The sequence below is a fragment of the Schistocerca serialis genome, chromosome 2 (genome assembly GCF_023864345.2).
Source record: "Schistocerca serialis cubense isolate TAMUIC-IGC-003099 chromosome 2, iqSchSeri2.2, whole genome shotgun sequence".
In the NCBI taxonomy this organism is placed as follows: domain Eukaryota; kingdom Metazoa; phylum Arthropoda; class Insecta; order Orthoptera; family Acrididae; genus Schistocerca; species Schistocerca serialis.
Genome location: NC_064639.1, coordinates 995,342,708 through 995,414,796, shown reverse-complemented (window position 1 = coordinate 995,414,796; position 72,089 = coordinate 995,342,708).

The following is a 72,089-nucleotide window of genomic DNA, read 5'->3' as shown; positions in this document are numbered from 1 at the left end:
GTCCATTCGGCATGCCCATCTCTACCGCGCTGCATGGATACGTGGTTACAAAGATGGACCTGGCCATGAAGTTGCGTATCATGCAGCCAATTGCGCACAGTTTGAGTCGTAACATGACGTCCGGTTGCTGCACAAAAAGCATTGTTCAACATGGTGGCCTTCCTGTTACGGTTCGTCCTAGCCATAATCCATAGGCAGCGGTCATCCTCTGCAGTAGTAGCCCTTGCCCGGCCTGATCGAGGCATGTCATCGACAGTTCCTGTCTCTTTGTATCTCCTGTATGTCCGACCAACATCGCTTTGGTTCAGTCTGAGATGCCTGGACACTTCCCTTGTTGGCAGCCCTTCCTGGCACAAAGTAACAATGCGGACGCAATCGAACCGCGGTATCGACCGTCTAGGCATGGTTGAACTGATGACAACCCGAGCCGAGTACCTCCTTCCTGGTGGAATGACTGGAACTGATCGGCTGTCGGACCCCCTCCGTCTAATAGGCGCTGCTCTTCAGGAGTTCTGGGAACCGGGGTAATGCAAAACTTTTTTTGATGTGTGTATCTTTAGATTCTCATTTTAAGGAACGGATATGAAGAAGGACCCATCGACCAAAGTCGAGATATCTTACATCATGTTCCTATAGTATTCCATTTCAATAAAAACGAAGAGCTTGAAAATATTAATCGTTAAATAAAAATCCCAAAAGATACGATAAATGAACGAGACCATTTCCAAAACAATGCCATTTTGGAAGTCTTCTGATCTATTACGTGTATGTTATCTCTTTTTTCCTGCTACTTTGTATTTTCCGTTGCTGGGAGTCCTTTTTCTCCCTGATGGCACTTATTTGATAATAGTTTTACAGTATTTTGATTCCGGCTGTTTAGTGTATGTCTGCAACCTTAGGCTACAAATGTGGAAATAGAGGACCGCATCTGTAGGTGGGCGTCATCTATTTTTCTTCTTTATCTTTTTATTTTCATAAATAGTTAATCAGTTTTTGAAAGAAATTACTAATTATTTATTTCACACAATCATAATTTTGACTTTACAACAATTCTCTAGAGCAAGTAAAAATGAAAATTAATACAGCGTACCAGTCACAAAGTTCAAAGCATACTGTGAGGAATAGTAGTTCATTACCTCACTGAAAACATTACTTACATGTCACAGAGTATCCGACCTGCCCGAATTACGTGTTGTCGTCCTGACAACATTTATCTCGTCTTACAAATCACCACTCATATTACAGGATTTGAATACATATCAGAGATACATAATGTGACAGACATTGTGGACAGGGAATAAACGTTAACAAGCTGTACGATATATCACAGACAATACATTGCTGTCACTTGCATTCATCACATCCATACGTCAACTGACGTTAACAGTCGTCAAAGCTACGGCAAAGGTCGTTACAAAGCGGCAAAACTGGGTGAGCCACACATTTTCTGGCATAAACGCAGACAGCACCAGGTTGATAACGTAAAGGGTGGTCCTTCATACTGCCGCATGTGTGTGATCTCATTTATGTAAGTCACAACGAAATAGCGGAGTACAATTTCATAATGTTTCATCTAAGCGAGTATTTTTGGGATCATGTTTTGTTGTACATCTAAAGGGGATATATTTACACTTTGAGAACGGAGTATTGCATTATATCTCTGTAGGTGGCTGTTACGAGAATCTATTGGAAGGATGTGTTAAGCACTCATCCAAATACATACACTCCTGGAAATTGAAATAAGAACACCGTGAATTCATTGTCCCAGGAAGGGGAAACTTTATTGACACATTCCTGGGGTCAGATACATCACATGATCACACTGACAGAACCACAGGCACATAGACACAGGCAACAGAGCATGCACAATGTCGGCACTAGTACAGTGTATATCCACCTTTCGCAGCAATGCAGGCTGCTATTCTCCCATGGAGACGATCGTAGAGATGCTGGATGTAGTCCTGTGGAACGGCTTGCCATGCCATTTCCACCTGGCGCCTCAGTTGGACCAGCGTTCGTGCTGGACGTGCAGACCGCGTGAGACGACGCTTCATCCAGTCCCAAACATGCTCAATGGGGGACAGATCCGGAGATCTTGCTGGCCAGGGTAGTTGACTTACACCTTCTAGAGCACGTTGGGTGGCACGGGATACATGCGGACGTGCATTGTCCTGTTGGAACAGCAAGTTCCCTTGCCGGTCTAGGAATGGTAGAACGATGGGTTCGATGACGGTTTGGATGTACCGTGCACTATTCAGTGTCCCCTCGACGTTCACCAGTGGTGTACGGCCAGTGTAGGAGATCGCTCCCCACACCATGATGCCGGGTGTTGGCCCTGTGTGCCTCGGTCGTATGCAGTCCTGATTGTGGCGCTCACCTGCACGGCGCCAAACACGCATACGACCATCATTGGCACCAAGGCAGAAGCGACTGTCATCGCTGAAGACGACACGTCTCCATTCGTCCCTCCATTCACGCCTGTCGCGACACCACTGGAGGCGGGCTGCACAATGTTGGGGCGTGAGCGGAAGACGGCCTAACGGTGTGCGGGACCGTAGCCCAGCTTCATGGAGACGGTTGCGAATGGTCCTCGCCGATACCCCAGGAGCAACAGTGTCCCTAATTTGCTGGGAAGTGGCGGTGCGGTCCCCTACGGCACTGCGTAGGATCCTAGGGTCTTGGCGTGCATCCGTGCGTCGCTGCGGTCCGGTCCCAGGTCGACGGGCACGTGCACCTTCCGCCGACCACTGGCGACAACATCGATGTACTGTGGAGACCTCACGCCCCACGTGTTGAGCAATTCGGCGGTACGTCCACCCGGCCTCCCGCATGCCCACTATACGCCCTCGCTCAAAGTCCGTCAACTGCACATACGGTTCACGTCCACGCTGTCGCGGCATGCTACCAGTGTTAAAGACTGCGATGGAGCTCCGTATGCCACGGCAAACTGGCTGACACTGACGGTGGCGGTGCACAAATGCTGCGCAGCTAGCGCCATTCGACGGCCAACACCGCGGTTCCTGGTGTGTCCACTGTGCCGTGCGTGTGATCATTGCTTGTACAGCCCTCTCGGAGTGTCCGGAGCAAGTATGGTGGGTCTGACACACCGGTGTCAATGTGTTCTTTTTTCCATTTCCAGGAGTGTAATTACGTTTCCCTTTCCAAATGGTAACTGGACTTGATGAATGCAGGTCGCAGTAACGTGTTGGCCTCTAAATAGGCCATACAGCTTATTAATGTTTATTCGCTGTGCGCTATGTCAGCCATATTATGTGCCTTTGATATATACTCAAATGCTGTAATATGACAGCTCGTTTTTAAGACAAGAAATGTGTTGTTTCGGCCTTGACGTGTCATTTAGATAGTTCAGACGTTTTACGGTACGCAAGTAATGTTGTCAGATACGTAACGATTTTTGTTCCCGATAATAAGCCAGGCATTTCATAATCTGTGCGCTTCATTACACTTTAGCCATTGAGGATGGCTATAAATCCGAAATTATGACTGCATGAAATAAATGAACAGTAATTTACTTTCAAATAGAGGAAATTTAGGTCAGAGAGTTCTACATGACTGTGACCGACAACAGGGACAAAAGTATGTAACTGTAACCTTCAGTACCAAGCCAGATCACACACACACATATATATATATATATATATATATATATATGGGCTCTCCTGGTCTGTACAGCTGACGAGTTAATATGCAACGTATTCGAGAACGGATGGTTCCAATTCACATTAGTTTGATTTGTAATTTTTTTTACTGGTACTTAACTATCTTCTTTTTTCTGTCTTTTTAAGCAGATCACCAGATGATAACTTGATAGTAAGCCGAAACCGGCAATGATACCGTGTGAGTGACCTCAAGAAGAAATGCATGATAAAAATAATAATACAGTTACCGTGTTTACCTAAGACAGTATGGCTAGTCTCTATAATGGCCATTTACCTATCTTCAGTCACCTTATCCTAAGCTGGACTATTCATTTCAAAGTGTTTATTCAATTAATAACGCATAATCTGTGCTAAATATTCCAAACTTTCTATTCGTAGCTCATAGAAGCCCATCATCATTATCATCAGCATCATCGTCATCATTATCATCATCATTCAATAGAAGAAGCGGCTTCTTGACGTATCTATTCTTCGCTGGTTCTAACGATTCAACTATTGCGGTGTGTCACATTGGCCACGTCATAGAATATGAATTTTCTACGCCTCCCTTGGAGTGTTCTGATTACCCTCTGAGAACAGGATTTATCAAATTGTTATGCCTACTCTAATGTGCAATTAAGTTTGTTTCTCAGTACCCTGTTTTCGTTCACACCTTTCTAGCTGTTTCTTTGCCACTCTCATGTCTACATCATTATTTCTGTTCGTCAAAAAATAGATTTCTTAAACAGGTGGCCATCTATTATTTCCGGAACAACATCAATGTATAAAATGAACTACATGGGCAATCAGGAAGTCCATTTGAATGTGTACGGTTTCTTTACCACTTCTGGCTCCATCCTTGTCACGGACAAACGTCCGTCTGTGGTCCGAAAACTGATTCACGCAATGAAAGCTAATTACGCCGAACGAGGTGGTGCAGATTTCCCGTCCAGCCATCCAGATAAGGTAAACAGCGTATTCGATCCTTTAAAAAGGACACCGACTGTTTCCTATCGTATTTCTACCAATGCGTATTCTGTCTCTAATGAATTTTGTGAAGGCTGTTGAACGCACATGTTAACATATTTTCTTCCGTATGAGAAACCTAAATACGGCCGGCCGAGAATGGATTATAACCGCAAATATCTCGAATGCGATTTCACCGACTAATCCGCTGGGCCATATTCCGCAGCCTTTAAAAGTTTTACACGGGTCACATACCTGTTCTCGATACCAGTATGATTATGCACAAACTAGGTTATAGTAGTTGGTTCATCACTTAATCGTGACGTTTCTTGTGACATATTGTTCTTATTATACACAGTAATGCGCAGTGTAGAGGTATTTGGAGTATGGCTCGGTTCATTATACACTCCTGGAAATGGAAAAAAGAACACACTGACACCGGTGTGTCAGACGCACCATACTTGCTCCGGACACTGCGAGAGGGCTGTACAAGCAATGATCACACCCACGGCACAGCGGACACACCAGGAACCGCGGTGTTGGCCGTCGAATGGCGCTAGCTGCGCAGCATTTGTGCACCGCCGCCGTCAGTGTCAGCCAGTTTGCCGTGGCATACGGAGCTCCATCGCAGTCTTTAACACTGGTAGCATGCCGCGACAGCGTGGACGTGAACCGTATGTGCAGTTGACGGACTTTGAGCGAGGGCGTATAGTGGGCATGCGGGAGGCCGGGTGGACGTACCGCCGAATTGCTCAACACGTGGGGCGTGAGGTCTCCACAGTACATCGATGTTGTCGCCAGTGGTCGGCGGAAGGTGCACGTGCCCATCGACCTGGGACCGGACCGCAGCGACGCACGGATGCACGCCAAGACCGTAGGATCCTACGCAGTGCCGTAGGGGACCGCACCGCCACTTCCCAGCAAATTAGGGACACTGTTGCTCCTGGGGTATCGGCGAGGACCATTCGCAACCGTCTCCATGAAGTTGGGCTACGGTCCCGCACACCGTTAGGCCGTCTTCCGCTCACGCCCCAACATCGTGCAGCCCGCCTCCAGTGGTGTCGCGACAGGCGTGAATGGAGGGACGAATGGAGACGTGTCGTCTTCAGCGATGAGAGTCGCTTCTGCCTTGGTGCCAATGATGGTCGTATGCGTGTTTGGCGCCGTGCAGGTGAGCGCCACAATCAGGACTGCATACAACCGAGGCACACAGGGCCAACACCCGGCATCATGGTGTGGGGAGCGATCTCCTACACTGGCCGTACACCACTGGTGATCGTCGAGGGGACACTGAATAGTGCACGGTACATCCAAACCGTCATCGAACCCATCGTTCTACCATTCCTAGACCGGCAAGGGAACTTGCTGTTCCAACCGGACAATGCACGTCCGCATGTATCCCGTGCCACCCAACGTGCTCTAGAAGGTGTAAGTCAACTACCCTGGCCAGCAAGATCTCCGGATCTGTCCCCCATTGAGCATGTTTAGGACTGGATGAAGCGTCGTCTCACGCGGTCTGCACGTCCAGCACGAACGCTGGTCCAACTGAGGCGCCAGGTGGAAATGGCATGGCAAGCCGTTCCACAGGACTACATCCAGCATCTCTACGATCGTCTCCATGGGAGAATAGCAGCCTGCATTGCTGCGAAAGGTGGATATACACTGTACTAGTGCCGACATTGTGCATGCTCTGTTGCCTGTGTCTATGTGCCTGTGGTTCTGTCAGTGTGATCATGTGATGTATCTGACCCCAGGAATGTGTCAATAAAGTTTCCCCTTCCTGGGACAATGAATTCACGGTGTTCTTATTTCAATTTCCAGGAGTGTAGGTTTTAGTTCAGCTGTGTACCGGTAGGTGCACTTTCTAATTTTCATCACGTGGGGCATCAGTTTATTCGCTTACGTTTTATAGAGACAAGTTTTATGTAATTTACATGTGCGTGTGGTTCTGCTCCATCAAAGCCACCTTCAGGAAAAGCAGTCCAGTAAGTGACACAACACATTTCTTTTTCTGAAAGCAAGTTGGTTCAGGTTCAGAATTCCAATACACCATATTATTCCCCACTCCTTTGGTCACAATATCCTATTTTTCTACGTAATCTTAGTTCCGCGTGACAGCATTACGCCAGTTTACTAGAAAGTCTTGTACGCCCGCATGGTACCATTCTAATCATCGATGTACGAGTCAACGTATTGCTGCGTCAATAACTTCCCAATCAGCCACGTGTTGCTTCCCGCGGAGAGCATCCTTCATTGGGCCAATCAAATGGAATCGGAAGGTACTACATCCAGGTTGTAGGACGAATGAATGAAGTTTTGTGAGCTCCTCTCTAATGCGAAGACTCGTGTGAGGCCTTGCGTCTTGTGGAGAAGCAAATCTTCGTTTGCATTTTTGTGGCGACGAACACGCTGAAGCGGTTTCTTCATTTTCCTTAGCGAAGCGCTGTACAGTTCACAGTTGATGGTTTCAGCATGAAGGAGAAGACAATAACCTCTTCAGAGAACAAAAGACTGTCGTCAAGTCTGAGGGTTCGGCTTTGAACTTTTTCTTCGGAGTAGAGGCGGTGTGGCACCACTCAGTGGATTCCTGTTTTATTTACGTTTCGATGTGATGAATCCATGTTTCACCACCTGTCGACCAAAAATTGTCACGATCAGCCTCGCAATGCGAAAGCAACTCCGCGCTTATCGTCATTCGTTGATATTTATGGTATTCTGTGAGGTGGCGAGGAACCTACGGGGACACACCCATGAGTATCCCAACTGGCAGGATAGTGCGTCAGAACTAACAGCAGAGGTGTCTGGTTATACACCGGGGTTTGACTGTGGTTCATCAGTCACCTTGAATGAGAGTGTCTGCACATTCCAACATTGCAGGAGTCACAACTACGTGCTGCCGGTCGTCACGCCTTTGGTGGACAGGTTCGTGCTACCTTGTTGAGATGATGACAGACGCCTCACCAAACGGCTCACCGTGCTTTTGTTCACTGCAAAATCTTCGTAGACATTCCACAGGCGCATATGAATTTCTGCGATACTCTGGTTTTCCACCTAAAGAAAATAAATACCAGTTCTCTGCTTGGAACGTACTTCCGTGACATATGCCGTTTTGAAGGATACGTACAGCGCCGTCGCCCATGGAGAGTTCATGAAACTGTAGGGTCTGAAGCGAGAATATTCCACTTTGTCCCACAACAAATTTGGCGTTTCTTCAACTGAAATTCGCCGAGAAAAAAAAGTGTTGTGTTACTTATTGAACGCTCCACGTACTTTCTGGTCACATTGCAGACCTTCAATAATCAACCATGATGTGAAATTTGTAACACCTCGTATTTGTAGTAGTTATCAAAAATTCAAAACATAGTTTTGTAAATCAATTCTGCTGCAGCTAAAATTTAACAATATTCTTTTTATGGATTATATTTGAAATGGATTATCTTTATCTATCACTCCATCTTTGGTGAAGGCAAATCTCTGTAAGAGTAGTGAAGTAGATTTTGTTGGAGTCAGTCCCGAGTGGGACTCAGTTGCAGGAATTTTTATGAAATGCTAGTCGGCCGTTGTGGCCGAGCGGTTCTAGACGCTACAGTCTGGAACCATGCGACCGCTACGGTCGCAGGTTCGAATCCTGCCTCGGGCATGGATGTATGTGATGTCCTTAGGTTAGTTAGGTTTAAGTAGTTCTAAGTTCTAGGGGACTGATGACCTCAGCTGTTTAAGTCCCATAGTGCTCAGAGCCATTTGAACTATTTTATGAAATGCTCATTACTGAAATAAGCTGTGAACGGAATTAATGCAGTATGATGGTTAAAATAAATGTTCGAACAACAGGAAATCCAGGATGGAATATAACAATATAATGAAAAGGAAAGTAGCCACTCACAAAATAGCGGAGATGCGGAGTTGCAGATAGGCACAACAAAAAGACTGTCAGAAATAAACCTTTCGGCCAGTAATGCCTCCGTCAAATATAGACACACACACACACACACACACACACACACACACACACACGCACGCACAAATACACACAAACGCAGCTCACACACACGACTGCAGACTCTGGCAAGTGTGGTTTGAGCTGCCTGAATTTGCTGTCGTGTGTGTGAGCTGCGTTTGTGTGTGTGTCTGTCTATTTTTGACGGAGGCATTACTGGCTGACAGGTTTATTTCTGACAGTCTTTTTGTTGTGACTACCTGCGACTCACTTGTACTGATTCTTTTGAAGGATAAAAATGTTGGTTATATTTGAATACAGTGTTCCCATAATTGATAAGTGTTTACCGTAGGTGACAAAGGGTACGTTAAAACAAGTTTTTCTGAGAAAAATACGTCCTAATAAGAATTTGCCGCCGTTTTTTAAGTTAAATACTTGTTTCTTCGACGTGCTGCATCCATCTTGGTTTTGCTTCAATGAGCCGTAGTATCACGCTGATAATTTGAACACTGCTCTGCGTTAAATTGAAAAGCATATAACGGACGATAAAACCAGTAAAATTACGCTGTTATGATACATGGTGATGATCCTTTCATTAAAACTTCTAGGAGAGGGAACAGCTGCCTATTCGTTTTGTATGAAATATTCATGGGGAGACAGCAAAAAATTTAGTGCTTCATGGAAGCATCGAGATAATGAGAAAAGACTGCATTTACTCATGTAGTGCCAGCGAAAAAGTTCTAGCTGGATACTGAAAGCAGTATAATGGCGCAACTGCAGCGATTCGAACTTTCTGGAAACTGTATGTTCACGAATTCAATTGTAAAACTCGTTGAACAAGAGCAGACACACTCATCCCTCCGTCCAATTTCATTTAATGCCTGATGAAATCCTCCCCAGATGTCAGGCCATAATACATTAGTTAGTGGATATCTGCAGAAGTTTTACGATAATGCTTAGTTTGTTTCTGAGAAGAACAATGACGTAAAAGCCGCAGTCGGTAAAATTAACTGTTTCAGAAACTCTGTAATACGCGGCTTGCAGTCCAGTTTTTCCTTAACACAAGTTCCCATAAATTTTGACCTTTCTGTTCGCTGATGTTCACAGTTGCCCTTATATGGCTGGACTGCACACATCGTGTAAATAGAAACCCAGAAGACCAGTGAATATGTATCATATCTGTCCTGACGCACCATTGTTTGGGAATCACAATTCAGTTTGTGTAGAGGCCTTAAGATGATGCTAATTCAGTGTGGAAACATCGCTTCGACAACATATTTTATAAAAAGTACATCTGTCCGTATTCCTGATTTATACGTGTCAGATTTATCGTTGGTGTCGACTATATAGAACAATTCAGTATTTTTGAAAGAATATTAGTAGAATGTATACGGAGACTAAATTTGCCTGTTGCGATATGCAACAACTGAGAATTTAGATCTTGTAAGAAGTGATGTTCCGCACATCAGTAGCGTTCTTCCTAGTTACTAGGAAAATGCCGTGGTCACGTGGTTCATAGTGTCTGTACACATGAGTATGGCATTTTCTCTTTGCATCTTTTCATTGACACTTGCAATTAATGCGATAGGTATAACCTTCTCAAGAAGGGCACTAAGTGCACGAAACTGGTAAACAAATTTTATGTAGCTGGTTGCTCATTATTTCGTTGTATACATCTACAGTTGCTGAGGATGGATAAAATACTGATTCGAACGTTGTTGCTGACACAACCATTAACTGATTTTGTGGCTAATTCAGCCTCCAACTAGAGATTAAGATGATGAGATGTAGCCACGACGGTGAGACGAGTTATAGGGTCAGTTAGATATTTTTTTACTAAATTTCCGTAACTTCAAGTGGCATTTTTGAAGACTTGTTTGAATATCTTACGATAATATGCTTCCAACTCCGACCACAGTTACAAATATAAACCTTTCTATTGCACTAACTGCCTTTTAATAGTAACATTCTGGCAATTATGGTGTGACTTAGCGATTGTTTAGTACTGATACATGTTTAGCAGAGCCAGACCCTGGTCCTCTAACCAGCCTTGCCAATGTATCAGTTTTGATTTGTGAGTGGTTGTCAGATGTTGTATTGTGCACTCTCAATGTAATAAACCGAAATAATGTGATGTTCTTTAATTTTGTAGCTAATAACTTTCCTATTCATTATTTTGAAAGGAAACAATTATGTCGGATTACTAGGGCCCCTTTACACACATCAAGTGCACTCTTGGAAAATCAACAAAAAATGTTTGTGGCATTTGCGATCAGTCACTTTAAATGGAAGATTGGTGGAACAGTTTATGTACAAGAGTACATGGAAACTCTCTGATCGAAGTATACGGACACCCACTAGTGGACATTAATATGGGTCATGTACACCTTTCGCCTTTATGACGCTTGAACTCTGCTGGGGATACTTTCAGTGAGGTGTCAGAATATCTGTGGAGGAGTGATAGGGCATTCTTCCTCAAGAGCCAAAACGGAGAAGGTGGAGATGTTGGACGCTATTGTCTGGAGCGACGTTCAGCCTCATCCCAAAGGTCTTCCACTGAATTCAGGTCAAAATTCTAGGCAGGCCAGTTTATTTCATCACAATGAACGTAGATCCACTACCAGAGTGCTGTTAAAAATACTTTAAATCACTGCCATTGCGTTTAATTTACAAGTACCCACGTGTATGCATAATACGTTGTACGTGATTCCAATTGTCTTGTCGTATCTGCCTTAATTACTATATGTTCTTTGATTCTTCAAAGTTTATAGTTCTTTACTTAATATTATCAGATTTTGATAAATATTTATTCATAATTCTGAAAGTTTTACTTCTACACTCTCTGTGTATAACATCGAGTTGTCGGCTTTCATATTTTTGTGACTGTGTCCGTTTTACCCACTGTCATGTTATATGACAGTTTTAAAGAAGTATAAGTCGCTTTGTACGGCCAGTTTGCTGCCCTGCAAAACTGCTGTGTTATATCGTCTTAGCAGGGGATGAACTGGTGACAGAGGCCAGCCACATATTGTGAAGTGGGTGTATTAATGGACGTTTTTATACGTGGTTTTAGTGCCGGCGGAATATTTGTTTAATTCTTGCCTACTTGTGTTAACACTGGCGCCAATAAGCTTGTGCGGGTTTCATTCCTTTTTTGTGTTCTACTGGAATCTTCCGTTCCCAGCTCTTTGCTCATAAAATGGTCTTTTTCAGGAACGTTTTGTTCCACAAACGGACTGCCTCACATATGCTGCTTTACGGCAATGTGCATTGTCATGCTGATGAAAGCAATCATTGTCCCCAAACTGTTGTAAGCAGTACGCAATGCAGGGAAATGTGTTCCTATCCTTCCGCATTTAGGGTTTTCTCAAGCGCTATCAAAGGACTGGACCCTAACCACAATACGAACCCCATACACAGTACACATGATGGCAGGAGAAGTTCAACAATCATTCGCCAAACTCCAACCCTCTCACCAGGTTTACACAGCTTTTGTTTTTTTCATCAGTCTTCTGATTGGTTTGATGCGGACTCTCCTGTGCTAACCTCTTCATCTCAGAGTAGCACTTGCAACCTACGTCCTCAATTATTTGCTGGATGTATTCCAATCTCTGTCTTGCTCTACAGTTTTTGAACCCTACAGCTCCCTCTGGTACCATGGAAGTCATTCCCTCATGTCTTAACAAATGTCCTATCTTCCTGTCCCTCCTCCTTATCAGTGTTTCCGACATATTCCTTTCCTCTCCGAATCTGCGCAGAACCTCCTCATTCCCTACCTTATCAGTCCACCTATTTTTCAACACTCGTCTGCAGCATCACATCTCAAATGCTTCAATTCTCTTCTGCTGCGGTACACGGTATAGCCTGATTAATCTCTCCTTGTCACAGTGATACACTGTCCAATGCCATCGCCGGCCGAAGTGGCCGTGCGGTTAAAGGCGCTGCAGTCTGGAACCGCAAGACCGCTATGGTCGCAGGTTCGAATCCTGCCTCGGGCATGGATGTTTGTGATGTCCTTAGGTTAGTTAGGTTTAACTAGTTCTAAGTTCTAGGGGACTAATGACCTCAGCAGTTGAGTCCCATAGTGCTCAGAGCCATTTGAACCATTTTTATTCCAATGCCGTCGCCCGTTATACAACCTCAGAGATCATCTTAGCTCTGACTACAGAAATGAGGAGCTGCTCACCATTGTGCCCCACTCCGTTGTCTTTCAGAACACAGGGTCTGCCTGGTCTTGATATAACTGTGGTTATTTCTTCATGGTTCTTCTTCTCAGTCACTTCACCACCAGTCGACTTGAACAGCTTTAGGAGAGTAGAAAAGTCACTAACTGATTTGTTACTCGGGTGGTACCCAATGACTCGTCCTCATTCTCTCTGCTCACTCAACTCTGCTTACCAACTCATTATGCTGTTACTGCTTCTCTTCTGACAACACAACACTAGCTGCCTTTTTTTATACTGGCGTTTCCACCTGTAACTGGCGCTCAATTATGTATTACATGGGGGTGGTAAAGTGATCAGATGGTGTAAAGTGTTGTCTGAGTTCCGTAATCACAAATCTGAATGTAACACAATGTGTTCCAGTTCCGGTAGGACGGCTTGTGTGAAATCTACGGTGTTATCTCGTGGCGAACTGCGCCGTTACGATCCTACGGCAGGCGTCCTGGCCACGAATGTAACAGTGGGTGTCTGACACTCGTCGGAGAAAGGCGGTGGAGTAGTGAAGCTTTGTTAAGTTCTGGTATTTTGGATAAGAATTCGTCTAATTCGACCCAAATACCGATATGCAGGTTCCTGGAAGCTTCACCACGACACTGTGACGATTGTGCGAGATTTTGGCCAACAAGCGTGTCATAGGGCTGGATCACTCTATGTATTTCCATGATTTGGGCTTATCTGACATATGGTTGTTCCCCAAAACTGAAGTTGGCAATAAAAGGACATCGTTAGGGTTGAAATTAAGGATAGTCAAGGAGATTATAATGCAGTATTAAATGCATTTCCAAAGAAGGACTGTAGCAACTGTTTCAAATCACTTTTAAAAGGGTTTCAACCGTGTACTGATTTAGAAGGAGACTATTTTGAATCAGTAGAGTGATTTTATGAAGACAAACCGCGACGGGCCCAGAGAGTCACAGTCCTAACGGAACTGGAACACAATATGTAGGTGAGGTAAACCAAATAAAGGGCAATATACTTTTTGAAACATGACATAATTACTGTTTAACAAGGGACAGAGGGTAGTTAAAAGTTCTAAGGCGGAGGCGCCGCAATAGAGGTCTTAAAATGTATTTCTTAATAAGCGCCAAAGAAACTGGTGTAGGCATGGATATTCAAATACAGAGATATGTAAACAGGCAGAATACTTCGCTGCGGTCGGCAACGCCTATATAAGACAACACGTGCCTGATGCAATTGTTAGATCGATTATTGCTGCTACAATGGCAGGTTATCAAGATTCAAGTGAGTTTGACAGAGTTGTTGTAGTCTGTGCACGAGCGATGGGACACAGCATCTCCGAGGCAGCGATGAAGTGGGGACGTTCCCGTACGACCATTCCACGAGTGCACCGTGAATATCAGGAATGCGGTAAAACATCAAATCTCCGACATCGCTGCGTCCGGAAAAAGATCCTGCAAGAAAGGGCCGGACCGAAGAGAATCGTTCAACGTGACTTAAGTGCAACCTTTCCGTAAATTGCTGCAGATTTAAATGCTGGGTCATCAAAAATTATCAGCATGCGAACCATTCAACTAAACACCATCGACACGGGCTTTCGGAGCCGAAGACCCCCTCGTGTACCCTTGATGACTGCACGACACAAAGCTTTACGCCTAGCCTGGGCCCGTCAACACCGAAATTGGACTGTTGATGACTGGAAACATGTTGCCTGTTTGGACGAGTATCGTTTCAAATTGTATCTAGCGGCTGGACGTGTATCGGTTTGAGACAACCTTATCAGTCCATGGACCCTGCATGTTAGCAGCGGACTGTTCAAGCTGGTGGATGCTCTGTAATGGTGAGTTGCGTGTGCAGTTGGACTGATATGGGACCCCTGACTTGTCTAGATACAGCTCGGACAGCTGACACGTACGTGAACATCCTTTCTGATCATTGCATCCATTCATGTTTATTGTGCATTCCAACGGTGTTGGGGAATTCCAGGTGGGCAATGCGACAGTCCACAAGTCCAGAAATGCTACAGAGTGGCTCTAGGAATATCTTCTAAATTTAAACACTTCCAATGGCTACCAAACTCCCCAGACATGAACAGTATTGAGCATATCTCGGATGCCTTGCAACGTGTTGTTCAGAAGAGATCTCCAGCGCCTCGTACTGTTACGGATTTATTTGCAGCCCTGCAGGATTCAGGGTGTCAGTTCCCTCCAGCAGTACTTCAGACTTTAGTGGAAACCATGCCACGTCGTGCTGCGTGACTTCTGCGTGCACGATGGCGCCCTACACTGTATTGGGCAGGTGTACCAATTTGTTAGGCTCTTCAGTGTATTATGTAACGGAAAGCATCGGGAAACTTTTGTAGTACTTTCCACATGGACTTAAATAACGACGATCAATGTTTTTGCGTATGTTGATGTAGAGTGAAGTTTGCGAGCATTTAGAAGTTAATATTACTGCAGCACCTTTCTTCGATGTATCTGAGTTTTGGGGGCATTGCTTCTACAGAATACAGTCCTTATGGGCTACTAGAAGGCTTAACTACCTTCTTAAAGTTAGTTAAATTAAAAGGGTTGTTGAACCTTCTGTTATGTTTTAGATGTCATTAACCAACAGTTAATGCTTCGATAAAGACACAGTTTTGCTTCTGGCATTGGCAGTTCTAACCATTCTACAAAGCGATGCTATGTCTCTAAATGCCTCAGTAGAGAGCATTTGAAAGCAGTAACATAAGCTGAGATGAAATGAGTATTGACATCGGCCGCAATTGGGCTATGAAATGAATTCAAGAGCGAGAAGGGAAAATTTGTGCCAGACTGGGACTCAGACCCTGGATTTCCACTTTACGCAAGTGGCCACCTTAACCGCTTCGGATCTCCGAGCACGTTTTTGCATCTTGTAGCACACTACTTACGTAGCACCTCCTGTCCACCATACTCATCGCTCTCCACATCACGCAAGTTCAAAAATGGTTCAAATGGCTCTGAGCACTATGCGACTTAACTTCTGAGGTCATGAGTCGCCTAGAACTTAGAACTAATTAAACCTAACTAACCTAAGGACATCACACACATCCATGCCCGAGACAGAATTCGAACCTGCGACCGTAGCGGTCGCTCGGTTCCAGACTGTAGCGCCCAGAACCGCACGGCCACTCCGGCTGGCTATCACGCTATCACGCAAGTGTTTAGGAGAGAAAGTGCATCCGCACTTAAATATACAGCGTCTCCAAAAAAAAAAAAAAAAAAAAAAAAAAAAAAAAAAAAAAAAAAAACGACGAGCTTCAGGGGCCGGTCCCCTACACCAAAACTAGAAAAATGTCTAGTACATGTGGGCTCTAAAATGCATACCTTAAGAGTTATGAGCACTTGTTTATCTGTGATACTATGAAATACATCTCTTCTACTTAAAGCTCTCGAATCCCTCCCATTCTGCTATGCCTTTAGAAGGAATTAATGAACGGTGGTGTGTATCAAATGGCTCTGGGCACTATGGGACTTAACGTCTATGGTCATCAGTCCCCTAGAACTTAGAACTACTTAAACCTAATTAATCTAGGGACATCACACACCTTAGGTCAGTTAGGTTTAAGTAGTTCTAAGTTCTAGGGGACTGATGACCACAGCTGTTAAGTCCCATAGTGCTAAGATCCATTTTTTTGAAATCACACACATCCATGCCCGAGGCAGGATTCGAACCTGAGAACGTAGCGGTCGCGCGGTTCCAGACTGTAGCGCCGAGAACCGCTCGGCCACACCGGCCGGCTGGTGTGTATCAAAACAACAAAATATGTTTCATAAAGATGGGCTCCACAGTGGATAACTTACGAGATATGAGCACTTGCGTGGTATCATCCGGCAGAACCTTTCAGTCGACAGTAGATATGAAATCAAACCTAGTACTTCTTCGCGTAAAATTCCCTTTGGCACCCGGTCAAAAGCGAGCTCCTTCAGTTAGTATTGATGCTAAGACTTTTAAGGTAATGGTTACCGGAAATTTGACACTTTTTCAAACAGTGATACATAAAAGGTCGAAGATTGTTTCGTATTATCGAGGTCATTCTAAGCATGTATGTGTGTCTCTTTTACGATCACAAAAAGCAGTGGGAAATGGTTATTTTCAGAACTGAATTTGAATAAAAAACAGACTTTGAATTTCCGTGTTAGAAAAGGTCAAAATTCTGGCTATACTCAATAGTGCATGTGGTATTCGAAGACAACTGTATTTTGAAGATACTGTGAGTTATAGGCGCAAAGCAGTTAGCCATTGGCACCAACGTACCTTACACGGTAATTTTTTACTTTTCCGTCGTTCCTTAGTGGCTTCTAATTCTAGGACGTGTGATCTGTATGTTAGACTAATTGGAACGCGGTTTATTTCATGCCATAAGCATTACACTTTTTTAAATTTATGAAGCATCGTTAGCAGCTTGTAATTTATGTTTACATTATATAATGATTTCAGATACGTTGGTATTTTACAGTTTTTAGATTTCCTCCCATCGTTAAGTAAGAAACAACGTTCTCGAGCGCAGGTTTCTTAAGGTTAAATTAACACTTAGTACCGGGTTCCTCGTACGAATTAGTGATGTTATTCCGTATGTTTTGTCCTTGAGTTAGATGGACTGATCAATTATTACAGAAAACTTGTAACATTACAGGAACGGTTTCACATACAAAGAGGCTTAACAATGAACAAGAAAGTAATTAACGACCCAAGCAACGTAATTATAAACTCACTGGTCACTTTGGCAGCCGGCCGCTGTGGCCGAGCGGTTCTAGGCGCTTCAGTCTGGAACCGCGTGACCGCTACGGTCGCAGGTTCGAATCCTGCCTTGGGCGTTGATGTGTGTGATGTCCCTAGGTTAGTTAGGTTTAAGTAGTTCTAAGTTCTAGGGGACTGATGACCACAGACATTAAGTCCCATAGTGCTCAGAGCTATTTGAACCATTTGAACCGTTTGTCGCTTTGGCCACTATACAGTAACAGGCAGGCACGTATAATATAACGAGACTAAATAATAACTCAATATAGTACCACAGAGACGTAAGAAAAATGTATTTGCGATTCCCTCAACAAAGCACTCCCTACTCCCCACCACATGCCAAAACACACATCAAATAACAAAACGAACGAATATCAAACTATATACAAATACAACGACACCAATGAAAACAGAATGAAAAACACACAGTGACATTTTGCGACAGTATTTACAACAAATACACTCAGCTAACAAACAGCCAAAGTGAAGAGACCAATTGAAACATGTTCGTGAAGGTCAAAAGTCAGGCATCCTGATGTACACACGCCAGGTAAATGCAACTCGATAATGACGCATATGGTATAAAAAGATGAGAAAATCGTAAGCAGAACCAAATAGTAACTTAAACGTACGAATCATGGGCTCCAAAAAGTTGTTTCCTACATAACAATAAGTGAATAGCAAAAAATGAAATAATCGCGGAATCATTATACGACTCAGTTATTATATATATAAGAAACATGTATTACAGGCCAGTGAATACGCTTCTTAAATGAAAAGAAGTGAAACGCGTATGGCACAAAACATGTAACCCTTCACTTAATTGTGTAGACGGACTACGTCTCCAAGAAAAATTATTTTTAACTTTCACTGTAAGGCTGACTACTTTAAATGAAGCAGAGGTAAATTTTCCTCTGTTGATACATTCGATTTTCTTGAAGAAAAGAAAAGAAAAGAAAAAAGACCCTCGTAAGTTTGCTGTTACTATATGTTGTTATCAAAACTGAAATACCTATATTTTTATAGGTTTGAATCTTAAAAATATTAGTCGCTCTTCCCAATGTTATTAAAACATTTGGAGTTTACATTTTTTTTTTAATTTTTTAACTTCATCAGTTCATTAAATTATTAACAGTATACTTAGGTTTCATACAGCTAAATAATATGTAAAAAGTACTTACGGGAAGCAGAAGCTGTATAAGTCAATTTAGTAAAATGAAGAAATCTCACAACAGTTGCTGAATCAACAATTTTTTTTTCTTTGTAAAGACGACTGGTTTCAGAACACTGAATAATCCATTATCTGGTGTAAACTGTAATAACGAAAACATTGTGTTACACGACACTGGGAGGAGATCCTCAAGTCTGCAATGCCAGGTAAGAAACCATGCCGTTAAAACTTCTAAAATAAATTAATAGAGAAGACAGGATGTTACTTACAAATAAAATAGCTTAAACAGTTGAACTGGTACTCACCGCAGAGTTCTAATGGAATCAAACGTTCGCTGTCAAAGTGATGAAAACGGTGACTCCCGGTGTTCGATCGTGATGTCCGTTTCTCCCTCTTTTTTGGGGAGGGGGATTGCCAGTTGTTCCGTTTTATCCCTTTGAATGGAACGTTTGATTCAAAGACAACATTGGGATGAGGATGACCTCCGATGGTTAAGTAATTTTTTGTTGTAAGTGAGACCCTGACCTACCTTTTATTTTGTTTTAATTCGTTTTAGAGATTTTAACAGTGAACCGTGAATTTACTTTCAAAATATTTTCTTAAAGAATTTACTTTATTTACTAACGATTCATCAAGAACATTAACACATTTAATCACACTACGTGAGCGTGGAAGTAGTTGCCACTGAGTAACTGATGAAAACGAATTAAATTTCAAGAAATGGAAATTTTATTCCTAAAACCCTTTCTTTAAAAAAAAGATTTTTTTAAATTTTTTTATTTTTTATTTTATATATATATATATATATATATATATATATATATATATATATATTTTTTTTTTTTTTTTTTTTTTTTTTACATTGTGAGATTTCGGGCTGAGAAGCTTGCTGCTCCCTTTTAACACGGCCGTAGTCACGACCGCTCACAACAATCTCTGAAAGGCTACACTGGTGCAAATCTGCAAGACACCAGATTACTTTAACCTAAAATTTTTAACAACTCACACAAACACATAAACTATGCACAACGTAGGAGGGATGGAAATGGCACAAAACACTCACATTAAAAAAAACTTGCCACCGAAAGTGCAACTTGATTTTAAAAGAACCTCTTAGGGTGGAGGGGTGGCAACTTTATATACTAAAATGACCATTTAAATAAAAACGCATGAAATGCAGTCTTACATAAAATGTACAACATGGACTACATTAGACATATACCGCCTCTCAAGATGATAGGCAAGATAAAAACATATTTCAGGAATTCGGCCTTTACACCTTAAGCAATAAGTTCGTTAACACCGAATCCGACAAAGATGACAGAGGCAGGTATTAACGTATGGCAGACCGACAGACAGACACTAACTGCCTAACAAATGCGGACGAGAGACAGACGAGCAAGCTGGGGACGAAAGACTGACCAAGAAAACAAGTAGAATTTAACAAGTAAATGAACAACATATCAGCTTCAACGGAAGCACAAAGGCGCGCCGATCTCTCGTCTCACGACGTCGCAGCTCGCGCCGGCCAGACCGATGTCGAGGGTTGACTCCCGTTGCTCTCGTGTCTGCCGCGAAGCCACTGCCCCTCGCTATACGGCGCGGGCCACTGGACTGACGTTGCGACTTCACATGCGCCGACGCTCAAGACGGGCAAGTCATCTTGTCACTCCGGACGACAGACAGACACTGACTGTCCCACACTGACCCGGTTGACCAACTGACCAGAATCACCGAGACTGACAGACTGACCCAGACTGACCGCCTGGCGAGTTTTTTTTTTTTTCCTTTATTGATTTTCAATTCCCCCCGAAGGGGGCGGGCTGGCAGCAGCGTACAGCCTACAGACTTTTTTTAAAAATGGAAGAAGGATAGAAACAAGAAAAACAGGCGATAAAACGGTGACTTAAAGTGCAAAATGGCGGAAAAATGCGGAAAGTTAAAACAGAAAGCAAAGGGGTTGGCAATGTTAATAAAATACACAGGAACCAGACAAGTAACATAGTAGGCACACAATTAAAAAAACATGGCGACAGTCTGGTTTCTGTTCACAAGAGATAAAAAATCACACCCAGCGACAGTATGATGGCCGTTCGCAACACTTCCCAAAAGACACACAACACGGAACACTCACTGTAAAACACTCACTGTAAAACGCTGCACGAAAATGGCGGCACAAAGATGACACTCCCGACCCAAGGGCAGATTGGGGGGGGGGGGGGGGGAGACCTGGAGGAGGGGGAAAAAACATGGAGGGAGGAGACGAAAAAACGAAAAGGGGGGGAACTGAGGAGGGAGAGGACTCATAAGGGGGGAGAGGGGCAGGGCAGACGCGAGAGGGAATGAGAAAAGGCAGAGGAGGGAAATGCAAAAGGACTCGGGGGAGAGAAGGGGGCAGAGAGAGGAGAGGTGGGGAAAAAAGAGGATGGAAGGGGGGGGGAGAGGGAGCCCAGGAAAAGGACAGAGGAAAAGAGGTGGAGTGAGGATCAAAGTCGATAGGAGGAATAAATGGAGGGAGAGAGGGCATCATCCAGGAGGGGGAGTTGATGGAAGCCACCTTGGGAAAGGAGATGAAGGGTGTAGAGATGGAGGGTAGGGGGGACACAACAGTGAAGATGTGGCAGGGGGCAGGGATGGGAGAGGAGAAGAGCAACCAGGGGGCGAGGGTGATCAAGGCAGTGGGAGGTGTAGAGGATGCATATATGTTCGAGGAATAGAAGCAGATGGGGGAAAGGAATGAGGCCACAGAGGATCCGCATGGGGGATGGGATGCGTATATGGAAGGCGAGGCGGAGTGCATGACGCTCAAGGATCTGGAGGGACTTATAGAATTTGGGGGGGGGGGGCAGATATCCAGGCAGGTCTGGCATGACAGAGGATGGGAAAGATTAAGGATTTGTAGGTGTGGAGGATGGTAGAGGGGTGCAACCCCCATGTCCGGCCAGAGAGGAGTTTGAGGAGTCGGAGGTGGTTGTGGGATGGTGAGGCCAAGGTAGGTGAGGGTGGGGGAGAGGCGGACAGGACGGGCGCAGACGGTAAGGGAGAAATCCAGGAGCCGGAAGGAGCGAGTGGTACGACCTACGATGATTGCCTGGGTCTTGGAAGGATTGATTTTCAGGAATCACTGGTTACACCATGCAGCAAAAAGGTCAAGGTGATTCTGGAGAAGGCGTTGGGACCGTTGGAGGGTAGGAGCGAGGGCGAGGAATGCGGTGTCATCGGCATGTTGCAAGAGGTGTACTGGAGGGGGGGGGGGGTTGGGTCATATCTGCTGTGTACAGGAGGTAGAGGAGACGGGAGAGGACAGAGCCCTGGGGCACACCTGCAGAGGGGTAGAAGGTGTGGGAATTGGCATTATGGATGGTAAGATAGGAGGGGCGGCGGGACAGCCTGGCGAGGTCATAGCGCCCCTTAAATGCACGTGAACAATCAACCGAAGCTGCGATTGCCACAGCGGCGCCACCGCCAGAAACGGAGGGCGACTGCTTGACGCCGCGCGCTCTTCACAGCAAACTTTACCACGGCTCAAGCAGCATAATTCCTTATCTGATATTTCAGAATTGAGGGTATGCTCCCCTTGCCATGTAACACAATATTTTCATTACTACAGCTTACACCAGATGGTGCTCCGAAACCGGTCGTGTATACAACGAAAAATAGTTGGTTCAGCAACTCTTGTGCAGTTTTCTCATTTTACAAAATTCCATGCCCCTTAAGAGCGGTGTTATACGTTTTTAATTCGAAAACTGCTCTAAAAAATGCTGATTCTCCCCGGTCGTGCAGGCACCGCCGCTTCAGCCCGGGGCCCTGCAGATGTTACGTACGGCCCAGGCCGGTAACAGTGAAGGCTACTTCTCTTGTGTGCTCAGCGGGAGCCGCGGCCAGCCCTCTCGCCTGTCGGGCGAGTGCGAAAGCCGGTGCTCGCGGAGAGGCCAGGAGGTAGGAGAGCTGTGCGGCGTACCCACCCACTGAGTGGGCGGCTGCCCCGCTGGATGCGTGTACGCAGCTCGGGACTTCCCCGTGTTTCAGACGCAGCCGGCCGGAACGGCTGGCAAGAGCACTCAGCCGCCGCCGCCGCCGCCGCACGCCGTGCTGTGCGGGGCCGTGCCCTCCTGTTAGCGTGCGCCGCCCCTTCCAGCTACCGGGCCCCTCCCTCTGTTCCTCCCGCCCGCCGAACATAAACACATCTCGGCACGCGCAACCCAAATGTGCCCTTTCCGCTCCGTGCACTCCGTGCAGCTATCGTCAGAAAATTTTTCCTTTCTTCTTCTCTGCTCCTCTCCTTTCGTAAAATCTGCTACAGCAGTAGCAGGCTAAATTCTGAATAGTACACGCTTTCTAGTAATATTTCTCAAGTAGCAATGCTCAGTAAAGTGGTACAACCTATCTCTATAATATTTTACTTTTTATGAAACGTTTCTCTACTGAGGCTGTGGCCAACCGTAGTCAAACGAAAAACAGAAACAAAACTGCCACACTGGTTTGAAGTAGTCATTAAGGCAAGAAAACAGCTACACTACTGGCCATTAAAATTGGTACACCAAGAAGAAATGCTGATGATAAACGTGTATTCATTGGACAAATATATTATACTAGAACTGACATGTGATTACACTTTCATGCAATTTGGGTGCATAGATCCTAAGATATCAGTACCCAGAACAACCACCTCTGACTATAATAACGGCCTTGATACGCCTGGGAATTGCGTCAAACAGAGCTTGGATGGCGTGTGCAGGCACAGCTGCCCTTGCAGCTTCAACACGATACTACAGTTCATCAGGAGTAGTGACTGGCGTATTGTGACGAGCCAGTTGCACGGCCACCACCGACCAGACGTTTTCAATTGGTGAGAGATCTGGAGAATGTGCTGGCCAGGGCAGCAGTCGAACATTTTCTGTATCCAGAAACGCCCGTACAGGACCCGCAACATGCGCTCGTGCATTATCCTGCAAAATGTAGGGTTTCGCAGGAATCGAATTAAAAGGGCAGAGCCACGGGTCGTAACACATCTGGAACGTAACGTCCACTGTTCAAGGTGCCGTCAATGCGAACAAGAGGTGACCGAGACGTGAAAACAATGGCACCCCATACCATCACGCTGGGTGATACGTCAGTATGGCGATGACGAATACACGCTTCCAATGTGCGTTCACAGCGATGTCGCCAAACACGGATGCGACCATCATTATGCTGTTAAAAAGAACCTGGATTCATCCGAAAAAATGACGTTTTGCCATTCGTGCTCCCAGGTTCGTCGCTGAGTACACCATCGCAGGCGCTTCTGTCTGTGATGCAACGTCAGGGGTAACCGCTGCCATGGTCTCCGCGCTGATTGTCCATGCTACTGCAAACGTCGTCGAACTCTTCGTGCAGATGGTTGTTGTCTTGCAAAGTTCCCCATTTGTTGACTCAGGGATCGAGACGTGGCTGCACGATCCGTTACAGCCATGCGGATAAGAGGCCTGTCATCTCGAATGCTAGTGATAAGCGGCCGTTGGGATCCAGCACGGCGTTCCGTATTACCCTCCTGAACCCACAGATTCCATATTCTGCTAACAGTCATTGGATCTCGACCAACGCGTGCAGCAATGTCGCGAGACGATATACCGCAATCGCGATAAGCTACAATCCGACCTTTATCAAAGTCGTAAACGTGATGGTGCGCATTTCTCCTCCTTACACGAGGCATCACAACAACGTTTCACCAGGCAACGCCGGTCAACTGTTTGTGTATGAGAAATCGGTTGGAAACTTTCCTCATGTCAGCACGTTGTAGGTGTCGCCACCGGCGCCAACCTTGTGTGAATGCTCTGAAAAGCTAATCATTTGCATATAACAGCATCTTCTTCCTGTCGGTTAAATTTCGCGTCCGTAGCACGTCATCTTCGTGGTGTAGCAATTTTAATGGCCAGTAGTGTATAAAACTAGCTAATTAACCCTGTCGCTTCACTATTACAGTAAATAGCACCTAGAGATTTTTATGGAAATCGTGATATTTCTGACCACTGGTTGGAAAGAGTGGTGCTGAAGGATTTAAACGATACTGGAAGAAGATATTATTGGCTGTGAAAGAAAAATCACAATCAGAATCCCACAACTCTTAATTTTGGGTCTACTCCTACTCCTTCTACATTCTAAGACAAAATAATAATAACAATAATAATAATAATAATAATAAAATGCAATCGTGCAGTTAAACAAATGATTACATTTTCAGAAAGAGCTTTACATACTGCTGACTTATCAGCAACGCGTTCGTCCATCGCTGACCCCCATTTACAGAGTTGTTGGTTGTCTTTCTGTGGGATCAGTGCCAGATACAGTCGAACTGGCACGTTTGATCGCGAAAATCCCGAAATAGCTGGAGTGCACTTCCAATAATGCTCCAGAAGACCTCAACTATCGAGACATCTGGCAACGTTTCTGGCCAAGGTATGATTTTTTAATCACGAAGACAAGCAGCAGGCTCTCTGGCTCGCTGCTGGCTGGCATTATCTTGCCTGGGAGTCCAGCTGTTGAAAAAAAAGAGCCCCCAGACCATCATTGTCGGGCCGTATGGCGGGCGACACTCAGGATGGTATTCCACCTATGTCTTGGGCGGCTCCAGACACGTCTTCCACCTGGAATCTTATTGCCTGGAGTAGAAATGTCTTCAGCGACGAGTCGCTCTTCGAAATGAGCCCCGACAACCAGCGAAGATGCGTCTGGATACGCTCCATACAGCGTTGCAATATCAACCTGACTGCTGTGCGCCGTACTGCCCGACAACCAGGAGTGATGGTCTGGGATGCCGTTTCATATCATAGTGGGACCGCTTTCGCTGTCATTCGCGTCACCCTTAATAGCACAGCGGTACGCTTACGACAGTCTACGTCCCTGTTTGTTGTCTTTCGTAGCATTCATCCTGGTTTTAAATTTAAGCAAGATAATGCCCGCCTGCATACGGCGTGAGTTTCATCGGCTTGGCCAGCAAGAACGCTGGATCTCTCCCCAGCTGAGACCGTTTGGAGCGCTATGGGCCTGACGCTCCGAACAACTCTTGATTTTGACTATATAACGCGCCAGTTGGACAGAGTCTGGCACGATATCCGTCAGCAGGATATCGAACAACCCTCTCAGTCAATGCCTAGTCGAATAACTGCCTGAACAAGGGTCGGTGGAGGACCGATGCGTTATTTATTTTATTACTTTGTAACCGTCTTTCTCTTGAGTAAATAATCCAATTTTTCTGTACTTGTAATCATTTGTTTGTCTGTACACGTATATCAAATACCGATTTCGCTCCAATTCGGATAATTCCTTGGTGTTACGTCGCATTTCCTTTCGTCTTGGAGTGTATATTTGACCGATCCTTTAGTTAATATTTCTCCAGTAGAGTTGAAACATTTCGCAGTTGGCACTAGTATCAAAATTAATTCCATTTTGCAAGAATGTTTTCAACGTATAAATTCTCTGTGGTTCAAATGGCTCTGAGCACTATGCGACTTAACTTCTGAGGTCATCAGTCGCCTAGAACTTAGAACTAATTAAACCTAACTAACCTAAGGACATCACATACATCCATCCCGAGGCAGGATTCGAACCTGCGACCGTAGCGGTCACTCGGTTACAGACTGAAGTGCCTAGAACCGCATGGCCACTCCGGCCGGCTAAGTTAACTGTGAATTGACTCTTCCCTCATTTCGGAAAACAAAGAAAATTAATTCAGTTTTGCGTGACAAAAAATATAGCACAGCAGTAGCCCACGAATAGGACTGGGTGAATGTTTCATCTGTACATAGTGATGAGAATTTAATCTGTAAGAAAAATGTTGCTAAGGGTCTTAAACAGCGAAGTGCAGCAGCTATTATCCTTTGCCTAACTGGCCTGGAAGCAATAAAATCAAGAGGACGTAAAGACACGGCACTGTAAGGGGGTTAGGAGATCGTACGATTCAAATGATATTCTAATGAAAGTATATAAAAAGAGATTATACGAATACGGGGAGAAAATAGCGAAATCCATTACTGAAATAAGCGACCTTGACAAAGGGCGGATTCTTGCGGCCACGCGCATGGGAACAAGGTTTTAGGAAACAGAGAGGTTCGTCGACTGTTGTGCTACTGACGTGAGCATATATGGAAATATTTTAAACATAGCTGCACAACAGCAACGGTTCCACGTAATAAAATTATAAACAGCCGACCAGTTGCAAATATAAATTTGTCTTCTTCAGAAGGTGGCAATTATACATTAGTAAGGACTAATTTACCATCGCCGTTTTTACAAATGTCGGCATAGCTCCATTTGTCAAAAATGAAATATAGCCCTAGAATTAGGGTTTGTCACGTAAATGTAAATTAGTACATGAATCTTGCAGAGCTCACAACCGACGTGAAAAACCCTAATCCTAGGGCTATATTTCACTTTTGACAAATGGATCTATGCCCACATTTGTAAAAACGGCGATGGTACATTAGTCCTTACTAATGTAAAATTGCCACCTTCTGAAGAAGACAAATTTATATTTGTCGAAACCTAGGTAAAGAATTCATTATCCATTGCAACTGGTTGGCTGTTTATAATTTTATTATATATGAAAGTTATTGTTCGAACTTGCAACTACGAGCACTCCCCGAGGTGTCGGACGTCCACGTCTCATAATATAACGTGGAATTTGGAGGCTTGTCGTCTCCATTCAGCTGGGCAGTCGGAAATCAGTGAATCATCTGTTAACAGAGAGCAATACAGGTGCAGGTAGAAGTGTTTCGGAGCGCACCGTTCATCGCACATTGATGAACATGGTGCTCCGCACAAGGCTACCCTACTTGTTCCCACGTCGACCCAACAACATTGTCAGTTATTACTATTGCAGCGAGCACAGCATCATCGAGCAGGGACTGTGGATCAGTGGAAACGTGTCACCTAGTTGGAGCAATAGCGTTTCTTGTTACAAGTCGACGGCCCTGTCAAATGGAAACGTGTCACCTAGTCGGAGCAATTGCATTTATTTTTATAAGTCGATGGTCCTGTCCAAAAACGCCACCTCCTGGGTGAACAACAGCTTGAAACAAGCGCCGCGCCACGGATGGTGGTCGGTGAGGGTGGTGGTATGCTATGGGGAACATTCATCTGGGGTGCCAGAGGACCTGTGGTGGCAATCAAAGGCAGCGTGGCAGCTGTGGACTGCATGAAGATTGTTGCGGACCATCAGCATCCCATAATTCTTGATGTCTCTCCACACGGCGATGGTTTTTTCGAGTAGGATAATTGTTCATGTCACAAGGTCCGACTCGTTGTACAATAAATTTTGGAGCATGGAAGGAACTCACGTAGGAATATTAGCAGAAAGCTTTGCTCCCACACTGCCGCAATCCTCCGGCCTTTAGTACTGAATGACCTATTCGTAAACATCTGGTGCAACTTACCTCCGGAAACCTATGAAGAACTTGTCGAATCCATGCTGCTGTATTGTGTTGCAAAGGTGGAACAACACTCTATTCAGCAAACGGTCAAAATGTTTTGACTCATCAGTGCATGTATAATGTCAAAGGAAACTCTTAGAACGAATATAACTTCACAAGAGTGCACCGTCTGCTAAGGAATTAAACGCTGAAATACTAAAAATAAGGCTTCCTTAAGAAATGTTTTAGAGATATGTCAGAATTAGATGAAAGAATATTGTGATTCTATCAGAATTAGTAACAGCCACGTACAAATTGTAGCGGGACTCAGCAGTATGTCATTGGATGACCTTTGTCAAGCACTATTAGAAGATGTGATGGTCTATTCCGTACATTCATAAAAAAGCTTACAGATTCAGGTGCAGAAATTTTCAATACATGAAATGAATTCGCAACTGCGTGTACTAAAAAGCTATATAATGGAATGACGACAATGAAAATTATGCCCTATCGGGGTTCTTACCTGGATTTCCCGCGTTATGTGTGTGGTTGTCCTACCCACTTGGCTAGACGGGTATGACTAACGGACAGTTCGAAACTTTCGTATGTCGTCGTTCTTGTGTCAAACCTGTACTCGTCCACACATTAAGTAATTTTCGCACTGGGGAGGACAAAAGCAAAATGAGTATAATGGAATGTAGTTGAATTAAATCGGGTGATGGTGAAGGAATTAGATTAGGAAATGAGACACTTCAAGTAGTAAAGGCGTTTTGCTATTTGGGGAGCAAAATACATCTACATCTACATCTACATTTATACTCTGCAAGCCACCCAACGGTGTGTGGCGGAGGGCACTTTACGTGCCACTGTCATTACCTCCCTTTTCTGTTCCAGTCGCGTATGGTTCGCGGGAAGAACGACTGTCTGAAAGCCTCCGTGCGCGCTCGAATCTCTCTAATTTTACATTCGTGATCTCCTCGGGAGGTATAATTAGGGGGAAGCAATATATTCGATACCTGATCCAGAAACGCACCCTCTCGAAACCTGGCGAGCAAGCTACACCGCGATGCAGAGCGCCTCTCTTGCAGAGTCAGCCACTTGAGTTTGCTAAACATCTCCGTAACGCTATCACGGTTACCAAATAACCCTGTGACGAAACGCGCCGCTCTTCTTTGGATCTTCTCTATCTCCTCCGTCAACCCGATCTGGTACGGATCCCACACTGATGAGCAATACTCAAGTATAGGTCGAACGAATGTTTTGTAAGCCACCTCCTTTGTTGATGGACTACATTTTCTAAGAACTCTCCCAATGAATCTCAACCTGGTACCCGCCTTACCAACAATTAATTTTATATGATCATTCCACTCCAAATCGTACCGCACGCATACTCCCAGATATTTTACAGAAGTAACTGCTACCAGTGTTTGTTCCGCTATCATATAATCATACAATAAAGGATCCTTCTTTCTATGTATTCGCAATACATTACATTTGTCTATGTTTGGGGTCAGTTGCCACTCCCTCCACCAAGTGCCTATCCGCTGCAGGACTTCCTGCATTTCGCTACAATTTTCTAATGCTGCAACTTCTCTGTATACTACAGCATCATCCGCGAAAAGCCGCATGGAACTTCCGACACCATCTACTAGGTCATTTATATATATTGTGAAAAGCAATGGTCCCATAACAGTCCCCTGTGGCACACCAGAGGTTACTTTAACGTCTGTAGACGTCTCTCCATTGATAACAACATGCTGTGTTCTGTTTGCTAAAAACTGTTCAATCCAGCCACACAGCTGGTCTGATATTCCGTAGGCTCTTACTTTGTTTATCAGGCGACAGTGCGGAACCGTTTCGAACGCCTTCCGGAAGTCAAGGAAAATAGCATCTACCTGGGAGCCTGTATCTAATATTTTCTGGGTGTCATGAACAAATAAAGCGAGTTGGGTCTCACACGGTCTCTGTTTCCGGAATCCAAGTTGATACCTACAGAGTAGATTCTGTGTTTCCAAAAACGACATGATACGCGAGCAAAAAACATGTCCTAAAATTCTACAACAGATCGACGTCAGAGATATAGGTCTATAGTTTTGCGCATCTGCTCGACGACCATTCTTGAAAACTGGGACTACCTGTGCTCTTTTCCAATCATTTGGAACCTTCCGTTCCTCTAGAGACTTGCGGTACGCGGCTGTTAGAAGGGGGGCAAGTTCTTTCGCGTACTCTGTGTAGAATCGAATTGGTATCCCGTCAGGTCCAGTGGACTTTCCTCTCTTGAGTGATTCCAGTTGCTTTTCTATTCCTTGGACACTTATTTCGATGTCAGACATTTTTTCGTTTGTGCGAGGATTTAGAGAAGGAGCTGCAGTGCGGTCTTCCTCTGTGAAACAGCTTTGGAAAAAGGTGTATAGTATTTCAGCTTTACGCGTGTCATCCTCTGTTTCAATGCCATCATCGTCCCAGAGTGTCTGGATATGCTGTTTCGAGCCACTTACTGATTTAACGTAAGACCAGATCTTCCTATGATTTTCTGTCAAGTTGGTACATAGAATTTTACTTTCGAATTCACTGAACGCTTCACGCATAGCCCTCCTTACGCTAACTTTGACATCGTTTAGCTTCTGTTTGTCTGAGAGGGTTTGGCTGCGTTTGCACTTGGAGTGAAGCTCTCTTTGCTTTCGCAGTAGTTTCCTAACTTTGTTGTTGAACCACGATGGGTTTTTCCCGTCACTCACAGTTTTACTCGGCACGTACCTGTCTAAAACGCATTTTACGATTGCCTTGAACTTTTTCCATAAACACTCAACATTGCCAGTGTCGGAACAGAAATTTTCGTTTTGATCTGTTAGGTAGTCAGAAATCTGCCTTCTATTACTCTTGCTAAACAGATAAACCTTCCTCCCTTTTTTTATATTCCTATTAACTTCCATATTCAGGGATGCTGCAGCGGCCTTATGATTACTGATTCCCTGTTCTGCTCTTACAGAGTCGAAAAGTTCGGGTCTGTTTGTTATCAGTAGGTCCAAGATGTTATCTCCACGAGTCGGTTCTCTGTTTAATTGCTCGAGGTAATTTTCGGATAGTGCATTCAGTATAATGTCACTCGATGCTCTGTCCCTACCACCCGTCCTAAACATCTGAGTGTCCCAGTCTATACCTGGTAACTGACGATAGTCGACGTAGAGAGGATGTATAATGTAGACTGTCAATGGCAAGGAAAGTGTTTCTGAAGAAGAGAAATTTGTTAACATCGAGTATAGATTTAAGTGTCAGGAAGTCGTTTCTGAAAGTATTTGTATGGAGTGTAGCCATGTATGGACGTGAAACATGAATGATAAACAGTTTGGACAAGAAGAGAATAGAAGCTTTCGAAACGTGGTGCTACAGAAGAATGCCGAAGATTAGATGGGTAGCTCACGTAACTAATAAGGAGGTATTGAATAAAATTGGGGAGAGGAGGAGTTTGTGGCACAACTTGACAAGAAGAAGGGACCGGTTGGTAGGACATGTTCTGAGGCATCAAGGCATCACAAATTTAGCATTGGAGGGTAGCGTGGAGGGTAAAAATCGTAGAGGGAGACCAGATTCAGAAGGATGTAAGTTGCAGTAAGTACTGGGAGATGAAGAAGCTGGCACAGGATAGAGTAGCATGGAGAGCTGCATCAAACCAGTCTCAGGACTGAAGACCACAACAACAACAACAACAGCAACAAAGGAGGACATTTTAATTGAAAATCGCTGCCTGGTATTTGTGGATACAAATCATGTTACAGTGTCTATGTTGTTAAGAACAACGATGCAGTGTTCCTTCGGACATGAATAACATTAGCACTGAAATATCGTATTTATTTAAAACTCATGTTGTACCGTATCCACCATCTAAGGTGCTTCATCAAGTAACAGGTGAATAGAAAACGTCAAGCTAACGTAAACGGATATGCTATTCTACATTTTATTGTATTCTTTAAGTGTTAACAATCACCTATGAACGCCACGTATTCGGACATGGCTATATGCACAAGGTATTTTTTGATTGTAAACGTTTTATTTCGAACAAACAATTGCATAATGCGCTACATTTTATGCACTAATATGACAACCCGACGAGAGATTCCGCCTCACAACGAACATGGTTTGTAACAAAAGTTTTTACAGACCAGACGATGACAAAACCGGCTGACGAAAATAAATAATTACTTATGCGGTATTGGCTATGGAAAGTTTTTTTAGCAAGTAAACCAGAAAGCTCCTTCTCGTTTCTTAAGATGAGAAATTTAAATCAAATTCTTAAAACACTAGGAATGGCTATAAGAACTGAGGCAAAATTAAAATAAACAAGCAGTAAAGTGGCGCGAGAAATAGGTCTTTCAAGGGATAAAATTCTCGCGCTCTCAGCATTGTCCCATGTGATGTGGCATCTGACTGACTCTTCCTGCCAGTGACTTTATTCTACTGTTGTAGTAAACTGTCTTACGCCGGTACCACTTTCACTTTCTATTTATCAAGTTGCTAACATGTAGTAAGATTACAGGGAAGTATTCAATTGTCGTTTCTAAATGCTAGTGGAGACAGGGACAACGGAAAACGACTGGACGTGACAAATGTGAGACAGAAGTTATCTCCGATTGCAATCTCCTTAATTACCTATCCTCATTTGCTGCGATATATTGCCTTAATGGACCTGTTGAGCTCATCCATAGTTAACGGTGATGCCGTTGGCAGCGTATACAGTTTCGTTATCGAGTACTGCAGGGATCGGATGGTCTGTGGCAGCAGCATCCTAATCGTGTCTGGAGGTATCAGCCTCCCTCGAAACCTCGTATAGCTATATTATTCAGTTATTTAATTGGTTATAATTCAGGCATAATCATTCATTTGATATAAGCATATCATTAAGTAGAGATTTTCACCATTGTTCCCTGTAACACATGAATTTAGATAAAGGAAAGTTTTATGAAATTGAATATTCGTACTCTCACTTAGCTGTAGTGAAAAGTTTCATTTGATATTTTGATGTAACACATGCTGTGTTTAACAAAAAAGCTCAGAATCACCAGACTGTCCTAACTTTCCAGTAAGCGAAACTTTTGCGCTATTATATCTATCTGAGTTTAGAGCCCTAATGATTTCGTCAAACATCTCTTTTGTCTGGTCCTTATTGAGAATATCACAGTATGGAAATACATAAAAGTTGATCTTGCTTTCTTCCATCTGTTTAAAATTTTAACGTTCTTCCGAACAGCATTTGGGAACTCTTTATGTTAACTCAACCACACTATATATTTTTCACGTCACGCCATAAAAGTATAGTGATGACATTTTAGATGTTTCGTCTTTTAATATAAAGACCGAAAATAGGAACTGACTGCAGAGAGGACGAGATCATGATTTTCAATCAGTGCTGATGACTTGGTGAAGGACCACGTGGCAGGCATAACCCACAGATGATACCTCCACTGCCTTCTGACGGCTGAACCGAATCTAGTTTCGTATAGTTTCGTCTTTGAAGAGGCCAGATTTCTTAAAAGCGTCTGCAAAAATTCCGTAGATCTGGTAGTAAAAGGAATAATGAATCACTCTGTATATGACAGGAAGAAGGAACCTATCCACTCTGCGATAGTTACAAGCCCGGCTTACATGGTTATAGTTATCAAGAAAGTAATTACTCTACCCGGATAGTACTTTTACGTACTTAGACTGTGGTACGGCTGTCCTCCGTCGTCTCTTGAGACAGAGGAGAGCCTCCGTGTAATTTCCCAAGTACATGACTGTAGGCAACTTACATTATGCAAATTACGTGATCAATTCACCTTATCAAAGACGATGGAAGTGTGATATACACTAGGTGAACAAAAGTTCAAAAAATGGTTCAAATGGCTCTGAGCACTACGGGACTTAACATCTGAGGTCATCAGTCCCCTAGAACTTAGATCTACTTAAACCTAACGAACCTAAGGACATCACACACATCCATGCCCGAGGCAGGATTCGAGCCTGCGACCGTAGCGGTCGCGCGGTTCCGGACTCAAGCGCCTAGAACCGCTCGGCCACTCCGGCCGGCGAACAACAGTATCTGGACACCTACAAAAACATACGTCTTTCATAGTAGGTGCATTGTGCTGCCACCTACTGCTAGGTACTCCATATCAGCGACCATAAGAATCATTAGACATCATGAGAGAGCAGAATGGGGAGCTCCGCGAAACTCACGGACTTCGAACGTGGTCAGGTGATAGGGTGTCACTTGTGTCACACGTCTGTACGCGAGATTTTCACACTCCTAAACATCCCTAGGTCCACTGTTTCCGATGTGACAGTAAAGTGCAAACGTGAAGGGACACGAACAGTACAAAAGCGTACAGGCCGACCTCGTCTGTTGACTGACAGAGACCGCCGACAGTTGAAGAGCTGGTAATGTGTAATAGGCAGACATCTATCCAGACCATCACAAGGGAATTTGAAACTGCATGAGGATCCACTGCAAGTACTATGACAGTTAGGCTGGAGGCCACATACACAATGTGGCGATCCGTTGGCAGGGCGTGGGTATGGCGAATGCCCAGTGAACGTCGTCTGCTAGCGTGTGTAGTACCAAAAGTAAAATTCGGAGGCATTGATGTTATGGTGTGGTCGTGTTTTTTTATGGAGGGGATCTTTCACCCCTTGTTGTTTTGCTTGACACTATCACAGGACAGGCTGACATTGATGTCTTAAGCACCTACTTGCTTCCCAGTGTTCAAGAGCAATTCAGGGATGGCGACTGCATCTTTCAACAAGATCGAGTACCTTTTCATAATGCACGGCCTGTGGCGGAGTGGTTACACGACAACAACATCCCTGTAATGGAACGGTCTGCACAGTCCTGATCTGAATCCCACAGAACCCCTTTGGGATGTTTTGGAACGCAGAGTTCGTGCCAGGCGTCACCGACTGACATCGATATCTCTCCTCAGTGCAGCACTCCGTCAAGAATGGGCTGCCATTCCCCAAGAAACCTTCCAGCACCTGATTAAACGTATGCTTGTGAGACGCCGAGGGTGGGTCAACACCATATTCAATTCCAGCATTACCGATGGAGGGCGCCACGAACTTGGAAGTCATTTTCAGCCAGATGTCCAGGAACTTTTGATTGCATAGTGTAGCTTTTCATTCTAGAATGCGGTATACGTTATTTCTCGTTCTTACTTAGTTGTACAATATGTGGACAAACTGCACAAAACGCACTTGGTAACATAACAACTTTATACAAATCTGAGCATTATATTCCAATATTACCAGTAACATAGAAGTGGAAGTGACTCAAGGACTGGCACATTCAGACACACATCTTCATTTCTGAGGGTGGACTCTGGTAACTGTTTTAAAGTTGACTCGTTACTGTGAGTACTTCTAGAGTTCTCCTGACTCTGAACTTCATAATCCTCCAAACACCCATTTTTTCCATGTTTGTAATGCGGCAGTTACCCTATTCGATGAAATTTATACGATTACTTAACGCGGACTGTGTGAACGCAGCAGTGAACTACAAAAGCAGAAAGGAGAATGGTCAGACCACAAATTTGGTTGTGACAAAGCATGTGGGTCCTTTCCAGCTGTTGTTTCCACCCCTCAGCCCCCGTTTATTATTATTAGGAATTTTACGACATCGTCAGTATAGTCATTTATATGGAATGTGCCAAGTACCTTAAAGTTTCGAATACTGACTCAGGGTGAATTAAAATTAATTTTATTGTCTGTTACCTTCTTGTGGTTATCCCGAAATCATCATAATTTATTTGGACAAAATCGTATACACGACCCGGGGTTCAGGATGTAAATCCCATCTTAAGGTGGTACAAATAATATATGGTTTGCTGGACACCTATATGATTTGGCTGAAAACTGTGATAATTACAAAATATCATTAATTTCTGCTTCCGTTGTCGTTTCTCATATGTAAACATATACCCGATTATTGAATAACAGAGAAAGTAAATAAAAAAGCTACAGAAATAAATATTCAGTCAACGACGAAAATGTATTAGCAACCCCTGCAGTCATTTAGTTTCAAAGTTATTAAAACCTTAAGATGAAACGTCGTACTAAAGCAGAATAGCATATTTAGGCGAAATAGCTGGTATAATTCTAGAGAAACTATTACAGTATCTGAAGGCTCATGTCCAAATGTATCTTCATCCACTATTCATGTCGTGTTTCAGGTGTCTCCTGCAACGCCGCAAACCCGCAACGTAGCATCGCTATGCGGGTCATCGCTTTATCACCACAGGTGCACCAACCGAAGTAAGCTGAACTTCGCCTGACCTGCAGGAAGCACTCTAGTTCAGAGGGTATGCGCAAGAGCAGTACGCGGCCACCACGCCTACGAACCTTTTTGGTGCATCCTCCGCGACATCTTCCTCAGCTAAGCCGAGCCCACATCGCTAGATCTATAGCTATCTGCTAGTCGTCCGCCACGCAGTTATAACTGCCCTTATCTGGCGAGAATCGGGCAGTTTGTCTTCGCCAGCAGAATTAGAAGAGGCCATCAGCCAGCACCAGGCTGCTCCCCGCCCGTGTCGAGATCGCTCTTGCCAGCCGGGACCACCGAGCATCGCGACGCGCTGCTCCGGCCGTGGACTCTGATGATGGAACTCCTTGTTCTCCGCTCGAGATGGTACTTTAATTTTCTGCCTACTGCTGATGTCTATGAAGATAGTCTGCTTCGTTTGCCAGATAACTTTTCAGAAGAAAACCTCATGCACAGATTACGTATTTATTAGTATTGTTTCCCCAGAACTTTGATTTGTCAAATAAGTCATCCTTTTACTCTCAAGAAGGACTTTTCTTATTTGTCTTGAACTGCTAACGGATCGCAGAACTTATATTTAAGAACATAAACTGATTGTGTCAATAAACTGATTTTTGAGTGTGAAAGTACTGCACGTCGGGACACTTCAATTCAGTTACTCAGAAATGTATATCTTTCTAAAACAAGCAGGTAAATAACGATAGATATCTTAAGTTTCAGTTATCACAAACTTATAAAAGACTCTTTGGAAGCCATTTTCAGTTTAATTTGCGGTGAGTTTGAAAGGAGTAACTCTTCTGCCGGCTTTCAACGAAAATGTTCTGCACTTGGTACAGAGAATACAATAAACTCAAAAGCGAACCACTTTCGCAATGTATTTTGTGTCCCGATGCTTATTGTTAAGTAATTGAGTGACAGTTCTTGATCACTACTTTTAACGTGAGTGTTTATGTGGTGCCAATGACAGTGTCGATCTCTAACAATGACCTATACTTACATTGTTGATTAATGAGGACAGAAAATTGCTGTCCACATTTAATTAACATTAATAATTTTGTGATAATATACTCTTTAGAGGACATCCACAACTGTTGCTAAAATATTTCGTGCCGGATATATCAGCTCCAGTTATATTTGAAAAATACTTTATTTGGACAAAATCGTACACACGACCCGGGGTTCAGAATGTAAATCCCATCTTAAGGCGGTAAAAAAAAAAAAAAATGGTTTGCTGGACACTTATACGATAAGCTGCTTTTGAAGTTCACAAAATGACATTTTATAGCATTTATGCTCCCAATTTACTTCCTTCAGTCGTTAGCAATTGGTTCCTGGTTTACATTAAGCTGGTCGTGAATATTTATTTGCTGTTACATAACTTTTCATGAGGTCCGTTTGCCTGGTGTGGTACGGTTGAATCAGAGAATATTTTGATGTCTCACTCCCATGGGATCTCACAAGCTACTTGATAAATGTGATGGATTTTTTACATGACTGCTAAGATATTCTCGTACAAAATCAAGGTATGCCATGGCATTTACATTTCCTTGGACCCTTTTACTGTTAATTAATTTTATACAGAATCCTTCGTAGTTTCCCTTGATGTTGGCGGCGCCTGAAGATGGGGTTCACATCCTGAAATACAGGTCGTGCGTAAGATTTTATCCAAATGAAAGATTCGTCAAATACAGTTGGGGCGGATTTATTCATCGTGATTAATTAATAATTGCATATGAGTGGATGGACAGTGTACTGAGTTACTTCTTAAGTGACTGTGTCGACTATTTGTTTGCACACACTTGAACAAGTGCACTAGAATATTTAATTAAGTATAGTACATGACTATCCGCTTGGCTATGCATAATTTAGGTAGATGGAACCCGAACTGAGCATAAAGAAGGGTTCAGACAAAAACAAAGTGCGACTGAAGAGTATGAACTGAAATTTTTGGTACCGTCTACATTTTAACAGTAAATCGTTTCCACCACATAGTTTTCTGCCACTTTCGGCGGAGGCGGTAATGCACTGTGAACAGGATGTGTTGGTATGGTACGAAGGGCATTCAGTAAGTAACGCAACACAATTTGTGTCGGGCAGACTGTGATAGTTTGTGGGACATCATAGGATATTCCCGCTTCAAACCCTACAGTTTCATATAGTTCCGATAGGCGGCTCTACAGGTAACCTTCAAAATGGCATCCGTAACGGTGGTACGTTTCAAGCAGAATTTATTTTGGAGGAAATCCAGAGCATCGCAGGTATTCAAAAGCACGGTTACTCGTTAGGCGAGGCTTATCATGGCGACAAGGTAGCGCAAATCTGTCCGATCTTCTGTGTGCCAGTAGGCCGCACACAGCTGTGGCCCCTGCAATGTTGGAATAGCTTCTCCTTCCCGATTAAAATGCAATGCCTTACACAAGCCTGCGCATCCGAGAAGAGGTTGCAAAACTTCCTTGAACTGTTAGTCCGTATCCACCCTAAAGGCCGGATTTCGCGGTTTCCGTCTGTTTGAGCCAATGAAGGATGCACTCCCCTGGAAGCAGTAGACTGATGATGGCAAGGTTATTGATTGATGCAACAAGATGTTGGCCCCACGCCGAACAGTAGCGTGGTACCATGCGGGCATAGAGGCCTTCCCAGCAAGGAGCTTATGCTAGTAGGGTTTTGTAGCCAAAAGAGAGGCGAACAATGTGGTCATTGGAATCGTAAAGAAAAGCAACCTTCATTCAGAAAAAGAAGTGTTATTTCCTTATTGAACGCCCCTCTTGGAAAGTGGAAAGAGAGAGCCGATAGTAGGTGAGCGGACGGGGCACGTAAGAAAGCATGGTGTCTCTTACGACGGGATTTAATTGGAACGATTGCGTATACGAAAATGGAAGGATCTAACCTTTGGTAATCTGAGAATGGGGATATGTACAAACGTTGGAACATAGCGATAATTGTTGAAGACGGAGTGATAAGGTATGTGTTCCCTTTTTATAAGTCTACAGAAGCTTAGCTGTTTCTGAACACATGCTACAAATATGAAGTTCTTTGTTTTTACAAATACAACCATTTAACCAGAAGTTCTGAAATGTGGGCAAAATGTTGCGGAGATAAATATTAAGGACTGAAATACTTATCCCAATTATCCTTTATTCCTCAGAAGAACGGAGTAAAGATTGGCTTACGTACAACAGCAGTAGTCTCGTGGGTTTCGGCTGCTTGTTACGCGCATCACGCACTAGCCGACGGTGCTGCCCTCCTTCGGGACCCGCGCGAAGTAGAAGCCCACCTGCGGCCACAGTGGAACGCGCTCTGGCTGTCAGTAGCGTTCCCCGTAGGCAGCCACCCGGGTACAGACGTGGGATTCTGCTGACGAACCTAGACTGCGAGAAAGAGCCTGCAGCTCACCTTTTCGGCGCACAAACACTTCAAACGCCATTTCATCTTCGGAGCTTTCATGGCGTGAAGTGAAATCTCATTTGCGTCCGCGGATGCAATCAACTCATTCTCAGCGATATGCGGTGCTCGAGGCAAATTAAGCGACGTATTGAACAGCAGGTTTAATCGGAAACGTTTATTGGCAGACACAGTTTAACCATCAGTACTTCTGCATTATTAAATCAATCTATATTAGGATCAGCAGCCTCTCTTTGACCCGGAAGGCTACAACATCTGTACCACTAATAGAAATGCAGCAGTCTAGAGCCTTTCCAAAGACACGCAGATCGGACCATTAAATTTGAAAAAGTCATAACAGTCACCTCACAGTCTACAGTTGCTTTCCAGAAGCTCTCCCAATGATCTTTTCTCCATACATGGATACAACGGGATAACAGCGTAAATTCTGGAAGAAGAATGGCGAAAAATTTACTCTGGAAACAATCAAATTTATCGTTTGCTATATGGCAGTAAGCAGTGGTGAGGTACACACGTGACTCGACGCCAATACAAATGAGTCAGCGTTTGTAATGTGACACTGTTCCTTCGAATAATGATGGCGTTATGCTTTTAGTCAGCTTAATTATTGTTAGTCAACAAAAGATAAAACACATTAGGTACATCCTTACTGTCATAGTAATGTAAACGAACTTGTCGCAAAACTTCTATTTCTGCATCAACATATACGCTTCGTAAGCCACTGTACGGTACGTGGCGGAGGGTAGACTCTTCCTTTCCTGTGCCACTCGGTAATAGATGGAGTAAAAAACGACTGTCTATATGCATCCGTATGAGCCTCAATTTCTCTTATCTTAAAGGTCCTTACGCTAAATGTACGTTGGTGACAGTAGAACCGTTCTACAGCCAGCTTTGAATATCGGTTCGTTACGTTTCCTCAACAGTATTCCTAGAAAATAGCGTCGCCTTCCATCTTGGGAATCATCTCCGCAGTACTTCCGTGTTGTCTGAACGTACTGGTAACACGTGCAGCAGCCCGCCTCTGGATTGCTTCGATATGTTCTTCTGATCCGACTTGGGACGGGTTCAAAATACTCGAGGAGCACTCAAGTAGTGTCCTACAAGTGAACCACACATTCCTAAAACTCAACCAATAAACTGTGTAAGTAGGCTGTTTAGGTTTTTATGCTGGTAACGTCACTTAGCGCTCTGTATGAAAATCACTGACTGTGCTGTGTGCAGTCAGTGGCTGATTTGCATTGTTGGAATATTGCTATTGCAGTGTTGGGCAATTAGATGTGAACAGCGCGTCGCGTTGGGCAGTTGGAGATGAGCCCAGAAGTGGTGGATGTGGGGAGAGAGATGGCGGAGTTTTGAGAGCGGATGATCTGGACGTGTGTCCATCAGAGATAGTAAATTTGTAAGAATGGATGTCATGAACTGATATATATATTATGACTTTTGATCACTATTAAGGTAAATACATTGTTTGTTCTCTATCAAAATCTTACATTTGCTAACTATGCCTATCAGTAGTTAGTGCCTTCAGTAGTTAGAATCTTTTATTTAGCTGGCAGTATTGGCGCTCGCTGTATTGCAGTAGTTCGAGTAACGAAGATTTTTGTGAGGTAAGTGATTCATGAAAGGTATAGGTTATTGTTAGTCAGGGCCATTCTTTTGTGGGGATTATTGAAAGCCAGATTGCGTTGCGCTAAAAATATTGTGTGTCAGTTTAGTGATGATTAGAATAAGTAAAGAGAGAAATGTCTGAGTACGTTCAGTTTTGCTCAGCTGTTTAACTAAATAACGTAAGGGGTTTACCAGCACAGTAATTCATAAAATTTTCCGAAGGGTACGTTTCAACTGAAGTACATCATTCGCCTTCCTAAAACAGTGCTTACATGCTCGTCCCGTTTCATACTGAATTGTAACGTTACACATAGATATTCAAACGACGTGCGAGCACCCTACTGATTCTGTATTCGAACATTTAGAGTTTATTTTTCGTACTCATATGCATTAACTTATATTTTTCTACATTTAGAGCTAGCTGCCATTCCTCAAACCAACTAGAAACTCCGTCTAAGTCATCCTGTATCGTCCTACTGTCACTCAACGACGACACATTCCCACACACCACAGCATCATCAGCAAACAGTCGCAGACTGTTATCCACAATGTCCGCCATCTATGAATACAGAGAATAATAGCGGTTTTATCACCTTCCCTGGGGCACTCCTGACGGTACCCTTGTCTCTGATGAACACTCACCACCGTGGACAAGGTTGTGTACGACTTTGTACACCACGGTAAGGAGAGGTGGGCTACAGTGTGCGCGGCAATCGTAGGAAAGCTGGACAGGAGCAGAAATGATTACTGAAGAAGTTATCATGACAAACAGAAGACTGTATTTCTCCAAGTACATGAACACTCATTACAAATAACACGATGGTGTGGTAATGAAGAAGTTCCAAGTACAAGTGAGTAGAGTGGCTGCCACTGGCCATCCCATATCGGGGCGGCAGAGGGCGCTAGTGGTACAGAGCCACAGCAGGTGTGGCTCAGTGGGAGAGGGCCACTGGGTCTGCCACACCCCGCGCGACTGTTGTCGGCCTCAGATGGAAACTCGCAATTCCGTTACCAACTTCACAACGACAGTGGGGTGATTTTGATACATGATACCACAGACAGAATACTTGGTTCTATTGCTTAAGAAGTCGCCGAGACATTCATATTTCTGGGATACTATGGCAAATGTTCATTCCTTCGTTAACACTCGTCAGTGGCGCACCATGTCAAATACTATTCGGAAACCTAGAAATCTGTGATCCGCCCGTTACCGTTTCGCAGTGTATCATGTGACAAAAAGGCATACCGAGTTTCGCACAAGAGATGCTTTCTAAAACAGTGCTGACAGGTTGATAGAAGCTTTTCCGTCTCAACGGAATTTGTTGGTCATGTATTCGAAATGAGAATACGTTTAAGAATTATGCAGCAAACCGATGTTAAGGATATTGGTCTCTACCGTTACAGCTCCGCTTTCTAACCCTTCTCATATACATGAGTCTTCTGAGCTATTTTCCAGACACTTGTAACTTTGCACGACAAATGCAAGCTAAGTAAGGGGTTAACGCTGCAGAGTGTCATTGTGAAACGGAACTGGTATTCCATCGGAACCTGGTGACTTAACTGTTTCCAACTCTTTCAACTGTTCCTTGACGCCAGGGATGCCTATTGATGTCTGGACCATACGGGAGTCTGTGCGATAGTCAAAGGACGGACTGTTTGTCCGATTTTCCTACGTGAACGATTCCTTAAAAGCGGAATTTAAAGCTTCTTCCTTCCTTCTGCTACGTTCTGTTGCCACACGAGACTGATGAACGAGTGACTTTGACTCTCTTAGCGGTTGTATATAGGATCAGAATTCTCTCGGATTTTCGGCCAGGTCTTTAACGAAGGTACGACGGTAATAGTTGTTGTACGCTTCGCGCACAGTTTCTTTTATAGATGCACGAATCTCTACTAACATTTGCCTGCCGTCATTGGCACTTTCTCTTTTGAACTGAGAATGCAAAACCCTTTTTTTACTCACAATTCCCCGAGTTTCATTGCTAAACTACGGTGGGTCCTTAATCCACTTACCAGAGTATACTTCTCCAGAGAACGACTTACAGTCCGCTGAAACATTGGCCATAATTCCTCTACGTCCATATTGGAACTAAATGATGGCAATTCATTGTCTAAACGAGATGCTGACAACTGCTTATCTGCTCTTTCTTGCGGAAACCCTCTCCTAGCCCTCTTGACTGTTTAATTAACTTTAATAATTACAGTCGCTATGATAACAGAGTAGAAGACAAGGGAAAGGAGGAGGCAAGAAACGACATATTACACATGTGGAGTTCCAAGACTTTATATAGTCAACGCTGTCTGCAAAACATGATCTAATCCATTCTGTGGAACGATCATTGCCCCCCTTAAACGGGTGATGACAGTGTTATATATTTTGGAAATTCTCAGAAAAATAGCAGGTAAATACCGGCCGTGAAGGCCTGTGTTGTACGATCAGAACCTAAAGAACCGAGATGGAACAATAAGCGCTCGAATGAAAAAGAGTGTAAGACAGAGATGCACTTTGCGTGCCCTGCTATTTCAACGAGTATGTCCAAAATGCAATGATGGAAATAGGAGAAAGTTTCAGGAGTGGGATTGGAGTTCAGTGTGTTAGGATATGAACAATAACATATATTCGCTTATGCCACTGGAATCCTCAGCGAGAGTGAGAAAGAAGTACAGGGCGAAACGAGATTAGCGATAAAATGAACACAATGAGGGGATTGCGTGGTAGGAGAAGTGAACGTATCATCCTACATAAAGCATTAAATACGCATAAAGATGTAATTATCAGATTAACACGGACAAAAGCGACATTCTTGGATGAAAGGAGTGTACTAGTATGAAACACAGCACTTTTTTACCAATAATTTTCTGAGAACGTATGTGTGGGACGTAGAAGTCTATAGAAGAGATATAAAAGGCTGTGGGGAAATAGAGAATGAAGAGAACAGAGTCGTTTGAGACGTGATGGTACTGAAATATGCAGAAAGTTATGCAGACTGATGAGAAACGTGGGGGTCCTCTGTGAAACCGGTCACGAAAAATTTTGTGAAAAACAAACCCGAGAACAAGGTAAATGATCATATACATGTGTTAAGGCTACGGGGAATAACTTACCGTTACGTACATGATACTAGAGGTAGCCGTAAAGGTCAAAATCTTTCGTGGAACACGGAGACTGGAATTTTTTTGGCAATGGAATACATCCAAAAAATAACTGAGTACGTTGGATGTGTCACTGTGAGATGAAGAGGTTGACACACTCGTGTTGCCGGCCGAAGTGGCCGTGCGGTTCTAGGCGCTACAGTCTGGAACCGAGCGACCGCTACGGTCGCAGGTTCGAATCCTGCCTCGGGCATGGTCGTGTGTGATGTCCTTGGGTTAGTTAGGTTTAATTAGTTCTAAGTTCTAGGCGACTGATGACCTCAGAAGTTAAGTCGCATAGTGCTCAGAGCCATTTGAACCATTTGAACTCGTGTCGGGACGCGCCACACCAGTCAGAAAAGTGATGCCACAAAACAGCGGTTTAAAAACATGTACCTCAGGCTCACTGTTCATTCAGTACCTCATACCTCTTGAAATTTCGTATCATCGATGTCTTATCTGAAAATGGTCAGTAGGGCTCTCTACGGTCCGTGTAAATTCCGATATATATCGTGAATATGTATATACGGTGTTTTAGGAGGACAATGAGCTACAGGTAGTGATGTTAGTAAAATTCTATGGTGCACTAAAGTCTGAGTTGGCATTTATGAAAGTGTACTACGAATTTGTTTAACAGTTTCTATGAATATTTTTTTGGGATTCAGTCTAACAGTTGCATCTCTGTAACCAAAAAATTTTGACACGTGATATATGAAATGCTTTATTCAGATTAGTCTATACCATAACCTAATAAAAGATTTTTATTCCTCCTAAACATGGTCTATATGAACCATCTAACCAGCGATTTGCATGCGAACCATCATGCGTTACAGTAACTGCATTGGTATGCAGCAAGAGTGACAAATTCCAGGGTGTATACACACACACACACACATACACACACACACACACGCACGCACGCACTTTTTCCCAGAAAATAGGAATGAACACTGAGTGACATCTACAGCTGGGGTGGTATAAGGAGGTGTATTTGAATGGCCTAAATGTAACGCACTTTATCGCGAAATGAAAGAAACTCTGATTCGAGTCCAGATTTTGGCAGGATTTTGGTAGGTAAGTGGCCCATCACGAGTAATCTACATTTTATATCCCGTAAATTCACTCATTTACAAGACTGGGAATGCAAATTGAATTTAATGCGCATTTGTGAGACTGAGAGGTACTCACGAGAAGCACTGACTTGTTTGATTCGTTTAAATCGAATGTGGGGCTCTGAATACTCACATTCGCTCAGTTTCGAAGTCGTAGCCCAGCTCCACTCTCGTCTTCTCACAAATCCGGTGGAAAGTTAAAGTATATCCTCATTGTACGCACATGCGATAGAAAATAGTAACCTCCCAGGCGACAATACTGTGTAAAATCGCGTCTGGTCTTTATAACGACCATAACTGGGAGAGAATACACAGGTTTCTTCGAGTAATTTCCAGCTGAAACTGCTATATGGTCCCGTAGGGTTACCAAATTTTGGGACTGTTAATTTCCATGATTTACCCGCTGTTTCAAATAGCTCCATACAGTGTCTGTGGGATTAGGACTGCGTGATCCAACGAACCATTTGACGTGTTATGGGGTACCTGAGTATTCATCGGACTATAAACTTACGCGTGCAGTCCTTTGAACATGGCTGTTGCCATTGTAAGACGTGGAGGAAAGGACAACATTGGTCACTGAGAAATGTAAAATAACTGTCCTGTTTCATGTTGTAAGCCACCATTCTATCTTGAGCAATTACAAGTATTTATGCAAAGTGATCAAAATGTTTTATGCCCTCAAAGGTTCCCACAGGTAAAACGATTTGAACTTTTTGTTAACACTAGGAGGAAGCGGGCTCACTCAAAGCACAATAAAAGGGGGAATCGTTACTGGGAAGTAAAACAATTGAACAATGAATATGACATAGCCTACGAGGAAAATAAGCTTAAATGTCTACTCATAAGTCACTTGAATATGTGAGTGAGATTATTATACATATACGCCATAACCTAAGAGAAAAATTAATGCAAACGTCTACTTGTAAGTCACTTCAGTTAACAGAAGCCTTATTCGCAGGCGGATTCAAATCAACTTCAGGTGACCAAATGTTCTGAATCAAGCGCAGTATGTGAACAAATAGGGTACTCTGCATGCGAGATGCGCGCACGAAACCTCACGAACCCGACTTTTAACCCGAATAGATTGAAAGACCTTCGGCGGACTTCGGTTTAACCAGATTCCCATGTTTGCTGGCCAAATCCCCTGATATTCACAGCAGAGAAAATGTCAACTAAATGCTATACCATCGACGAGAAGGAAGAAGCTCCACCCTAGACGACAAATACGTAGTAAATATGGTTTGTCTCGCGAAACGTGGGGAAAGCACAATGGATTATAGAGCTTTTCGCTTGTGATTGTCTACATCTGTTACATAATGCGGAAAAAGCATATTTATGCCATCAGCTTTAGTATTTCATATTTACACTCTAACGGTTTCGATTGTTATAATCATCTTCAAGGAGAAAAGTATTGTACATCAACGAATCAACCGCACATTTCTGTAAGGCTAATACATGATGGAAATGTGTTGTTGATCCATTATTGTACAATGTTTTTCTTCTTGAATCTCATTGTACCAATACAATCCGGTTGATACACTACTGGCCATTAAAATTGCTATACCACGAAGGTGATGAGCTACAGAAGCGAAATTATGACCGACAGGCAGAAGATGCTGTGATATGCAATAGGGGACGTTTGCAAGACAACAACCATCTGCACGAAGGGTTCGACGATGTTTGCAGCAGCATGGACTATCAGCTCGGAGACCATGGCTGCGGTTAACCTTGACGCTGCATCACAGGAGCGCCTGCGATGGTGTATTCAACGACGAACCTGGGTGCACGAATGGTAAAACGTCATTTTTTCTGATGAATCCAGGTTCTGTTTATAGCATCATGATGGTCGCATCCGTGTTTGGCGACATCGCGGTGAACGCACATTGGAAGCGTGCATTTGTCATCACCATACTGGAGTATCACCCGGCGTGATGGTATGGGGTGTCGTTGTTTACACGTCTCGGTCACCTCTTGTTCGCAGTGACGGCACTTTGAACAGCGGACGTTACATTTCAGATGTGTTAGGACCCGTGGCTCTACCCTTCATTCGATCCCTGAGAAACCCTACATTTCAGCAGGATAATGCACGGCCGCATGTTGCAGGTCCTGTACGGGCCTTTCTGGATACAGAAAATGTTCGATAGCTGCCCTGGCCTGCATATTCTCCAGATCTCTCACCAACTGAAAACGTCTGGTCAATGGTGGGCGAGTAACTGGCTCGTCACAATACGCCAGTCACTACTCTTGATGAACTGTGGTACCGTGTTGAAGCTGCAGGGGCAGCTGTACCTGTACACGCCATCCAAGCTCTGTTTGACTCAATGCCCAGGCGTATCAAGGCCGTTATTACGTCGAGAGGTGGTTGTTCTGGGTACTGATTTCTCAGGATGTATGCATCGAAATTGCGTGAAAATGTAATCACATGTCAGTTCTAGTATAATATATTTGTCCAATGAATACCCATTTATCATCTGCATTTCTTCTTGGTGTAGCAAGTTTAATGGCCAGTAGTGTATATAAACGATTTGGGAGACAATCTGAGCAGCCATCTTCGGTTGTTTGCAGATGACGCTGTCATTTATCGACTAATAAAGTCATCAGAAGATCAAAACAAACTACAAAACGATTTAGAAAAAATATCCAAATGGTGCGAAAAGTGGCAGTTGACCTTAATTAACGAAAAGTGTGACGTCATCCACATGAGTGCTAAAAGGAATTCGTTTACTTCGGTTACACGATAAATCAGTCTAATCTAAAAGCCGTAAATTCAACTAAACTCCTAGGAAATACAATTACGGACAATTTAAATTGTAAGGAACACATAGAAAATGTTGTGGGGAAGGCTAACCAAAGACTGTGTTTCATTGGCAGAACACTTAGAAAATGTAACAGACCTACTAGGGAGACTGCCTACACTACGCTTGTCCGTTCTCTTTTAGAATACTGTTGCGCGTTGTGGAATCCGTACCAGATAGGACTGACTGAGTACATCGAAAAAGTTGAAAGAAAGGCAGCACGTTTTGTATCATCGCGAAATATAGGAGAGAGTGTCACAGAAATAATACAGGATTTGGGATGGATATCGTTAAAAGAAAGGCGTTTTTAGTTGGACGGAATCTTCTCACGAAATTCCAATCACCAACTTTCTCCTTCGAATGCGAAAATATTTTGTTGACACCGACTTACATAGGGAGGAACGATCACCAAGATAAAACAAGGGAAATCAGAGCTCGTACGGAAAGATATAGGTGTTCATTCTTCCCGCGCGCTATACGAGATTGGAATAATAGAGAATTCTGAAGGTTGTTAGATGAACCCTCTGCCAGGCCCTTAAATGTGATTTGCAGAGTAGCCATGTAGATGTAGGTGTAGAACCACTTCTGCTATCCGAGAACGGCCAGACCCACGATTCCATATGACGTCGTCCATGTGTGTACAAACTATATTTGTACATTCACTATGTATAGGGTGTTTCCGTGAGAGTGTGTAGAACTGTAACAGGATACAGAGAATGCTCCACTGAACTATTTGAGACAGGGAACCTGGGGTCGGAAATTACATGTTAAGGAGATATGGAAGCAAACTTGTTCGAAATGTTCGAATGTGTGTGAATTCCTAAGGGACCAAAGTGATGATGTCATCGATCCCTAGACTTACACACTACTTAAACCAACTTATGCTAAGAACAACACACACACCCATGCCCAAGGAGGACTCGAACCTCCGGCGGGAGGAGCTGGTCAATCCGTGACATGGTGCCTCAAACTGCGCGGCCAGCAAATTTGTCCACTGCTTTGTGTGGCATTACTGTTTTCCAGCTTATTTACAACTAACATGCGTACAACGTTACACGTACTGTGCTATTTATTTACATGTACATTCTTTATTTCCTGTAAGAAACACGGAGGACGAGCCTGATTACCAGGAAGTCATACTGCAGGTTTTGTTTACTTTACTTGCCCGTAAGTTGATTCTGTTGTATCGTATATATGTTGTCTCATCACAGAACGTGTTATGAATCAATGACAGATCCACCCATTACTCAGTGCTATTCAGAGGCGTACAGTACAATACGATGGAGCAGTAACGATACAGTATTTCCTGGTCGCTGGATTGGAAGGAGAGGCGATATTCGATGGCCTGCGACGTCGTTTGACGTGAATCCCCTTGATTGTTTCCTATGGGGATATCTATACTCACTTTTGCATGAGAGCCCAGTGGATACGCAGACAGAATCGGTTGCCAGAATTGCATCTGCCTGTGATGTAATTCGAAACACACCTGGGAAATTTTGTCAGGGTGTGTCAGAATCTTGTTCGCCGATACCATGCTTGCATTGAGGTTGATTGTCAATTTCAGAAATTTTGCGAGATACAGTACAAATGGTACGTTCATTGTCTTAAGGATGGTATTCGCAGCTAAGTAATGTAAATAAAAAGGTGCACAGTAATGTGATTTTATTCCTATGATCTACTTAAGCTGGCTGCTCCGACCCCAGGTTCCCTACCCCAAAGTGTACCGTGGGGCACGCTCCATGCCCTGTTAAATTTGTGCACACTCTTGTGGAAACACACTGTATATTCCCCTACAGGGGAAATATTTTAATTGAAAGACACTTGCCCGGTAAAGTGTGCTCGGATAGCAGAAGTTGGTACATCTACATCTACATACATACCCCGCAATCCACCATACAGTGCCTGGCGGATGGTACCTCGTACCACAACTAGCATCTTCCCTCCCTGTTCCACTCCCAAACAGAACGAGGGAAAAACGACTGCCTATATGCCTCTGTACGAGCCCTAATATCTCTTATCTTTGTGGTCTTTCCGCGAAATGTAAGTTGGCGGCAGTAAAATTGTACTGCAGTCAGCCTCAAATGCTGGTTCTCTAAATTTCCTCAGTAGCGTTTCAAGAAAAGAACGCCTCCTTTCCTCTAGAGACTCCCACCGAGTTCGTGAAACATTTCCGTAACACCAATAAGTGTTAAAGTAAGGCCCTGATGAAGGCTAGCTGCAACGCTGGCCGAAACGTTGGCGCAATTTAAAATTATGACGATGCGGTCTGATACCCTGAAGAATTTTATTGAAGAAGACAACGGCCGCGGAAGCCTACGCTTACATTTCCGTAACACTCGCGTGATGATCAAACCTACCAGTAACAAATCTAGCAGCCCGCCTATGTCCTCCCTCAATCCGACCTGATAGGGATCCCAAACTCTCGAGCAGTACTCAAGAATAGATCGTATTAGTGTTTTATAAGCTGTCTCCTTTACAGATGAACCACATCTTCCCAAAATTCTACCAATGAACCGAAGACGACTATCCGCCTTCCCCACAACTGCCATTACATGCTTGTCCCACTTCGTATTGCTCTGCAATGTTACGCCCAAATATTCAATCGACGTGACTGTGTCAAGCGCTACACTACTAATGGACTATTCCAACATTACAGGACTCTTTTTTCCTATTCATCTGCATTAATTTACATTTATCTATATGTAGAGTTAGCTGCCATTCTTTACACCAATCACAAATCCTGTCCAAGTCATCTTTCATCCTCCTGCAGTCACTCAACGACGACACCTTCCCGTACACCAAAGCATCATCAGCAAACAGCCGCTCATTGCTATCCACCCTATCCAAAAGATCATTTATGTGGACAGAAAACAACAGCGGACCTACCACACTTCCCTGGGGCACTCCAGATGATACACTCACCTCCGATGAATACTCACCATCGAGGGCAACGTACTGGGTTCTATTACTTAAGATGTCTTCGAGCCACTCACATACTTGCGAACCAATCCCATATGCTTGTACCTTAGTTAGGAGTCTGCATTGGGGCACCGAGTCAAAAGCTTTCCGAAAGTCAAGGAATATGGCATCCGTCTGATACCCTTCGTCCATGGTTCGCAAGATATCATGTGAAAAAAGGGCGAGTTGCGTTTCGCAGGAGCGATGCTTTCTAAAGCCGTGCTGATGCATGGACCGCAACTTCTCTGTCTCAAGGAAATTCATTATATTCGAACTGAGAATATGTTCGGGAATCCTGCAACAAACCGATGTTAAGGATATTGGTCTGTAATTTTGAGGATCCGTCCTTCTATAAAGGCGTCACCTGCGCTTTTTTCCAGTCGCTCGGGACTTTACATTGGGCAAGAGACTCGCGATAAATGCAAGCTAAGTAAGGAGCCAATGCAGTAGAGTACTCTCTGTAAAACCGAATTGGAATCCCATCAGGACCTGGCGATTTATTTATTTTCAACCCATTCAACTGCTTGGTAGGGCGACAGCTCGCGACAAGCGCGAATTCCGGGTTCGAGTCACGTTCCGGAAGAAATTTTCATTGCCGTCATTCCATTGTGCAGCTGAAGGTTCTCCATATTCGCAACTGCTAGTACATTTTATATGTGTTATTTGAAAACGTTTGAGGTGGCAGGCAGCACCAGAAGACGTAGCGGCAGTGCTCCAAGCTGCAAGTCCACGGTAGGTCAGATGCGAGTGAACAGGTCACCGCACGCGCGTGACGAGGCCGCCGGCAGACCGCAAGCCAGAGCCGCCAAAGCCGTGGTCCGCGAGCCGACACATCAGCTTGCGCTGCCTCCGAGGAATGCCTGCGTTTGTGGGCAATCTCCGCGGTGGCGGAGTCTGACGGGAGGCTTGGCCGGCACTGTGGTGGGGGCAGTGGGTGGGGCCAGGGTCTCCGGGGGGGGGGGGGGGGGGGGCGAGGGTGGTTAGTGGAGTGGGAGGGGCCTGCGTTGTTTAATTATCCGGATGCCACGTCCCAGCGGAATACCTCCGGCTCTGCGGTCGAGTTTAACAGTTCGGCACACCGCGAAAAATGGACGGAGGGACTGAGCCGCGACAGCGAGTCGTGACCGGGTAGGTTGATAGAGGTTGTGTGGGGAGGAGGGAGGAGGGAGAGGGGAGGTGGAAGTGCCTGTGTGAGCTTCAGTTTTGCGGCACGCTTCAAAGAATGGAACGTCGGTACAGACTCATCACACGCGGAGGGGAATAGGATTTTCAGAGCGCCCGCCAGCTACTGTGTTCTGGGCCACACTTTTTATTATGTCCAAAATCACCTTATGCTTTCAACAACCCGTCATTTTCAAATGTTACAAATTACAACGCAAAACAATGTGTTGTATTTTGTAGCCTTTGACAAATGATAGACTGTCGAAACGCATAGGGCGAGTGTGGAACTAATGGAAAGTGTGGTCAATAGACCTGAAAGCTGTTAATGTGCATCCAAAAGGCGACATTGTGTCAAAGCATTTTCATGCGAATTGCATCTGGTACTGTGTTGTTGGCTGCAGCAGTTAGCGACAGGACTACAAGCTGTCAACGATTCCGACTTACCACTAAATTCAGCATCTGAAAAACTACGGAAGAATTTTCATTTGGAATATCTTGTATAGGTGTTTCTGTTACGACTTCTTCTGAAACGTAGTTACTTGTAACGTAAGATACTCAGTTGCTAACTCTCAGTATTAGTTCGATGTACTAAGTTGGCTGATACTGATTTTCCCCGTGAAACAGGAGACTTCCGCGCTGATTGACACCGACGGTAAAGAACTCACCGCGGTCTTCTATCCGCAGCAGGAACACTGTTACGTGCAAAACCAGCCACGCTGCCGCGAGAGTGTCGCCTGCTAGAGCGGCAGCACCACCAAGAAGAGAGACGGGTTCTTTAGTAACCGTGCACAAGCAGAAGTTGTCAGTTGCAAAATGTAAGTCAGTCCGGGTCTTATTATGGACTTCCTGTAGGACGTTAGTCGTGTCTTCAAGTCGTCGAGTGAGTTAGAAACAATGGCTAACAAATAGCAGTAGTTAGTCTTCTGAAGAAATAGAACAATGAACAGAGTTATCGTGTATGAACAGAGACCACCTGACTGGATATTTGAACTATCATTTGTGTTCACGGACTGTAGTCAATGCAGACAGGACAAACCTACATTCCACAATAGTGTATCTGTTTTCGGGAAATTGTCGTAAATGATTAATTATGTCATTTTACGCCCCAGGTTAGCAGGGGGCGCTACTGCGCTGCTTCCTGGACTCGGGTAGGCGCGCTGGCCCCAGATCGAATCCGCTCGCCGGATTAACGACGAGGGCCGGTGTGACGGCCTGCCTGGAATGTGTTTTCTAGGCGGTTTTCCACATCCCACTAGGTGAAAAACGGGCTGGTCCCCACGTCTCGCCTCAGTTACACGACTCGCAGACATTTGAAAACGTTCATGGGGTTACACTAGGCACAGACAGCTGGGGTACACCAACTCCGTTCTGGGGGTGGGGGGAGGGGGGGGGGAGGGGGTTACGAGGGGCAACAGGAACGGCATCTGGCCACCCTCTGACGCTGACATCGCCAAATTCATAGTAACTAGACCGACCCTGCATTGAAGTGAGACAAAGGCCCAAAGAAAATGATGATTAATTTTGTCATTTTATGCTCCTAACATGCCTTTTCCCCTTTTGAATTTCACTATTCTTTTACAAAAGAAGGAAATAAAATTCAAACAATTTTAACGCCTGCTAAAACGCTCTATTCGAGTCATGTAATAGCGGTGACGTCACTGGCTAGCTCGCTGCTCCTACTGTCAATGCTAATTCACGGTGAAGTCTTGATTTGGAATTTACGTTTCGGAAAACTGGTCAGAAATGGAATTTTGGACCATACTGTACAAATAAATCGACAAAAACTCCTGAAAAGTGATTTTTAGTGTACCAGAGAATGAGAAGACGCGTAAAACGTGGTTTCGCTGCATCGTCAAATTGCCACCACTTCGACGTAGAAGTTCACTAACTTAATTAAAAATTCGTTGCACTGTGAAGTTAAGATTAACTTATTTCCTAGATATGCTCTCCCACTGTTAAAAGAAGCATAGCGTCATTCAACGTAATCAAACTGCTTGTGAAAATTTTCGTTTCACCTAACTACACCTCCATTATTGACTAACTCAATTTTTAGAGCGGTAAACTGTCGAATTTTATAAGACGGTGTCTATAGATCGCTGGTTCGAATCTAGCCCGAAAGAGCATTTTAACTTATTTGTGAAACGACCCCACAGTCCTCTCGTTTGAAAACCAAATCACAATTACAAAACTTCACCACACCGATCAGCAACAGAATATTATTGTGTTTTCCTTGCTGTTTACAAGCGTATACATTTGCAATAGCTGTTCACACAAGTCACGTTCAAAAACATATTTACCCGTTAATGTGACCATACACTCTTTACTTTTTTTAAAAACTATGTTTTTATCTTCATACTGTCTAGCTAGAATCCTTATTATTTAAACTTTGGCAGTTACATCAGCCTACATAAAGAAGAAGTCTGTCTGCTTGAGACACTAACGTTAGTTTCCACTCACAAACATCGCAGCCCATACGTTTGCGTCACCTGCATATTGTACACGCTTTATATCTCTCCGTATAACCTCATCGTCCTACAGCTCTTAGTACTGTAGACTTATGGTAATATGTTCACTATTGGCAATGATTTCCAAAAAAGTGAATTGGTCGGTCGCAAAGTAAATGCATTTGTCCTCTGTTGTTCGCTTCTCAGACTAAGACTGATGTGAAGCTATGTGTAATACATCCGTCAATCGAAATAACTGGTACAATCAGTTCTTGCTAACGCTATTTTCGTATTTCGTGCAAAGCTTTTAAAGGAAGCTGTCAGGATTCGAACACGTCACCCTTTTCGTTGCTGTCGAATGTGCTAGCTGGTATGCCACGGAAAGCCTGATGAGTGCAGTGTCTCTGCTCAGTGCCTTCTATACAGTAAAAGAGCACTAAGCACTACCAAGGATAATGTTGTTGTGCTCTGGGCCGTAGCTCATGACTTATGGTCGCAAATCTAGTTATAATAATTTGCATAAGTTCTACATTTCCTTAGTTTTGAGAGAGTTCAATGATGTTGCAGTCAGCAGGGAAGATAATGTCGGTCTTTGCACATATCGCCACTCTATATGGGTGGAGCGTAAACGCATCAACTTTCGCAAGGCTTTCACTATCAGCGTTCCTAAAATTCTCAGCGTTCACAAAATTCCTTGCTGTTGGTACTTAAAAGTTGTAAATGAGTTTTCCATCAGTAAATAACTAAACTGTTTGCAGTGAAAGTAGGTAAAAGCCTCGTAACTTTGGCTAAGGCTCATATAACCCAAGTGTAGCTTCGTCTTACTCCTAGCCTGTGACGTCACCAGAGCATCAGCCAACAACAGATCATGAGACCAGAAGTTGATATTTAATGAATTTTAAGCTTTAATTACGTAAAAATAACAGATATTTTGACGGACTGCCTATTGGCTTTGGTCTCGGGTTCTTCGGCCGACGTTCATCTAATGATTTTTCTGACGTTTCGCCAGCACGAGTGGCTGGCATTGTCAAAGCTTCACCCTCCATTGCCGGTGATGAACTGGAGGCGAGCTCGCGGCCGCAGACTGTATGTACCCGGCGCGCTAACGTCCGAGGGCTTCTCCGCGGTCATTCCCGGTGCGGTTCTCCTCTTGCTACCTGCGACGGTCGTTCGCTGCAGTACGGGAAGCCAGGATCCGTTTACCTTAAGGCTTTCCTCTTTCTTGTTGAAACTGTTCGCGTGTTTTTGGATTTCTACAGCTTCTCTGAACAAGCGCGTGTGATAGTGCTTCTCTACAGCCAGAACTTCCGTGTCGGCGAATTTTATTACGTGAATGAGACCGACCACGAAATAAAATTCGCCGACACGGAAGTTCTGGCTGTAGAGAAGCACTATCACACGCGCTTGTTCAGAGAAGCTGTAGAAATCCAAAAACACGCGAACAGTTTCAACAAGAAAGAGGAAAGCCTTAAGGTAAACGGATCCTGGCTTCCCGTACTGCAGCGAACGACCGTCGCAGATAGCAAGACGAGAACCGCACCGGAAATGACCGCGGAGAAGCCCTCGGACGTTAGCGCGCCAGGTACATATAGTCTGCGGCCGCGAGATCGCCTCCAGTTCACCACCGGCAATGGAGGGTGAAGCTTTGACAATGCCAGCCACTCGTGCTGGCGAAACGTCAGAAAAATCATTAGATGAACGTCGGCCGAAGAACCCGAGACAGAAGCCAATAGGCAGTTCGTCAACAAGTGGCCACGAAAACCTTAACAATTTTGTAACAGATATTTTGTTGGAATATTGACTGTAAATTCCATATAAATGATATAATCAATCAGAATAACAACAATCCGAACTATATTTTTAACGTAGGAAAATAGTCTATTGATGTAACCAGCGTTACCAAAGTTGAGTAATATATTTTACCATTTGCCATTGTGTGTTATTTTCAATGTGTCTGTGCTGCCCTAGAATCCACGCTAAGAGGGACCCCTTTATTAGTCTTTTTCAGCAGTAGCGAAATTTTGATCAGTGTGGTCGCACCCAATCCACAACAGTTTCCATATTGGTTAGCCGTGGTGCGTATATGATCGATTATGGTGCTGGGAGGCACGGTACTGGAGCGCCGATCTGCTCGATGCCGCCGGTCACCGTGCAATGGATGTACGTTGCGTACCAATAAATTCAGGCTCCACAGTGGATATGGTATACCGTCCGCAAACTGCTAGAGTTGAAACGACTTTAGTACGACGCAGAACATGAATCGTGATTTCTGTTTGCGCATAATCCATGAACGAAAATTAACTTACATAGCCGGTTGTTGTGGCCGAGTGGTTCTAGGCGCTTCAGTCCGGAACCGCGCGACTGCTACGGTCGCAGGTTCGAATCCTGCCTCGGGCATGGATGTGTATGATGTCCTTAGGTTAGTTAGGTTTAATTAGTTCTAAGTTCTAGGGGACTGATGGCCTCAGATGTTAAGTCCCATAGTGCTCAGCGCCATTTGAACCATTTAACTCACATATTCGTTCATAATAAAGCAATTCAGTACTGCTCTGACTCCTTAGAGAAGCAAAGAACCGTCACTGCTTACGAGATACGCTCCCAGTGGTGAAATCGACACTTTGCTAATTCTGACAGGGAGACTCTTCACTGACGCTCTTAGTCAGCGAAGTCTCAAAGTAGCTCCTCAGGCAATGCGTCCCCTTTCGCCACCCAGAGCAGAGTCTCCAGCACGCCGCGTGCCGGCTTCCATCTAGGCTTGCGGCAAACGCGTTTGATCTACCTGCAACGAACCCTTGCGCCCGTTACCAAAGCAGTGCTTCCCACTACACGGGTCATGAAGCTGCCAGCCAATCGCCTGCAGTTCATACTCCGTATAGAGCACTGCTCTATAACTTCCTAAAGCTTCGCCTACGACTAAGGCAACCACCAAACAAATACATATCTCCGCTTTTTGGAGGGGAACGTCGATCGTCGTTTCGCGTCATCAGATATGCGGAAGGTCTGCAGTTTGTGACTCTGACTCATTCCTCCGTATTAAAAGGACGCCTTCTTCTCTTGTAAGGCTGTTTTTTATCGGCATGAGTGCTCCTGGCCACAATTCAGCGGCCCCACCTCAGGGAGATCGCCTGTTGTGCAGTAAGACCGCTGCCTCCACACTCTTTGCTGTAGAGCAAACATCCCCCTCGGTCTGACACAATATGTTTCCGTTTCCAAACCATTCTTATGACTATAGCCGCCTTCTAACGAAACCATAACCGCCCAGCTCAAATTAATTCGCAAGCATGCAGCACTACAGAAAACTGTTATCGCCTGGTGGTACCCAGTATCAAACAAGGAAATGAGGATGTGATTACGTTGGCCTTCCCGGCGTAATAAGTCTTTAAAGTCTCTTCGGGTTTGCTGCCGGATCCTAAAATCAACTTGACTCGATATTTCGGCGATCCAACTGGTCGCCATCTTCAGGAAATGCTGCTTCTGCTGATGAGTCCCCCTGAGAACTGAAATGAGGATTATCCGTCACCCGCTGTCAATCGCTATCTCCTATCTAATAAATTACAAAAAGAACTGGTATGGCCTGCCGCGGTGGCTGAGCAGTTCTAGGCGACTCAGTCCGGAACAGCGCCACTGCTACGGTCGCAGGTTCGATTCCTGCCTAGGACATGGATGTGTGTGATGTCCTTAGGTTAGTTAGGTTTAAGTCGCTCTAAGTTCTATGGGACTGATGTTAAGTCCCTTAGTGTTCAGAGCCATTTTTGAGCTGGTGTGATATTACATGTATGGAGGCAATATATTGGCGCTTTACACTAAATCAATCAATTCTGAACAAGAAAACCTTATTTACAAAAATTGCCTTTTATGCTCCCTGGTAAATGTATAGGGACACGGCAGGCGGACCCTATAGTATAAAAGGGAAGCAGTAACAGTAGACTGGTTTGGTAAGGGAAGCTCAGTGACTTCGAACATGGACTATTCACGAGACACCAGGTGAGTAAAAAATCCATCAAGAACATTTCAACCCTTCCAGATCTGCCCAAGACGACTGTTGGTTGAGCGATTGTGAAGTGGAAACGCGAAGGAACAGCCACAGTTAAATCAAGATCAGGCAGATCTCTTGTTTTGACAGACCGAGACCGTCGAGATTTGCGGTTTGATACTAAAAAAGCACGTGAAATCAGCGGAAGGAAACACTCGTGAGTTTAAAGGCTGTACGAGCAGTCCAACTACCACAATGACTGTGCGGAAGTTAAAGGGAATGAGATGTAATGGTCAAGAAGCTCCTCTAAAGCCACACCCACCTGTAACCAATAATAAAGGGTGCTTGAGGAGGTGTAAAGAGCGACACCACTGGAAAATGGAGATTGGAAACGAGTTATTTGGAGTCACTAATGAAGGTATAGCCCCGGTGGAAGGATATGGCCTTGGCGACTGTCTGAAGAATGTGCCAGCAGTCAAGAACGAATGTGACAGTTAGAGTCTGTTAGATTCGTTTCATATTAATTAACTTGTATTTCGTGTATCACGATCAGTCGTTTGTAATTTAGTTTTATGCTTCGTGTGTGTCCCAATTCAGTAGTAAAGAATTAAAGTATCAGTTTATCCAGCAAGCACCTAGACCTGAGTACACTACTGGCCATTAAAATTGCTACACCAAGAAGAAATGCAGATGATAAACGTGTATTCATTGGAGAAATATATTATACTATAACTGACATGTGATTACATTTTCACGCAATTTGGGTGCTTAGCTCCTGAAAAATCAGTACCCATAACAACTACCTCTGCCCGTAATAACCGCCTCGATACGCCTGGGCATTGAGTCAAACAGAGCGTGGATGGCGTATACAGGTACAGTTGACAATGCAGATTCAACACGGTACCACAGTTCATCAAGAGTATTGTGAAGAGCCACTTGCTCGGCCACCATTGACCAGACGCTTTCAATTGGTGAGAGATCTGGAGAATGTTCTGGCCAGGGCAGCAGTCGAACATTTTCTGTACCCAGAAAGGCCCGTACAGGACGTGCACAATGCGGTCGTTCATTATCTTGCTGAAATGTAGGGTTTCGCTGCGATCGAAAGAAGGGTAGAGCCACGGGTCGTAACACATCTGAAATGCCACGACCACTGTTCAAATTGCCGTCAATGCAAACAAGAGGTTACCGAGGCTTGTAACCAATGGCACCCCATACCATCACGCCGGGTGATACGCCAGTATGGGATTACGAATACACGCTTCTAATGTGCGTTCACTGCGATGTCGCCAAACACGGATGCGACCATCATGATGCTCCAAGGAGAACCCGGATTCATCCGAAAAAATGACGTTTTGCCATTCGCGCACCCAGGTTCGTCGTTGAGTACACCATCGCAGGTGCTCCTGTCTGTACTGCAAGGGAAACCGCAGCCATAGTCTCCGAGCTGATAGTTGATGCTGCTACTAACGTCGTCGAACTGTTCGTTCAGATGGTTGTTGTCTCGCAAACGTCCCCATCTGTTGACTCAGGGATCGAGACGTGGCTGCACGATCCGTTACAGCCATGAGGATATGATGCCTTTCATCTCGACTGATAGTGATACGAGGCCGTTGGAATCCAGCACGGCGTTTCGTATTACCCTCCTGAACCCACCGATTCCATATTCTGCTAACAGTCACTGGATTTCGACCTACGCGAGCAGCAATGTCGCGATACGATAAACCGAAATCGCGATAGGCTACAATCCGACCTTTATCAAAGTCGGAAACGTGATAGTACTCATTTCTCCTCCTTCCACGAGGCACCACAACAACGTTTCACCAAGCAACGCCGGTGAACAGCTGTTTGTGTATGAGATATCGGTTGGAAACTCTCCTCATGTCAGCACGTTGTAGGTGTCGCCACCGTCACCAACATTGTGTGAATGCTCGGAAAAGCTAATCATTTGCATATCACAGCATCTTCTTCCTGCCGGTTAAATTTCGCGTCTATAGCACGTCATCTTCGTGGCGTAACAATTTGAATGGCCAGTAGTGTACATAACATACATTTTCTGTTTCCAAATTTCCTTTCTTTCTTTATCCTATAAATGAGTGAGTGAGTACGTATGTTGAATTTGTTTTTCTATGATAGCAATACGACATCTGGCTGTTTGAGGCGGTGGCAACAGTATAGCCAATGTAGCTTTATCAGTGAAAACAAAGAGATTTGTACCCGTTCGGTAGTCATTGAATTGTAGTTAAGTTGGTGGCGAGAAGGACCCCTCTGGTCTCTTGCGGCTACCTGCGCCAAGTTCGCTGGAGGGAGAGCGTGCTCTCGTTACTCGGGCCTGGACCTTTGGTGAGAGATGACAGCACTCTTAAGAGCGACTTGGCATTGGTGTGTGTGTTAATGTGTGATGGTGTGTAGCTATTCTAACTAATGTACGCGTTTTTATGTATGTAGTACGTTCTTCCGGTCCTTGCTTTGTGTAAGCAGAACACGTGGTGTAGGAAGTTCGTTACTCCAGCACAGGTTTAAAATTCAGTTGTCTGACTTTTCTTTCAACTGATCTTTTCTGGTGTACGTGTGTTTTAATTCTTCCACTTTTCATTTCGTTTTAATTCTAGGATTGTCTATCTTCTTTGACAACACATCGAAATCATTTCACCGTGTGTAATTTTATTGTCATTTTCAAACTGTTTCATTCTTGATAACGCATGACATTTTATTGCTACTTGTATATCTACGGTTTTCATTTGTGTTCTCGAAATTTTCGAGAATCTTAGCAATTTTGCTTCGTCAACAGCATTTGCGGGTGTTTCACGTCAACTTAGCTTAGTTTCATAATTTCTTCGTCGGAAAGTGTTTCGTAGTATTCCTATTCACAGTAATTCAATCATAGCGATAGGGATTAACGTCTGAGCGTTTGACTTATCGTGACGGAGAAAATTCTTTGTTTCTCTATTCTTGACTCTAGTATGTTTGTGTGAACTTTTCCCGTATGCGCCTAAGATTTCCTTTTCATTTATCACCGCAATGTACCTCAGTACTCAGTATAATAATAATATTTGTGAGTTAATTCATTAATTAACAAGCAACGGCAGATCATGAATTAGAATTACTTTGTGATTTTTTAATGTGCTGTTTTATTTTAATAAACTATGTTAAATTGTGATGACTGTTTCACATTCAGACCTCTTCCCTTTCCTAAGATTATTTTTAATGCTTCTCACCTGACGTTTCTTGAACGCTAGAAGGCAGGTCTTTTATTTTTAGACTTTTGGCTGATTATCTCATTCTTTGTGTTGAAGATTAAGCTCCTGCATGCTCTGAATTATTTGATTTAGCATTTGTACTTTAATTGTTCCCATATGCTCATTCCATTGATTCATATGCATATTTTTATTAATATTAAGACGTTAGTTATGCTTAGCAGTTCAGTGATTAATTCAGCTCCTATATCAAATTTTCCCATTATTTTATTGCACTGGGTGGTGACTCAGCAAAATTTTGTGGCACACAAAACTTACAGTTAACTGCAGGATTCCCCAGTTTCTGTTTGCAAATCAGTTTCCAAATAACCATTCACCCACTTATAACCATTTACAGTATTTCGTTATTAGGGCGTAATCCCTCTGTAGCGCGTATGATAACGTTAAATATGCAAGGATATGAACACAGTTTGCATCTCCGTGTACTGCACACAGTAGAGAAACAATTCGGAGAGGACAATTAATTCAGCACGACACTGCATTATGTCATAAATCCGCATCTATGAGACAGTGTTCTGGGCAGAATAACAGTCCCGAAATGGACTGGTCTGTCCAAAGTCACGACATGAACACGATGGAGCACCTTTGGTATGAGTCAGAACCACGACATAGCTCCAGACATGACTATCTTCTCTGGTTTCTGCTCTTGAGGAAGAAAGAGCTCCCATTCCTCCACACGCATTCAGACACCTCAGTGAAAGTGTCCCCAGCGGAATTAAAGCTGTCATAAACCCAAGGGTGTGCACACACCACATTAATGTCACCCGATAGGTGTCCGGGTACTTTTGATCGAATAATGTACTACGATTGTCCTAATATCGTAGCTTATTTTTTGTAAGGACCTGATGACGAAGAGACAAAAGTAGTTACAACATTAACGACAGACGAAATACGAAGCATTTTGTTGTCTCCTGGCCGGCCCCTGTGGACGAGCGGTTCTAGGCGCTTCAGTCCGGAACCGCGCGACTGCTACGGTCGTAGGTTCCAATCCTGCCTCGGGCATGGATGTGTGTGATGTCCTTAGGTTTGTTAGGTTTAAGTAGTTGTGAGTTCTAGGGGTCTGATTGTTAGCGTATTGTCATATCGCTGGCTTAGTTGTGGAGTATCTTTGCGGGCAGTCGCGTCTGTAGTGAGTCGAGCACGGGACAAAAAATGGTTCAAATGGCTCTGAGCATTATGGGACTTAACATCTATGGTCATCAGTCCCCTAGAACTTAGAACTACTTAATCCTAACTAACCTAAGGACAGCACACAACACCCAGTCATCACGAGGCAGAGATAATCCCTGACCCCGCCGGGAATCGAACCCGGGAACCCGGGCGTGGGAAGCGAGAACACTACCGCACGACCACGAGCTGCGGACAGCACGGGATACTAAACTGTTATGTTGCGTAGTGTGTAGCTCTGCATGTAGAGGTATTGTTAGTATTCAGGTTGAAGTGTTGCTACAAGTGCTATTATAGTAAAGGGATGATATATGGAAATGGTTCAGAGGAAAGTGCGTCAAGAAGTAATTGAAAATGAGCAGTGGCGTCAATAACGTATTTATGTATCCTCTCGTTGCGTGTTGCATAGCATCGATCATCCGCGCCGTTTTTGGTCTCCAAGAACGAACAAATGTGAATCAGTAACACTATTTACCACAAGAAGGTGCAATCAAGTGCCAGTGATTTGTAGCGAGCGTGAGAACGAGCGTTGGATCATCGCGTTCCGCATCATCAACAATCAGCCGCGCCGCGACGGTTACACGCACGCTCGTACAAGTGAGAACTGAGAACTGAAAAATTAACTTTACGAACAGTGTTATATCATTACTAGTGACAAGGAGGACTATTACCAGATATATGTACGTGTGACGAGCTTAAGAACTTCCGTTCGATCATTCGGCTTCCGCATCATCAACAATCACCCGCGTCGTGTCGGTTACGCGTACGCTCGTCAGAATTATATTTTGGACTGTTAGGCATCAAGATTGTTAAATGGGATAAACATTTACGATTTAGAGTGTAAACAGTGCAACCTGTGGTTACCATATCGTCTCAGAATATAGATGTTCATACCAGACGTAGGACAGTGTTGTGTTTAAACGTTGAGTGGCTCCTCTAAATCCGCTTGCATTTTTTCGATAGATAACTTCAGGTAAGCCAACAGCCAGCTGTAGAGCAAAACAATACGACTTCCTCAGTATTACCAGGTACGTGGTGTGGACAGGGCGCACGGTCACGAAACGACAACCAGATAAAGGTCCCCCACCCCCATTCGTACTCCCGGGCGTGTTACATGATGACCTCAGATGTTAAGTCCCATAGTACTTAGAGCCATTTGAACCATTTTTATTGTCCCCTGCTCCACCGTGACGTTCAATATATCTGATACGGCTACCAGTAGCGTTCTAGAGCGTTAGTAATCTGTCCCTTTGTTATGTGTAAAGCTTGTAAGAAATAAAACACTTTTGATACGTCGCGCGGCTGGCGCCAGTACTTCTGTCCCACTAGTGTCATCTTTGCTTTCGATTTCCCTTCGACCGGGCGCCAGTCAGTTGCTCATTACGGATCTGGCTATTTAAGTCTGCAGTGTCGAGGCGGCGGAGACTGTGTTGTCTGTCGGTCGCGGGGTACTGCGGGGTCGGGAGGTTAGCCCTTACTTGGTGCACACGCTCATTGCGCGTGTTACGAATGTGTTGCTGTGGCCGGTGACGGTGGCGAAGTTGGGTTCAGTCTCGACCCGTGGTGTTTGGTTTTGTGCTCACCACGCAGTTTTAGTTTTAGTTTTTAGTTACGTTATGTTCCGTAGATAATTTTATTGACATGATGTGTAACAAATCAGGTTACAAGATATATATACACACGTGAAAAGTGCTAATATTAATATTACTGAAATTTTTAGTTCTACACATGCAACTAAATTTACAAGTACAATTTTTTTTTTCTTTTTTTTACCAGTTCTGAAACAGGAACTCGTCCATAGAATAGAAGGAGTTGTCGTCCAAAAAAAATGATTTTAAGCTAGATTTAAAACGTGATCTGCTACCTGTTATTGGGAAAATGATCAAAGATTTTTGTTGCTGAATAATGTACTCCTTTTTGAGCAACTGTCAGCTTCAATAACGGATAGGAAAGGTCATTTTTATGGCTCTGAGCACTATGGGACTCAACTGCTGAGGTCATTAGTCCCCTAGAACTTAGAACTAGTTAAACCTAACTAACCTAAGGACATCACAAACATCCATGCCCGAGGCAGGATTCGAACCTGCGACCGTAGCGGTCTTGCGGTTCCAGACTAGAGCGCCTTTAACCGCACGGCCACTTCGGCCGGCCGAAAGGTCATTTTTCCCTCTAGTGTTGTACGTATGAACATCACTGTTCTTCGCGAATTGAGATGCATTATTTACATCGAATTTCATTAGCGAATATATGTACTCTGATCGTGCAGTTAAAATACCTAACTCCTTGAACAGGTGCCTACATGACGTCCTTTGGTGAACACCATTAATTATTCTCACTGCTCTCTTTTGTGTAATCAATACTTTGTATCTATGTGGTGAGTTACCCCAGAAAGCTATTGGTTCAAGTGGCTCTGAGCACTATGGGACTTAACTGCCGAGGTCATCAGTCCCTTACAACTTATAACTACTTAAACCTAACTAACCTAAGGACATCACACACATCCATGCCCGAGGTAAGATTCTAACCAGCGACCCTAGCGGTCGCGCGGTTCCAGACTGTAGCGCCTAGAACCGCTCGGTCACTCCGGCCGGCCAGAAAACTATTAAATAAGACATTATTGAGTGGAAATATGCAAAGTACGTTAGGAGGCTGATCTGTTTACTACCAAGACTAGCGATCATACGAAGAGCGAATGAAGCTGATCTTAATTGTTTGAAAAGCTCAGTGAACGTTGAGAAGAACAGCTTGCCGGAGGGTCTCATAGATTAACCGTCCGCCTGTACATATGCGTGAGTTTGGTCCCGAGTGTGCCATGGCAAGCCAAGTTCCACATGTCATAATAACGGGCCTTAGGTATTCCACCTTTGTTTCTCACTAGTTGGTAAAGGATCAGTACATATATGTAAGCAAGACTGGTGAGCTGTTCATTGTTTAGTGATTGTATGTTTATGGTGGTGCTAACCGTGCTTTTAAAATACAAGTATCTACACATTATGACGAGTAACGAAAGACGACGCTGTCTCCTAAAATCACATCATGTTTCATGGAAATATAGGTCTGCTCGATCTTGTCCTTAAAATAAGCTCAGGTGTTACTATCGCGTGGTGTTATGGTGCTTAAATGAATGCCTAAGCGGCTGAGCTACAAACCTTTCTTTTAGGCGATATTTCCTGTTTTAAATTTTATGGTTGTATGTCTTGTGGAGTGTGAATGTTTGAATGCAAGGGTGCTGTTGTAGTTGATTTATGTTTCAGTTACGTGGAGAGCAGTGCATTTCGTCCGGTACGATGGGGCGTGGCATCAGGGCTTGACAACTTGGCCGTTGCCAGCGGAACTGTGATTCCTTTGACCGGCTTCATGAGGAGGTCCTCTTCCTCAGTCACGTCTTTCAGTATTGCTTCGCTCTTGGTCTCTGTCTCCGTCAAGTCTTGGTACCAAGTTCCTCCGCCACCCAGGCGAATGTACTTTGGGTCTGAAGTATGACTTCGATCTTGTAATGTTCAGTGGTACTCTGTCACTAGTACCCGGTCAGATTCATTAAGGTTCCAATTGGTTAACTGTCTTTTATATCATTCAGGATGTTGTTATTTGTACCTTGTGTGAATTGTAATGATTTAAATTTTATGTGCGTATGTTACTAAGCAATCTTTAGTGCCAAGGGTCTCTTTTAATAATTGTTAGTTACTTTAATTAGTAGAATGAGATTTACACTCTGCAGCGGAGTGTGCGCTGATATGAAACTTCCTGGCAGATTAAAACTGTGTGCCGGACCGAGACTCGAACTCGGGACCTTTGCCTATCGCGGGCAATTGCTCTACCACCTGAGCTAAACAAGCACGACTCACGCCCCGTCGTCACAGCTTTACTTCTGCCAGTCTCGTCTCCTACCTTCCAAACTTTACAGAAGCTCTCCTGGTAGAGCACTTGCCCGCGAAAGGCAAAGGTCCCGAGTTCGAGTCTCGGTCCGGCACACAGTTTTAATCTGACAGGAAGTTTCATTTTAATTAGTGTTCATCTGTAAAGGCACCTACTTGATTCTTCTTTAGTCAGAAGTATGGGCATCGGGTGCCTTCAGTAGGAGGCGTAAAGATTTTTAGATGGCTGGCTCTGAGCACTATGGGACTCAACTGCTGAGGTCATTAGTTCCCTAGAACTTAGAACTAGTTAAACCTAACTAACCTAAGAACATCACAAACATCCATGCCCGAGGCAGGATTCGAACCTGCGACCGTAGCGGTCTTGCGGTTCCAGACTGCAGCGCCTTTAACCGCACGGCCACTTCGGCCGGCTAAAGATTTTTAGAAGTTACCTTTTTATTCCTTGGGTTTAGTAATATTTATTTACGTTATTCCTATGGTATGAAATTCTATTGCAAGGGAAGTCATTGAGTAGCCTACTCTCACCGGTTTTGAATTTGGGAAGTTTTGGTTTTATTAAATGTTAGCGCCAGGAACAACTTTAATTAATGCTTTATACACTGGTTAAGTAAATTTTCATAGGGTTTTGAGAAAAGTTTTATTGTAATTACGGTGAGGTTGTCAAACTAAAAACTATCCTGTTATATTAAATTGTGAAAGGTAAATAAAGTTGTTTAACACGAGCTGTGTGTATTTGATATTACGGCCCTGCTGCTTTCTGTGTAGTGCTAAGATGCAAATGTGCATCTCAGCTTTTATTGTCATACAGTACAAATCATCCGATGTCACAAGGCTATATTGTTTGCACGTATGAAAGTAGAAACTTGGGGTGAATGTGGAAGTATAGACCGAAACTAAAGGCTTACCTCGCACCAATTATGTAAGCTGCCATTTTTTTTTCCGGCAGGGGTCTCGTTTCCTCAGTCGCTCTTTCACAATCCAACGAAAGTGGAGTAGAGACGTTTTGCGTTCTCCGTCCCAACAGCGTAATTTAGTTCCAATTCTGCAGCGTGATTTTCGTCGAGAGTGCGAGACTGCATCACAGACACGGCGTGCCGATCTCACGTTGCATCATTGACTATCAAGGTCGCCTAATTGCACCATATGCAGTCTGCGAGTTGGGAATGGATTCCGTCTAAGGAACTGCAGTGGATGCGGTAACTCGCGACATCCTCGCAAGGGTGCGGAACGAGACTGATTATCGTCTGGATGCTTATTGTGCTGCCGGTGAACTGTACACTGAAAATTTGTGGAAGTTATTGAAAGTTGGGTTGCTAAGCGTAACTACAAAAAGTACCGCAAAGTTGTATGAGTATTCACTTAAAAGACAAAACCGACTCCGCATACTGTCACAGACGGGCCACGCAGTACCGAAGGAAAAGAATTCTCTTGCCATTGAATAATTCCATTTTCAAATAATACCTTTTTAGTCCTTTGCGGAAGTAAAAATTCAGTTTGTGTATTTTCTCTAATGAAACCGGTTCAATCTCTGAAACATATCCTGCAGTATTCGAAAATCAACACAACATTGTTGTGCTTGATAACGCAGTCAATTTTCAGGTGAATCTTTAATTCTATTCAATGCTGGTAAGGACCTTTCTGGCCACTGACAGCAATGTAAAACCGCGCCAGTTGATCCAGTCCTACAGATTTCCATGTTTCTTGGGAGTTCAACCATTAGTCCATTTTTTCACGCCCCTGGGGATTTCTTTTCGAGACAAATACGCTTCAATATGAAATGGTGTGCCAGGTGTTGCGGATATCTAGTATATAAACGAAGATACTAAACATCATCAAAGATGTGTACGGTCGCTGCTTGTGTTGTGTGGTTCACAAGCTCTCGCAGAGCCAAGAGAGGTAACTACTGGAGGCCAACCAAAGCTTTTTAAAAATGGCTCTGAGCACTATGGGACTTAACTTCTGAGATCATCAGTCTCCTAGAACTTAAAACTACTTAAACCTAACTAACCTAAGGACATCACACACACCCACGCTCGAGGCAGGATTCGAACCTGCGATCGTAGCGGTCGCGCGGTTCCAGACTGTAACGCCTAGAACCGCTCTGCCACCCCGGCTGACGAAAGCTTTTCCTACTTGTCCTAGAATCAGTTATGGGAAGAGAAACAGAGGGAAGGAGAATGGAATCGAATGGAAGATTCATGAACGTCTGGAAACTTGCGTATTTTAATAAAAATGTGATGGTTGTCCTTCGATACACCAGTGGAAACTGTAAAGTAGACAAGAAGATAACATCGAAAATACAGACCTTTATAATTTGCCATGAATAAACAGAGGCGAGAAAAATGATTAATGAGGAGCCAAAGGTAACCAGATAAATTTAGAAGACCAGTTATGTTAGAGGAAGTGGAAATGTTCGCGGGTAGACATTGAGACAGCTAGACAGAGTTATCAAGAAGAAGACATTAGAATGTAAACCCCAGGCAACAAGGAAGAGAGGCATATCTAGATGCACATGGAACGGAGCGGTGGAAGGGATAGCAAGACCTGGGCAGAACTGGGGGAAATAGCCAAAGGCAGGGATCGATGGCAATTTCTCCTGCATATCCTATGAACCATAGGGGCCAAAGGAATTAAGTAAAAGAAGTCTGGTTCTGAGTGCCTAGAGTCGTAAAAGTATCACCATTTCTGGCGTCCCAATTCAGATCTCTACCGACAATGGAGAGTGGTGACACTTTGACAAAGACAGCCACTCGTGCTGGCAAAACGTCATAAAAATAATTAAACACACATAGGTAGGAAGTAACGAGACAAATTCAAGAGGAAATAAGTGGCCATTAAACCTCCAACAATTTTGTTTTGCTTTTACTGCTTTACGATAAGATTAGCACCAATCTGGTTTCACGTTCAACATATTTCCAGAACGACTGAAGAATTTTAGTGGTAACGCAAAGGTCTTAAATTTCAAGTTAAAAAGCTCGTGCTGGCATAATCTTTTTGTTTTTCTTGGGGGGGGGGGGTGTCCTCCGAACATTTATGGCCTCATTGTTACTTGTTATTATACTTAGGTAGTCATTTATTGTTGTTTTTTTGTTTTTAAATTCCTCTATCAGCAATGGAAAAATTAACAAGTGATTCGTTCTATGAGAGCTTAGCATTGGTTCATACGATGGCATGGAATCTGGTAAGTTAAATTCAGTTGTACAAAATGAATGACCTATCTTCAGCTCTCTGACATAAAATCTGTGAAATCGTTGAGGTCATGTTAACGGAAGACTTGTCCACTCTAATTTCGAACTTTAATGAGTGGTGGCTTGTACCAAATCTTAAGAAAACCAAAGGTAGCTCCTTCCACCTAAATAACACAGATGAAAATCGCCTACTGAAAATTTTAATTACGCAGTGCTGAAACACCAACATCATCCTGAATTTCTAGAAGTGACCTTATCTTTAAAACAACATACCGCAAATAATGCCTGCCAGATAAGGACACATAAATCCTCTTCTGTGCAGGAATTACATGTGTGTGTAGGAGTACAGGTTGTGTCGCATGAACGATGGCATGTGGAAGTCTGGGTGTGGCCAGGAGTCGTGCACGGATAGCCGAAGCTTTTAAGGCGACCGATAGCGTAACGTGGAAAATCCGGGTTCGCATCCTGATCCGGTATAAATTTTTATCGTCGTTGTTCCCTTATACACCGGATGATTGTTCTTATTCGCAGCTGCAAATACATTTCACTTATTGTACAACGGTGGTAGTCGTCAACGTGGCTGATCCTTCAGACATGTATACATGACCGTTGGAACACTGCACCGTTCTTCTTAATAACACAGGCACTGCAATATCGTGAATATATGAAACTTGCCAGCACCAACCGAGGCAGAAAGTATAGTGGTAACTGACGAAATCAGAGGAGTTTAATCTCGGCCCTACATCAGGACACAGAAAAAGGCGGTTGCGGATATGTAATGTTGCAGCACCTTGTATAAAAAGCAGAAGTCTGTGCGTGTCCCGTTTGTAATCTGTTACGTGTCTGCGCATTTGTGTGCGTGACCGCGTAGCCGGACTCCGGTGTGCGTTTCTGTGCTTGTGTACACGGGCGGTAAGTGCGTGAGCGCAGTCGCCGGCTCTCCATCTAGCCCCCTTCTACCCTTCTCTCACTCCCACTGCCCCCTCCCCCATCCCTAGTCCGCGGCAGGTGGGCGGCAGAGGTCGGGTTTGACAAACGCGGCCGCCATTCATCGCGGCCACTGTTAGCGGCCGCATATTTCAAGGCTCGCCTGCCGGTAAACACGCTCGCCGCGTCTGCGTGCGATCAATATCAATTTCCGAGGCGGGCCAGGTCGGGCCATGCCATGCAGGCGGCCGCTATATTGTCTTATATTATCGGCCTGTGCCGCAGCGGCACTGGCGCTGCAGGTGGAACCGCGCGGTACGGGACTTCCCCGCCGCCGGTGGTTACCCTGCGCCTCACGCACGGCTGCCAACCTTTATAGGTTTCCTTTCGTAGCCATAACATAGCAATACTGAATCACGGATGAATTTCCAGCCTATAGGAAAAGTAGGGGGACTGTTTACCTTGGAACCTTTCTCAGACTTTTCTCCTTTAACAAGCCACATAATACTCTAATTTTAAGTCATAGCATTCACTTTTTGTGTACTGTAGTTTTTACGGAAAAATAAGGTTTTCCTCAATGTGAAGTAATGTTCCAAGGTATTGCGTTGTCACGCACCTAGAAACAAAAATTCTATTCAAATTTATAATTGTAATCGAGAAATAGTGTCAATATAATAAATTGTGTCTCACATTATTACTCCACTACATGTCAATAATCATTAAGTGAAATGAAATTAAG